This window comes from Erithacus rubecula, assembly GCF_903797595.1.
Source record: "Erithacus rubecula genome assembly, contig: SUPER_W_unloc_4, whole genome shotgun sequence".
In the NCBI taxonomy this organism is placed as follows: Eukaryota; Metazoa; Chordata; class Aves; order Passeriformes; family Muscicapidae; genus Erithacus; species Erithacus rubecula.
Window position 1 is genome coordinate 4,274 of NW_027636323.1, and position 72,089 is coordinate 76,362.

Consider the following 72,089-nt stretch of genomic DNA (forward strand, 5'->3'; position numbering starts at 1 on the left):
TTATCACCAGATATTACTTTCCAAGGAGCTTCTGGAGCTTTCTTCACCCGAGAATGGTGGATCCAAGCGCTCTGTTCCTTGATCTTAATTGCAGTGAAGGTAGTAAGTAGCACCTGGAATGGTCCTTCCCACTGTGGTTCAAGGGTTTTTTCTGTAAAAGACTTAACATATACATAATCTCCAGGCTGTATATTATGCACTGGTCCATCCAGACCTCTGCCCCGAGTTCCAGCCACATGTTTTTCAATTTTTCTGAGCTGTTTGCTCAAAGCCACCATATAGGTGGCCAATGTCTCCTCTCCGACTTGGGTAGAATTTCCCTTTTGCACTCCATATGGCCTCCCGTAAAGCATTTCAAGGGGACTTAACTTTTCTTTAGTCCTTGGCTTAGTTTGAATTCTCATCAATGCCAATGGGAGTGATTGGGGCCAGGGCAAATTAACTTCTTGTCCTAACCTCACAATTTGCTGTTTAATTAAATGATTCATTTTTTCTACTTGGCCACTTGACTGAGGATGATAAGGGGTGTGAAGTTCCCAATTTATGCCCAAGTGGCGACTAATTTGTTGCACTATTTTTGAAATAAAGTGTGGTCCTCTGTCTGAGGATATAGTGGCTGGAACTCCAAAGCGTGGTATTATTTCTTGTAACAGCACTCTAGTTACCTCCCGGGCTTTGGCAGTTCTAGTTGGGAAGGCTTCTGGCCACCCTGAAAAGGTATCTGTCATCACCAATAAGTATCTATACCCCCCTTTTCTTGGAAGTTCTGAAAAATCAATTTGCCACGGCTGCCCAGGCCCCTGTCCTCTTTCAATTTGACCAAGTTTTGGTTTAGGGGTATTCTTAGGATTAGTCTGGAGGCAAAGGTCACACTGCCGAGTAACCTGGGTAACAATAGCATATAAATTTCTGGCAGTAATCTTTTCAATTAGATGGGTATATAGAGCATCTGCTCCCCAGTGTGTTTTCTGATGTTCCTTTTTAACTAGGGACCATAGTATGTGGGAGGGGACAACCAGCCTCCCTTCTGTAGTGACAGCCCATCCTTCCTCATTATATGTTCCTTTCTGATCCTCAATTAATTCCTTATCCTTTTTATCATATATCGGCTTACCTTCAAGGGATATCTGTCCATCTGGAATTAAGGTTGCCTCAATTATTATCTCACCCTTTGCTGCCTCTTTTGCCTCTCTGTCCGCCAGCTCATTTCCTTCTTCCAATTCTGAGCTCACCTTCTGGTGTGCTCTAATGTGCATAATTGCTACCTTCTCAGGCATCTGGACTGCTTCCAATAATCGCATTATTTCTTGTGCATGTTTTATGTTCTTTCCTTGTGAATTTAACAGTCCTCTCTCTTTCCAGATAGCTCCATGTGCGTGCACAACCCCAAATGCATATCTTGAGTCTGTATATATATTTATTCTTTTCCCTTTTGCCATTTCCAAGGCACGAATCAGGGCAACTATCTCGGCCTTCTGAGCAGAGGTATCTATTGGCGAAGGTCCAGATTCCAGTACCTCTTTACTGGTGGTAACTGCATACTCAGCATATCGCTTCCCACTGATGACGTAGCTGCTTCCATCAGTAAACCAGGTTTCTGCATCGTCAAAAGGGGTGTCCTTCAAGTCTGGTCGGCTGGAGTAGGTGGCTTCGATAGTCTCCAGACAATCGTGGTGTACTGGTTCTCCTTGATTTCCACTGAGAAAAGAAGCTGGGTTGACAATATTAGTCACCACTATTTCCACATCATCTTGTTCCACCATAATAGCTTGGTATTTTAAGAACCTTTGTGGGGGAAAGCCAGTGCCCCCCTTTTACCTCTAATACTGCAGATACTGTGTGAGACACTAATATAGTCATTTTCTGGCCCAGGGTGAATTTGCGTGCCTCTTGAATATTCATCACAACAGCTGCCACCGCTCTGAGGCACCCTGGCCATCCTTTGGCTGTTGCATCCAGCTGTTTAGAGAAGTAAGCAACTGCCCTTCGGTATGGCCCTAGGTTCTGTGCTAGTATTCCCAGGGCAATCCCCTGTTTCTCATGGGAGAACAAAAAGCATGGTTTACTTACATCAGGAAGTCCTAGGGCTGGGGCTGACATAAGAGCATCCTTTAATCGACGAAAGGCTTGGGTGGCTTCTTTAGTCCACTTGAGATCTTTGCTGCCATTTGCCATAAGCGTGTACAAAGGTTTAACAAGCAACCCATAGTTGTAGATCCACAACCTACACCACCCTGTCATCCCTAAAAAGGTTCGCAGTTCCTTTATTGTCTGGGGTTGTGGAGTTTGGCATATTGTTTCTTCACGATTTTGCCCCAAGGTCCGTTGTCCAGCACTAACTTCGTACCCCAGGTAGATAACCTTCTGCTTCACCACCTGAGCCTTTTTCTTTGATACTCTATACCCCTGGAGTCCCAAAAAGTTTAAGAGACTCACCGTCCAGGCCACACATGCTTCTTCCGTCTTAGTGGCTATTAAAAGATCATCTACGTACTGCAGCAGCCTTCCTTCTTCTGGGGGGGCCTCCCAAGCCTCTAAGTCCTTGGCAAGCTGCTCTCCAAACAAAGTAGGAGAATTTTTAAACCCTTGGGGAAGTACTGTCCATGTGAGTTGAGTTCTCCGTCCAGTTTTAGGATTTTCCCATTCAAATGCAAAAATTTTCTGACTGGCTTCATGGAGAGGGAGGCAAAAGAAGGCATCTTTTAGGTCTAAAACAGTAAACCAAGTAAACTCTGGTGTTAAGCATGTTAATAAAGTATATGGGTTTGCCACTACTGGATAAAGATTTTCAGTTATCTTATTAACAGCTTGCAAATCTTGCACCACCATGTATGACCCATCAGGTTTCCGAACGGGTAAAATAGGAGTATTAAAATCAGATTGGCATTCTTTTAGTAATCCTAGTTGTAAGAAGTTCTCAATCACTGGCCTAATTCCTTCCCTGTCTTCTTTTCTCAAAGGATACTGCTTGATCCTAACTGGTTGTTTCCCTTCTTTAAGTTTAATTATTATAGGAGGTGTGTTTTTCGCTCTCCCTGGCACATTGGAAGCCCATACTCCGGGGAACACCTGACTAATTATTTCTTCTCTAATTTCTTCTTTAATTTCAATGATTGTCAATATTAAACTCAATACTTCTATATATTGTTCATCATTTACCTCCAAAGTAATCTCCCCATTCTTAAATACAATGGTCGCTTGTAATTGTTCCAATAAGTCTCTTCCCAGGAGCGCCTTTGGGGAATTTGGCATGTATAAAAACTTATGAGTGCCCCATTGTTTCCCAAATTTATATTTTAGAGGTCTACAAAAATAAGCCTTTTCAGACTGGCCAGTGGCTCCTTGTACTGTAACATAATCTTTTCCCACAGGCACCAGGGCCTTATTCAATACTGAATATGTTGCTCCTGTATCAATTACAAACTCTACTTCCTTTCCCTCCTCCCCCAGTTCCATTGTTATAACCAGGGGATCTGCTGGGGGTCGATCTCCCGGTCCCCTTCAGTTTCCTTTTGCATATGCAATCACGTCTTTTTTCTTGTCTCTCCTCCGTTTAGGGCATTCATTCTTCCAATGCCCAAACTCTTTACAAAACGCACACTGATCTTTACCCAACCGAGGTGGGCCCCCTTGTCCCCCTCGTCGACCTTGCCCACGACTTTGTCCTCCTCTCTCTTCTCTCACCACTGCCACCAATTTCCTCACATTCTGCTTATATCCCTCTTCTCTATTGCTAAATACTCTCCACGCCTCATCTAGTAAATTCTCTAGATTTCTTGCCTCGGGCCCTCTTATTTTTGAAGCTTACGCCTAATATCCCCCGTAGATTGACCCAAAAATAAATTCACTAGTTGTTGAATCCCCACCTCTGCTCCAGGGTCCAGAGATGTATTGCGGCGCATTGCATCCCTTAATCGATCCAAAAATTCAGATGGTGTTTCAGAGGGACCTTGTTTAACAGCATATAGTGCTGACCAATTTATAGTTTTAGGTATTGCCCGTTCCATCCCTTTTGCTATCCATTCTTGGTAGCTTTCTAACTTCTGCATTTCTGCTGTCCTGTTTGGATCCCACTGTGGATTCTGGAGGGGAAAATAGTCCTTTGTATCCAATTGCTGGGCTTTATAATAATCCTCTGCTAGATCTCCTGCTGTTTTCAGGATTAATTGCTTTTCTGTTTCAGTTAATGCATCCAGCAATAATTGCATATCAGACCAATCTGGATTATGTTGTTTTATAATATACCGCAAACGCTTTGCTGTAGTTATTGGGTCACTACGGTAGTTTTTAGCAACTTTTTCCCATGCTTCTATATCAATAGTAGAAAAGGGTATTTTTGCTAGAACCCTCCCTCCTTCTGGTCCCACAGCCTCTCTCAAAGGGAATTGTAGCACCTTATTTCTCGTCCTAGAAGACACAGGGCTTCTGGGAGGAGAATGGGCTAGACCAGGTAGTTCTTCTGAATCATCCTCTCCCTCTCTCCGAGCTCGAGGAGGAGATTTGAATAGGTCACTCATACCCTGTTCCTGCATATCCAAATTGTGCATTTTGTCTAATCTGGTACACCGCTCACCTATATCACATGCTGAACAACACCTTTCAAGTTTCCCTTTATTTGCTTTCCTTTCCTTCTCAAGGGCTAGAACTAAAGGGTCAGAGGGTGCCTTAATCCCACAGTCTCTCTGCCATTCAGGGTGGTTTCGGAGAGAGAAGAACATGTCACAATAGGAAACCTCACTCCATTTGCCCTCTCTTCTTAAAAACAACATTAGTTGCAACAGAGTATCATAATCTAAAGTCCCGGTAGGTGGCCACCTTAGTCCGTGGTCTAGTCTGTACAGTGGCCACCACTGGCTACAATATTTAATTAGGGTGGATTTATTTTCAGTGCCGCCAGTTCCTGCAACTTCTTTCCAATGTGCTATAATACACCCTAAAGGGCTGGCTTTAGGGACTTCTGTGCTCTGTGTAGATCCCATTCTTCTCTTTTCGTCCCCTGCCCACTTTACACCTAAGCTACACCTTACTGAACTTTAAAATTTCTTTCCAATCTCCTTCCCACACACAATACCAACTGCTAGATCAGTCAATTTGTTTCCTCTCTCTATCTGGCAGTCTATTAGGTTCACAAACTCCCAAGGATCACGCCCAAACCATTGAAAAGCGGACCCCCTTTTTCACTCTTCTCAGTACGCAAACGAAGCACACAATGCACCAACACGGCACGCTCACTCTTGTACAAACACAGCACACTTATTATTCATACTTTCTACCAACAATCATTATATTCTCAGCACAGCTACAGTCCCGCTCGCATCACGCCGCACATTACACAATTCTGCCTTTCTGAAAAGAATACCCCACACTTACTCCCCTCCTGGGTACGTCTCACTCAGTCACTCACCTCACTCGCAATGTCCGGACTCCAACACACACACCACCTGGGAACAGGAATCCACTCGACCCGCGTTCTAGGGTCGCTCCGCGGCTGCTCTATCAGTCAGCGAATTCCTTCACCGGACCCCTCCTCCCTTCTCGACCCGGAGGTTAAGGGAATGGAGTGGCCCTACCGGTGTCCCTCTGCCGGTAACTCCACCGGCCCGCTGCTTGCAAGCCTGACCTCCACAGGGACTTTGTTGTACGCAGGACGTCTCCTGCGATTTATCAACAGCCCTCCAATCACACGTGCATATGTCTTACAAACCCCCAGAATTAATACGTACCGTTTCATCCGCCAGCCAGTGGTCCTTTCTGTCGCTGCAGTAAGCGAGCCGGGGTCGGCGTCTCCTCCAGGAAATCCCGGGGCGCGCCGTGGAGTCGTCCGGCCCTCAGCTCGATCCCGCAGGCAGACAGGAAGGTCCCATCTGGGGTGCCAAATGAAGCGCGGAAAATAAACTTCACAACCTGTAAAGTTGTGGAGTAGGTACGTATTTTATTCAGCGCTGGACGCAGGGGGAGAGCATTCTCCCAAATCCTGCGTACCGTTCATGCTTCTAACCTTCTATTTATCTAGGAAGTCCATGCATATTCTAAATCGCCTATACATATTGATTATCTGCCCCGCCTGTTTCCCGCTTCATATGGAGATTAGTTGCATATTCATTGCGGCTGCGTAGTTAATTGAGTCGGTGGTCTTCAAATGAGTCTGTGGGCGGAAAATGATGAAGTAACAGTCTTCCTCACTAGTTGAACTCTTCACCTTGTCTTTTCATGCATGCGCTTTTAGCCTCTTGGTCGTGATATTTTGCAGACTTTGCACTTTTACAAAGAGGGGCCCCTTTCCTTATACATCAGGGGTCTTCTTATCGTGCATTCCTTTTCCTTATAAGCACACAGTAACTGATACCTATACATCAGGGGTCTCTTGTTGTACATTCTTTTCCTTATAAGCACACAGTAACTGAAAACATATGTTCTACTCCTCATTCTATTTAACCCTTAAATCCCCTGTTTCAATACTAGGTTTAGATTTCTTGATTTTAGTTAGTTTTTTCTCTGTGTGCTGTAACTTTCAGGTAAATAGTAGAGTGAACCTTGACAATTAACTTTGTAGCGCTTTCACTTATATATTAAGCCTGCTTTTTGCCCATACCACTGCCGGTGATTCTTTAAGTGACCTTTAAAAACTAATTTGCGATACACCTCAGACTCCCACGTCAGAGGGAATCGAGACTCCCCTAGCTCGGAAGAGACAGGGACGGCTCTGCCTAACGTCCGCCGTTTGGGGTAGTGTATAGTGTCATTTCCGGGGAAGCTCGTAATGACTTCAAGCAACAGGAACATCCGGTTCAGGGTTGGGGAGGTTCAGTCAGTATTGTGTAGTTTAGGGTGAGAATGGCATTGTGGTTTTCATCCCTTCAGGATCTTGGTTCGGTTGAGGAAGATGAGGAACGGGAATTCACTCTTACATCTTATCAGCGCCTGTCGGAATGGCAGGTACGTTTCTCCCCGTACCATCTATCATGCTGTTTTCTTGTTCTGCTCAGTTTGTATGGGAATTCATGAGTTCCTTCCTTCCTCCGGCATGGGGGCTTCAGCTGCATGTACCGGGGGCATGGATTTCCGTTGCTAGACCAAACCTTGGGTGGAAGGACGCGTGACTCCCACCGCTGGGGCATTCTACATTGTCAGAGCCTGCAACTGCAGGGTTTGCGCCTGATTTCAGTGCTCCGGGTTTTTGGAGGAAGGGCTTTTGACTATCAGTTTACAGAATCAATTTACAAACTAACGAATCTGTTAGGGGCACATACACGTGTAGTTTCTTTGCGCTGTGTGGTGTAAAATATAAAATTAAACCACTGAAGAGGTGCAAAGATGTGAGTCTGAGAAGTGATTAAATTTCTTTTTCTTAAATAATCACAAGTCTGGTGCATCGGGAATGTAAACAGGCATGCAGAAGTGCATGCTTATCCTGGATCTATTTAGTTATCCTTAGATGTGTGTAGAGTTGACCCTGGCTGAATGCCAGGCACCCACCAAGCTGTTCTATCACTCCCTCCCCAATTGGACAGGGGAGAGAAAATACAATGAAAAGTTCATGAGTTAAGGACCGGGAAAAATCACTCACCAAATACCATCACGGGCAAAACAGACTCAGCTTGAGAATATTAATTGAATTTATTACCAATCAAAATCAGAGAAGGATAATGAGAAGTAAAATTAATTTTAAAAACACCTCCCCCCCCCACCAGCTCTTCCTCCTCCCTCCCAGTGGTGCAGGGAGACAAGGAATGGGGGTTACTGTCAGTTCATCATACACTGTTCCTGCCGCTGCTCAGGGAGAAGAATCCTTTCCATGCTCCAGTGTGGGGTCCCTTCTCCATGAGCTTCTCCAACATGAGTCCATCCCATGGGCAACAGTTCTTCACAAACTGCTCCAAAATGGATCACTCTTCCACAGGGTGCAGTCCTTCAAGCATAGCCTGCTCCAGCCTGGTTCCCCCACAGAGTCATAAGTCCTACCAGGGACCCGCTCCAGTGTGAGCTTCCCACAGAGTTACAGCCCTCTTCCAGGCATCCACCTGCTTCAGCGTGGGTCTCCTCCACAGGCTGCAGATGAATCTTTGCATCCTCATTAACATCCATGGGCTGCAGGGGAATCTCAGTTCCAGCACCTGGAGTACCTTCTCCCCATCCTTCTCCACTGACCTTGGTGTCTGCAGAGCTGTTCCTCTCACATATTCTCACTCCCTCTGGCTGAAATTACATCTGCCCAATAATTTTTTTTCCTTCTTAAATATGTTATCACAGAGAAATTACTATCGTTCCTGATTGGCTTGGCCTTGGCCAGCAGTGGGAGCTGGCTGGCATTGGCTCTGCTGAACATGGAGGAAGCTTATGGCAGCTTTTCACAGAAGTCATTCTTGTAGCCCCTCCACTACCAAAACCTTGCCACACAAACCCAACACAATGTGTCAGAAAGGAATTGTGTAGTAATGCTATGGGCAATATTGGAATTTGTCACCAGCCCATTCACAGGCAAAACAGTTTCAACTTGGGAAATTTTATTTATTTTATTGCCAACTGATACAAACTCAATTACTGATTCAGGTACTGATGTGAAAAAACTCCTACAATTAAACAAACAGGGAAACAACTTTTTTGCCCTCTTCCCCAAGTTCAACCAAACATTTCCCTGCTTCTTAGTCTCAATTTCCATTGTTTTTACTAGGTTATGATCTGGTGACTGGTGGCACAATGGAGATTTGGGTCATCTATGAGGTCATAGGGAGGGAGGGAGAGTAGCCAGGAGAAACATGGGAGATTTAAACAGCTCTAGAGACCACAAGCAGCCCAGAGCATGGCGAACAGTGCAGGCAAACAAGACATGGTGCATCAGAAGGACGTGGGGCATCAGTTTGTGCTGCAGTTCATGCAGGCAGGATGCTGAAATGCTGCAGCTCAAGCAGTCCGCTCAGTTAGTGGTCATTGCCCTTGACGAGAGCTCAGGTATGGTGTCCACTTGGCAGGGAGCCAAATGATCTATGCTCACCAAAAAAGATGCAGAGCTCCAGACAGAGCTCCCAAGAAACCACGGAGTCATCCAGTTTTCAGGCTGTAGAGAATGCCTACATGTTTACTGGACTGTAGCAGAGATAGCAGTGGCATCAGATGTGACCTGCTCAGGCTGGGAGCTGTTATGGGATGATATAGAAAGGTTAAGGAGTGTTAAAAAATCAACAAGGGAGGTAGACTGGTAGGACCAAGTTCTTAACTCCTGGAGACAGTAGCAGCCATCAGAAAGAATTCAAGATCATGGGAATTCTTTATTCATTCCACAGCAAGGAGCAGATACCAGTTGTGAAGAAAGGAGTTAATGGAGGGTTGTCTATGCTCAGGGTGGATAACAAACTCCTTCTTCACCCACCTCACTCCCCCAGGTGCCTCTGCACAATAGGTAGGAGGCTTTGTATGTGGAAGGGCAGCCAAAGGATGAAGAGGATGTAGGTCCAGTTAGACCAGAGGTGTCACCACAATCAGAAAGGTCAACTCTCTGTATTACAACCACTTCCAAGAGGAAGAAAAGATTGATTACAGTTTTAGGCGATTCCCTTCTAAGGGGACTGGAGGGCCCAATATGCTGATTGGGCCCAACCCATAGGGAGATCTGTTGCCTCGCATGGGCCTGGGTTAAGGACATCACCAAGAAACTTTCAAGCTTGGTGTGGCCTTGGACTACTACCCATTACTGATCTTTCATGCAGGGGGTGATAAAGTGGCAACACATAGTCCAAGGGTGATCAGAAAGGACTTCAGGGGTTTGGGACAGTTGATAAGGGAATCTGGGACACAAATTTTATTCTCTACTTTCAGTTGAAGGCAGCAACATTTGAAGAAACAGACAGACCGAGTCTATTAATACGTGGCTCCACGACTTATGTCACCACCATAATTTGGGGTTTTTTGACAATGAAATGGCCTATGCAGCACCAGGCATGCTGACATCAGATGGGACTCACCTTTCTCAGTAAGGGAGAAGAGTCTTTGCCCAGGAACTAGTGGGCTCATGGTCATGATGGGAGAGAGGGACAATATCAGGCTTGTCCTTGGCAAACTGTTGGATGAGAGGCAAAGGTTAGAGGGGCAGAGTGCAAGTGAGGGTCCTCTGCTTCTGACTGATATTTCCTGGCCACACTGGAGCACACTTGCAGTCTTACAGAAACGAGCCAAAGACTCCTCAGGTAATACAAGCCAACAGGGACACACCAATGTGCATAGCCTAGGCAACAAACAGAAGTTGGAAGCCACTGTGCTGCTAGAAAGGTGTGACCTTGTTGCTATTACTGAAACTTGGTGGAATAAATACCATGACTGGATTGCAACTATCAATGGCTACGGGCTGTTCAGAAGGGACAGGGGAGGGAGGAGAGGTGCAGGGGTTGCCCTCTACATCAGGAGGTGGATTGAGTGTGAAGAGTTGTCTGTGAAGAACAGCCATGAGCAGGTCGAAAGCTTATGGGTAAGATTCAGAGACTGAGGAAAGAAAGGAAACCTTATGGTCAGGCTGCCTGATCAAGGGGAGCCTATTGATGAAGCCTTCCTGCTCCAGCTACAGGAAGCATTGCATTCACAGTCTCTCATACTGCTGAGGGACTTCAACCACCCTGACATCTGCTGGGAAAGTAGCACAACAAGCTGTAGGCAATCCAGGAGACCCCTGGAATGCATGGAGGATAACTTCTTGAGCCAGGTAATAGACAGCCCTACCAGAGGAGATGCTACTGGATGTGTTGGTCACCAATGCAAGTGAACTAATTGGAGACATCAAGATTGGAGGCAGCTTGGGCTGCAGTGGTCTTGCACTGGTGGAGTTTGCAGTCCTGAGGGATGTGGGTCAGGTAAGAAGTAAAGTCAGGCCCCTGAATTTTAGGAAAGCAGACTTTCAGGTCTTATGGGAGATAGTGGGATCCCCTGGGAGACTGCCCTCAGGGTCAAGGGAGTGGAACAGAGCTGGCAGATCTTTAAGGAAGTTTTCCATAGAGTGCAAGAGCTAACAATCCCCAGGATCAAGAGATCAGGCAAGGAAGGCAAGAGACAAGCATGGCTGAGTAGGGACCTGCTGGTCAAACTAAAGGGCAAGAAGCAAATGCATAGGCAGTTTAAGCTAGGATGGGTATCCTGGGAAGCATATAGAGACGAAATTTGATAGTGTAGGGAGAGAGTGAGGAAAGCCAAGGTGAAGCTGGAACTGAACCTGGCAAGGGATGCAAAGATTAACAGGAAGGGTTTCTACAGGTATGTCAGCTGGAAAAGGAAGGTCGAAGAAGGTGTCCCCTCCTTGATAAACAATGTTGGAAAACTGGTAACAACAGATGAAGAGAAGGTTAAAGTATTCAACTTTTTTGCCTCAGTCTTCCATGTGGATGGAGAGCAGAATGGGGACATTTGAGGAACCTGAATACACATAAGTCTATGGGACCCAATGAGATCTATCCCAGAGTGAAGTCCCAAGTGACTGGAAAAAGGGAAACATTGTACTCATCTTAAAAAAGGGTAGAAAAGAGGACCCTGGGAACTATCAACCTGTCAGCATCACCTCTGTGCCTGGGAAGATCCTGGAACAGATCCTCCTAGAAGCTCTGCTAAGGCACATGAAGGACAGGGAGGTGATTCATGACAGCCAGTATGGCTTCACCAAGGGCAAGTCCTGCCTGACCAACCCAGTGTCCTTCTATGATGTAGTGGCTTACATCAGTGGGCAAGGGAAGGGCTAGAGATGTCATTTATCTGGACTTCTGTAAAGCCTTTGACATGGTCCCCCACAGTATCCTTCACTCTAAATTGGGGAGATGGATTTGATTAGTGGACTGATAGATGGATAAGAAAGTGGTTGGACAGAACCATCCAGAGGGTAGTGGTCAATCGCTCAGAGTCCCAACGGACATCAGTGACAAGTGGTGTCCCTCAGGGGTCCATATTGGGACCAGTGTTATTTAATATCTTCATCAATAACAGACAAAGGGATCAAGTGCACCCTCAGTAAGCTTGTAGTGACACCAAGCTGAGTGGTGCAGTTGACACACCTGAAGGATGGGGCCATCTGGAGGAACTTGGACAAGTTAGAGAAGTGAGCCCATGGGAATCTCATGAAATTTAACAAGACCAAGTGCTGATGCTGCACCTGGGTCTGGTGCACCACTGCTATCAATCCTGGCTGGGGTATAAACAGATTGAGAGCAGCCCTGCTGAGAAGGGCTTGAGTATGCTGGTGAAGGAGATGCTGGACATGAACTGGCAATGTGCACTCACAGCCCAGAAAGCCAAATGTGTCCTGAGCTGCATCCAAAGCAGAGTGGGCAGCAGGGTGATGGAAGCGATTCTGCCCTTCTACTCTCACGAGACCCCACATGTAGTACTGAATCCAGCTCTGGTATCCCAGCACAGGAAGGACATGGACCTGTCAGAGCGAGTCCAGAGGCCACCAAGAGGATTAGAGGGATCGAGCACCTTACTTACAAGGAAAGGATGAGAAAATTTGGCTTGTCCAGCCTGGAAAAGAGAAGGCTTGGGGGTGACCTAATTGCAGCCTTGCAGTACCTTAAGGAAGACTACAAGAAAGATGGAGAGAGGCTATTTAAAAGAGCATGTAGTGACAGGACAAGGGAGAATGGCTTTAGGCTGAAAGAGGGCTAATTTAGATTGGATATTAGGAAGAAATTCTTTACTGTGGAGGGTGGTGAGGCACTGGCACAGGTTTCCCAGAGAAGCTGTGGATGCCCCATCCCTAGCACTGTTGAAGGCCAGACTGGATGGGGCTCTGAGCAATCTGGTCCATTGGAAGATGTTTCTGTTAACAGCAAGGAGTTGGAACTAGATAATCTTTAAGGTCCCTTCCAACCTCAGCCATTCTATGATTCTATGATCTGCATAATGATTCCTTTCTCCAGCTCCTTGCTGCTTTCTCATTTTCTTTCACCACTCCTTGCTTTTTACTAATTTTCCTCTGCTTTAGCGTGAGTTCTTCCATGGGTTGCAGGCCATTTGAGAGTGTGCCTTCTTCAGCATGGCTTAACCACAGGGTACAGTCTCTTCAGGGTGCAGTTGCTCTGGTGTGGAGCAATTCCTTTCAAGACTATCTCCAGCTGGTACCTACATTGTCTCCTTTCACTTCTCCTACCAGCTGCCATTCTTTCTTAAATATGTTTGAGCAGAGGAACCAGATGCACCAAGTTTTGGCATGCAGTAGATTATTTACATCATCTTCAAAGCTGGCTGGAACGGCTATGACTAGCAGATAGGAGTACATGGCCTCTCCCTGTACACATCACTCCTGCATCCCCCCTGCTACCAAACCCATTTACTTCATGCCCAATACATTGCATCCTTTATTTCCGTGAAATACATATTTAAGAACCGTTTGAACATATATCCATTATCAACTCTACTTTTGGTGTCATCTCAATCTTAATATACATTAATTAAAAGCTACCTTTTGTCCTGGATATATACTTAGGAAAACCCTATCCCTTGCCCCAAGAACCAGATTACAGATTTTAACATCATACCAATTTGGATTTTGATGATTTTAGCCTTTGTAATTAGCTTTGCAAGGGTATGTGGTGGAATTTCAATTGTTACAATGTTAATACCTTTTGTTTAGTCTGCAAGGACAAAATATTTCTATATACAGACTCTTGAATGGTGGTTTATGCAGTGTAGAATGGCTCAAAGAATGTAATTGTGATAAATGGCAGAGTTGGCAAAACCCAGTTTGGGCAGAAGAAGAAAGTAGAAAATAAAAAAAACGGCTACTCTAAGAAAAACCCACTTTAAAACATCACGATAATACTCATATTCCAAATGCAAAGGGAACTCAGGGTCAGAAAACCAGATTTGTCTCTTTGTAAATTGATTCTGTAAACTGGTTCTATTGGGTCTGAATGAGTGGTTTGGGCCACTTTAACAATCACTATTAAAGGCATTGACAAAAAGCAGGTTCTAATACAAATTTGTGAAAGTGTGATTTAACAGTTTGATGGCAAGGTTCACTCTATTACTTTACTACATAGATGAAGTATGCATAGGAAAATCGGATTAGAATAAATTCAGAATTATTTAGACAGAGACTGGGGAAGCAAAAGGGTAAGGTTTCAAAGGATACAGATACAAAAGAAAAGAGGGCAAAAGGATTTAGCAGCACTTAATCATTGACTAATTTAACATTAAAAAAGTGGTTCAATGGGATTTGCTACAATTATAACCGTGACTTAATTATAGATTCATGATAGCACCATTCATACCATAATCAATTTACACAAATGCACACAGACAGATGTATACATCTATACCTATGTGTGTAGAAGTACCTATCAAAAATTCTCCCTGAAGTCCAGTGAAATACTCACATCAAATCCATTTATGTTTCTCAACCGACATGGATTGCACCTCAAGGAGTGGGGTGGGGGGAGGGGGTATCAGCCTAGATCTTGTCATCAGCGACAGTCTTTCAAGTATTGCAAACTTGAAGGTTTGCGAGCTTTGAGAGGCATCCCACTCAGAGGGAGGTGCTGGCACAGCCTGCTGTGGTCCAAGAGAGCTCAAAGGGCCTCAGGACTGCTGTTTATAGGGTCACAAGATGTCTGCCTTTAGTCATCCACAAAATTTCCATCCTCGGGTCGGTAATTACTGCAGTTTCCAAAACATTTGAAAATTGTCCCCAAAACTCCAGCAATGGTGGCACTGGAGTTTCAAAAACTCCAGCAGCAACGATGCCATTCCTCTTGGGCTATGATTCAGGTAGAGAATGTTCTAAGGCTGTCAGGGGATGACTGATTATCCTTTGTTCCCCACCTTGGTTGGGCAGCTGATGTTTCTTTTATGGTCAGTGTTGTTCCCACCTTGATCATGCCTGATATGGTCAGGGATGTTTCACTGCCCAACTGGTATGGTAAAGGAGCACTTCACCACTCAGCTGGTTTGGTTAAAGCTTGTCAGGAGCTCCTGAGATTGTAAAGCAGGTCTGGTTGGGGGGACCACAGGTGGATACCAAATTGAACATGTTCAGGCAATGTGCCCTTGCTGCAAAGAAAGCTAATGGTATCCTGGGCTGCATTAGACAAAGCATTGCCAACAGGTTGAAGAAGGTGATCTTTCCCTTCTGCTCAGCATTGGTGATGTCACATCTGTGTCCAGTTCTGGACTCCCCAGTACAAGAGAGACATGGAAATACTAGAGAGAGTCCAACAAAGGATCACAAAAATATTTATGGCACCAGAGCACCTCACAAATGAGGCTGAGAGAGCTGGGACTATTTCGCCTAGGGAAGAGAAGTCCTCAGAGGGATCTTATGAATGTATGTAATACCTGAAGGGAAGGTGTAAAGAAGACAGAGCCAGGCTCTTTTCAGTGGTACCCAGTGACAGGAACAGAGGCAGTGGGCACAAAGAACAACACAGGAGGTTCCATCTGAACCTCAGGAAACATTTCTTTTGCTATGAGGGCTACTGAGCTCTGGAACAAGTTGCCCAGTGGATTTATGGAATCTCTCTTCTCAGAGATAGGGAAAAATCATCTCGATATGGTCCTGGGCAACTGTTTTTAGATGGCCCTGCTTGAGCGGGGAGTTTGGACCAGATGACCTGTAGAGATCCCTTCCAACTTCAACCATTCTATGATTCTGATTCTGTTTTGTCCATAGTAGTAAATGGCGAGTAACTTCCCTATCTCCACCTGTGATCTTTTTCATCTTATTTTCTCCTCCTCTGTCCTGCTGAGGAGGAAGAGGAGTGATAGAGTGCCTTGGTAGACACCTGGCAGCCAGCCAAGGTCAATCCACCACAACATAGCAAAGATTTACAGCACTATTGGAGGTATCAATATGTTCATAAGTCCAATAGCTGCATAGCTGATTCTGTTATTTGCCTTCCTTTTGCTACTCTTGTCCCTCCATATCTCTACTCCAGTGTCTTCCCAAATAAACAACCATCCCTCATTACTTTTTCCCTACCGGTTCTCATTTTGTTATGTCCATGCCCAAATTTGGTATTTATGATACTGGTCCCTAGGCACTCTTAGATTTATATGCTGTTTCTGATGTGGTTACTCAGGCACTGTTGTCTTTGCAAAAATCTGCTCCCCAAAAGGTCCCCAATGCTCTGTCAGGTATCTGTGAAGCCTGGCTGTTTCTTACTTCACACCTCCTTAACCACCTGTGCAATTCAGTCATCCCTCATGGCACTGCCTGAAACATTTGTCAGCTTCTCACACCGTTATCTGTTATGTCCAGCAATTGCTCATGTCACATCCAGTAATTTTCCATGTCCCAGTCTATTGGGTATGCATATCTAAGCTTTGGTAGCAGGGGGGCTACAGGGGTGGCTTCTGTGAGAAGCTTTTAGAAGCTTCCCCCATGTTCAATAGAGCCAATCCCTGGCAGCTTCAAAGATGGTCTCACAGCTGCTCAAGGCTGGGACAATTAGAAATTGTGGTAACACCTCTGTAATAACATATTTAAGTAGAAGAAAAAAAAGGGATTGTGTAATTGTAATTGAGGCCAGAGAAGAGTGAGGCGAGAACATGTGAAAGGAACAACTCTGCAGACATCGAGGTCAGTGCAGAAGGAAGGGGCAGGAGGTACTGGAACTGAGATTCCCCTGCAGCCCATGATGAAGACCATGGTGAAGCAGCTGTCCCCCTGCAGCCCATGGAGGTCCACGGGATACAGAGATCCACCCGTGGCCTGTGGAGGAGACCCACACCAGAACAGGTGGATGCCTGAGAGGAGGCTATGAACCCATGGGGGGCCAATACTGGAGCAGGTTTCCTGGTAGGACTTGTAACCCCATAGGGGACCCACACTAGAACAGCCTGTCCTTGAAGTACTGCACCCAATGGAAGAGTGACCCATTCTGCAGCAGTTTGGGGAGGATTGTTGCCTATAGGATGCACTCATGTTGCAGTATTTCACAGGGATCTGTTGTTTGTGGAATGGACATGTTGGAGAAGTTAATGGAGAACTGTCTCCTGTGGGACCCCATGTTTGAGCAGGGGAAAGACTCTCCCTGAGCAGCAGGAGAAACAACATGCTATGAACTGACCATAACCCCCATTCCCTGTCTCCTTGCACCACTGGGGGGGGAGGAGGGAGAGCTGGGAAGCAGGGATGGGTGGGGGAAAACTTTTTTTTTAAGGTTTTATTTTACTTCTCATTATTGTGAGAAGCAAGGCCCACTCTTTAAAATTTTTAAAAGTTTAATAAGGGATAAAAGGGACAGTACCCAGCACTTGGGGTGCTTGGCAAATTGCCAAGCACCCCCTTACCTTAAAACAATACTCTTATACACTTTTTCATTTAATTGGTTAAATGCATATTCATGAGGATTATACCTATTCAAATATTCCTGTGAGCTTACGTGCTCTGAGAATACTTTCCCGTGGCTTGACCTTTGACTTGTCTTCATGCCATCCTGTAGATGAAATTCATATATTTCATTTCTTCTCAAAGTTCTGTTTGGTTGTTTGACACTTTCAGATAACCTGGAGGGTCAGTCCTTGCATTTTTCTCTTGGTGTTTATTTTCCTGGTTCTTGTCACTGTTATCTTATCATTCAGATAAGATAGTCCATAAGTACATTGAATCAACATAGCTATTTCACACCATTATCTGAGTTAGTTACACAAATAAAAGCATTTAATATTACATACTCTCTATTTTAATATTTTGTGAAGGCCTAAGCTATAATATATATTTTTTACAATACAATTTATATAAGCTACATAGTTCACACAAAAGCTGACAGATTATGCAATATTAAAGCAGTTAAAAGGGGTTACAAATAGTGATGTATCAAAATCGTTGTGACCAATAATAACTTGGAAAAGCCAATGCATAAATGCAAAAGCCAATAACTGTATTGTAATTTATAACATTCTCCTTCTCTGTTAGTTTTGTTAGTAATAAATTCAGTTTATATTCTTGGTCCTGCTGGCCACACTATTTCTGATACAGGCCAGGATGCCATTGGCCTTCTAGGCCACCTAGGTGTTGCCTTTAGGAGCTGGAACAGAGATCACACAGAGTTAGGAGAAATAAAATGGGTATTTATTGAAAGGCCTTCAAAGGCCACACCCTGGCAGTACAGTGCCTCAGCGTGGCCCCTGCCCTGCCTGAGTGGCTCCAAGATGGAAGTAAAAGAGGGCTTGGTCACATGATTTCACATTTTTATAGACTTCAGCCCATTTACATACAGCAGTCCACCATCCAATTAATAGTCTCACATTGTAAGGTGTCCTCCTCCTCTTCTCCTGGCTGGCCTGCCCTCCTCTTCTCACATTGTTTATACTTTTGGCCTGGAGTCTGAAGAAACTGTCCTTGAGTCCGTAGCTGGTATTGGACTATTTCGCCTTTATCACCCTAAAGCACAACAGAAAGCACACCCAAGCAGAACAGAAAACTTGGATCTTAAGGCATCAAATGGACTACAGCCTTGTTCATGTTCAGCTGGCTGTTGACCATCACCCCCAGGTCCTTCTCCACTGGGCCATTTTCCAGCCACTCTTCCTCCAGCCTTTAGTGCTACATGAGGTTTTTGTGACCCAAGTGCAGGACCCAGCACTTGATCTTGTTGAACTTTATACAATTGGCCTTGGCTCATTGATCCAGCTTGTCCAGATCCCTCGGTAAAGCCTTCCTACTGAAGTGCAGAAAAACTCTCTGTAACTCACAAAATAAGTTATAAGAGTAGGTATGTATTTATTCAGCGCTGAGGTGCATGGGGGATAGCTCCTCCAAAAACATGCAAATCCTTTGGTGACCTGCACCTCTCTTTTTATTCTCTACAAACTAGGATTACACAATACGCCTAATGTATATTTATTTCCTGATCCTGCCTGTTCCCAGCTTGCATTAAAATTAGCTCCACGCATCTTTACAGCTGCACACTGTTCCATTTTGGTTGCTCTGGTGGTCAACTGGGGGTCTTTAGTATGAAGTAAATAGTCTTCCTTCCAGCTGAACTTTTCACCTTGTCTCTTTGCACATGCTCTCTTTTTAGCCCTTTGGTCTTCTTCTGGACTTTGATACCAGTGTTCCTGGTTCAGGGATCTGAAGAACCCCCTCATCCTGTGGTGCCTTTGTCCTTGCATCCTGTTTGCGCATTCTAGTTCTTTATCTTATCTTGTAGCCTTGTTCTCCTCCTGTTCTTGTAAGCACAGTAAATGTTTAGGCATTCCATACGGTTTTGTCAGCCCCCTTTTGGTCAAAGCATTTCTCGATGCTTTATTCTTAATTCCTAATTTGTCTCATTCCCCTCTTTTCTAGAAAATTAGTAAATTCTTTTACTTAATAATATCAATACATTTCTCCTTTCCAGTCTGCCTCTACATCTTGCTCTTCTCGGTATGTATCCCTTATTGCATTACCATATACTGCTGCTAGGGAAGTCAGTGCCGCTATCCACTTTAACATCCTCCAATTCCAAACAAGTATTGCAATAGATAGCACCATACTTATACTTACTAATGTCAGTATGACAATGATAGGGTGGCAAAGCATGTTCAAAATCCCAGTTGCAGTTGGTGACCATTCAGAGTGCATCCCACCAGTGATGATTTGTGTCCTGGTTTACTCTTTGTAATACTTTGCTTATCTCTTTTATATCATGATAGATAGTAACCAGAGTCTTTTGCCCATTTTCCTGAATCTCTTTCAGGATTTTTGCCAAGTCTTGGTTTTTCATTATCTGTTTTACTAATGTAAGGTTCATTTCAATGGATGTAGGTGATAATGTATGATACATTGTGCAGTTAGATCTTGTCAGCTGGTGGGATGTTACCGGTGCCAAATATGAAAAATCACATCCGACAATCTTAACAAAATTACAAATGCAAAAATCAGAATGGTTCCTATTAGGTGAGATTACATTGTTATTATCTATTTCTACAGAAGCACGAACAGTTCTTAAACATACACAGTCTAGGCCAATATATACAAGTACAGTCTCTTGACTAGTATCTGGATGAATCTCAAAGTGACAAATGCTTTGCTCAGTGTCCAGACATATATCTTGTGCGTCAATCATTACTTTCACAGATAAACCCTTGTTGTTCCCGGTTAGCACAAGATTCTAAATTTACAGTTTGCCATCTCCCATTCATCGTCTGGGCCCATGCTCTATGCTCCGAGGGGTAGAGCACTGTCCTGTCATGATTTAATCCTAATGCGATAATAGAGTGGATAGTGTAAATTGTGGCATTGAGTATAGTAAGCACGAAAGCAGTAGCCATTTCGGTGGCATGGCCATAGGTAAAATTTACCAAAGTCCACCAAGACTGAAATTTTTTTTCTAAAATGTTTGCATTGTCCTGGACAATTTTTTGAATTTCAATTGGAAAAGCACTTTTGCTCCCTTCCCTTATTACTAAAGCAACTATTGATTGCATCCATAATTGTGCCTGTATGCAGCTGAGGGCTAATGACACATTGTCCTGGGCCCTATTAAGTGCATTTATTATTAACTCGTGGTCTTGTTCTTCAGCTTTTTCCCACCTTGGCAATACTTTAGAAATTTGCCATTGGCTAGTTCCTAGTGCTAATAAAGAGGATTGTAGGGGTTGTTTTAGTTTTGTCAAATCACTTGTTGCAGTGGCTAGCTTATTCATTAATATTTCTGAATCTATTCCATTTAAGACTCCCAATCCTGTTCCTAATATTCCAGCTAAATCTCTTCGCATTCTGTCCCTGAAGTGTACTTGCTTTTGTAACCATGTTGCCCAGCCCTCAAAGGATGTCTTTAGGAAAGAGGAGCAGGCTGGCTGAATTTCAGAGATGTTAGTTTGCATTAGTAATTCAACTCGCTTGAAAGACCACTCTGGGTTAAATAATAGTTGTTGTTGGCCCGTATTCCTTATTACATAGGGGCCAACTTCATAAATTTTAGGTTCAATCTTAAGTGGTGTGGTCTGGGCTTGTGTACCAACATAGGTTACAGATGATTCAGTTGTTGTAATAGGTATGGCCTTTGTTTTAAATTTGAATGAGAGCCCAATAGTATCATAGCTCCAAAAGCAAACCACATCCACAGTTTGTACTAATGTAAAATTATACCAATTTAATTTGCTTAGATGATTACAAATCTCCCAATGCTTGTCTGTAGGAGAAGTTGAAACACTAATCTGAATTGCTTTCTCATGGTTAGTCCCATGAATCATCCAGCATCCTACTCTGATTACTTCTCCTATAGTCCCTTGAAGAGACTGCAACCTTTTGTCCTGGTTTAGGACAAAATTAGGGGAAAATCTCCAAAAAGGAGCCCCCCAGAGAGCAAACCCCCAAAACTCCTCCCCCTCCCACCACTGGGTTCAGGAAGAATTTCCTCAGAGGAAAAGTGGAAAAAAACTGTTTATTTAGCAAACACACAAAGAAAAAACATTCCCCAACACAAGAAAAAAACAGCCACACATGACAAAAGGAACTTTCACCCATCTGAGTGGATGTACAGACTCAGAACATCTCCGGCGCCGGGGAGGGCAAAACACGTAGTGCTTGTCACAAACAGGCAGAGTCCCGGGTTTCTTGATGTTCCAGGTCAGGTCTGGATCAGGTTCGGGTGGGATTCCTAGCTAAACTAACTAATAAGGGAAGAAAAAAACAAAGCAAAGCAATGCAAAGCGGCAAAAGCGGCAGAAGCAGCTTGCGAAGCAGCCAAGCAAAGCAGGCGCTGGGCAGCAGTCAGCCGATGGGGGAGGGGCACCGGCTAACTAGGCAAAACAAACTTTCCAGGCATGAACAGCACACACGATTGGGAATACAAAGCATTGTAACATCACCCCGGGACACCTTTGTTTCTGCCATTCTTGCTTTTCATATACTTGGTTTTCATGCATGACCACAGTTGATATGTTTGAATTTTTTATATAAGAATACTTTCCCATGGATCCAGTATACTGAATGACAGCTTGGGACCAAGGCCATTCAGCATTATTCTTTATCAAGATGAGGCAGCTGAAAAAGGCCTCTTGTTCCCTAATTGGGAATGCCTTTCAGAGTTTCCACAACAGACAAAACAATTCTATTGACTAGATTTCTGCAAGCTAAATTACTGAATATTCCCAACCACAATGTACTCATTTTGCTCGAGTAAGTTTTAATTTCAGTTCACTGTCACCTGGTGTTACTTTCCAAGGGGTTCTGAAGCCTTTTTGACTCAAGAATAGTGAATCCAGGCACTCTGTCCCTTGATCTTAACTGTAGTGAAGGTGGTGAGGAGCACCTGGAATGGTCCTTCCAACTGTGGCTCCAAAGTTTTTTCTGTAAGAGACTTAACATATACATAATCTCCAGGCTGTATGTCATGCACTGGTCCATCCAGCCCTCTGCTCCGAGTTCCAGCCACCTGTTTCTCAATTTTTTTGAGCTGCTTAATTAAGACTATCCTATAGGCAGTCAGCCTGTATTCCTCCACTTGGGTAGACAATACCTTTTGCACTCCATATGGTCTCCCATAAAGCATTCCTAAAGGATGTAGTTTTTCTTTGGCTCTAGGCTTGGTTTGGATCTGCATCAATGCCATTGGGATATATTGAGGCCAGGATAAATTAGCTTCTTGCCCTAGCCTCACAATTTGCTGCTAAATTAAATGATTCATTTTCTCTAATTGGCCACTTGACTGGGGACAGTATGGGGTATGGAGCTCCCAATCTATGCCCAGGTGACAATTGATTTGCTGTACTATTTTTGAAATAAAGTGTGGTCCTCTGTCTGAGGATATAGTGGCTGGAACTCCAAAGCGTGGTATTATTTCTTGTAACAGCACTCTAGTTACCTCCCGGGCTTTGGCAGTTCTAGTTGGGAAAGCTTCTGGCCACCCTGAAAAGGTATCTGTCATCACCAGTAAATATCTATACCCCCCTTTTCTTGGAAGTTCTGAAAAATCAATTTGCCACTGCTGCCCAGGCCCCTGGCCTTTTCCAATTTGACCATGTTTTGGTTTAGGGGTATTCTTGGGTTTGGTCTGGAGGCAAATGTCACACTGCTGCCCTACCTTAATGACAGTAGAGTATAAATTTCTTGCAGTAATCTTTCAATCAGATAGTTATACAGGGCATCTATTCTCCAGTGTGTTTTCTAGTGCTCTTCCCTTACTAATGACCATAACAAATGAGAAGGGATGACTATCATCCCTTCTGCAGTAACAGCCCAACCCTCTTAGTTATACGTTCCTCCTTGATCCTTAATTAGTTTTCTATCCCTTCTGGTATATACTGGCTTACTTTCAAGGGAGATCTGTCCATCTGGAAATAAAGCTCCCTCAATTGTCATCTCACCTTTTGTTGCTTATTTTGCCTCTCTGTCTGCCAGCTCGTTTCCTTCTTCCAATTCTGAGCTCACCTTAATGTGCCTTAATGTGCATAACTGCTACCTGCTCAGGTAGCTGAACTTCTTCCAGTAGCCACAATATTTCCTGCTCATGTTTGATGCTTTTCCCTTGTGAGTTTAACAGTCCCCTTTCTATCCAGATGGCTCCACGTGCATGTACAACTCCAAATGCACATCTTGAGTCTGTATAAATGTTTATTTTCTTTCGCCTCGCGATCTCTAAGGTGCAGATTAAAGCAATTATCTCAGGTTTTTATGCAGAGGAATCTATTGGCAAGGGTCCAGATTCTATCACCTCTTTGCAGGTGGTAACTGCATACCCTGGCATGTCACTTTCCACTGATGAAGTAGCTGCTTCCATCAGTGAACCAGGTTTCTGCATCATCCAAAGGGGTGTCCTTCACATCTGGGTGGCTAGAGTAGGAGGCTTTGATAGTTGTTGCTATTGGGGCTAGGAGAGCGGCGAAAAGAATATAGCAACATTACTTTCTTCATGCAGAAGAGAAGTAAAGAGCCCTCTATTTAAAGAAACACTACACTTTTATAGAGTAGCTCGTGGTAGCTAAGAACAGACATAATTTCATTGGTGCAAGTAGGTAACACCCCTGGTAAACATGCTTTTATGAAAATATCATGTCTCTCACACACTCTGCAGGTGCATAATCATTGTTATAATTCTTTTCTCTTATGTTTTCCTTGAGCAGCGTGAGAAATCCAAGCTGCTTCAAGGCTGCTTTTCCCCTGGCTTTCACCAGTATCCCACAGATTGTCTCCAGGCAGTCGTGGTGTACCGGCTCCCCTTGATTTCTACTAAGAAAAGAGTCTGGGTTGATAATGTTAGTTACAACTATCTCTACATCGTCTTGTTACACCATGGCTTGGTATTTCAGGAACCTTTGTGGGGAGACCCAGTGCCCACACTTTACTTCCGAGACTGCAGACACTGTGTGAGACACCAGTACAGTAATTTTCTGGCCCAAGGTGAATTTGTGTGCCTCTTGAATATTCAGCACCACTGCTGCAACATCTCTGAGGCATCCCGACCATCCCTTGGCTGTTGCCTCTAGTTTCTTGGAGAAGTAAGCAACTGCTCTCTGGTACGGACCCAGGTCATGGGCCAGTATCCTCAGGGCAATTCCCTGCTTCTTATGGGAAAACGGAAAGAATGGTTTACTCACATCTGGGAGCCTGAGAGCCAGAGCTGATATTAGAGCGTTCTTCAGCTGGTGAAAGGCTTGCGTGGCCTGTTTTGTCCACTGGAGGTCTCTGTTCCCGTTTTGAATGAGCGCATACAGAGGTTTTACAAGCAACCCATATCTGTGTATCCACAGCCTACACCACCCTGTTATTCCTAAGAATGTTTGCAGCTCATATTTGAGGTTTCGGGGTTTGGCATATCACTTCCTTGTCATCTTGCCCTTGAGTCCGTTGTCCCACACTAGTTTCATAACCCAGATAGATTACCTTCTGCTTCACTACCCGGGCCTTTTTCTTTGATACCCTGTATCCCTGAAGTCCTTTAAAGTTTAGGAGGCTTACCATGTAGGCTACACATGCCTCTTTCGTCTGAGTGCCTATGAGGAGATCATCCACGTACTGCAGAAGCTTTCCTTCTTCTGGGGGATCCTCCCAGGATTCCAGATCTTTGGCAAGTTGTTCCCCAAAGAGGGTAGGAGAGTTTTTAAATCCCTGAGGCAACACCATCCATGTGAGCTGGGATTTGTGCCCGGTTTTAGGGTTTTCCCACTCAAATGCAAAAATTTTCTGGCTGTCCTCATGGAGAGGGAGGCAAAAGAAGGCATCCTTCAAGTCTAAAATTGCAAACCAAGTTAGCTCTGGTGTTAGACACATTAGCAAGGTGCATGGGTTTGCTACCACGGGATATAGATCTTCAATTATTTTAACAGCTCTTAGATCCTGTACTATCAGACATGACCCATCAGGTTTTCGGATCTGTAAAATGGGAGTGTTGAACTCAGATGGGCACTCTTTTAACAACCCTAACTGCAAAACATTTTAAACTATCAGACTAATTCCTTCCCTATCATCCTTTTTCAAGGGGTACTATTTAATTCTAACTGGTTGTTTTCCTTCCTTAAGTTTGATTACTATAGAAGGTGCATTTTTCACCCTCCCTGGTACATTAGAAGCCTACACTCCAGGAAACGATTTATTATTTCTTCACTAATTTCTCCCTCCATTTGAACAGTTGTTAACATTAAACTTAATGCCTCTATGTACTGTTCATTTACCTCCAGAATAACTTCCCCATTTTTAAAGTTAATGGTTTCTTGTAATTGTTCTAACAAGTATCTTCCCAAAATGTGTCTTGGGGAACTGGGCAGGTATAGAAATTTATGAATACCCCATTGCTTTCCAAGCCTATACTTTAATAGTTTGCAAAAACATGCTTTTTCAGGTTGGCCAGTTGCTCCTATTACTGCAACATAATCCTTTCCCACAGGTGCCAAAGTCTTGTTCAGAGCCGAATATATTGCCCCCGTGTCAACCAGAAATTCCACTTCTTTCCCTTTTCCCCCCAGCTTCAATTTTATAACCAGTGGATCTTCTGAGGTGAAGTCTACCAGTCCTCCTCAGTCTTCTTTCACATGTGCAATCACTTTTCCCTTTTCCCGGTCTCCCATTTCCTGAAGGTCGCCCCATCTTCATTCTGGACATTAATTTTTCCAGTGACCATATTTCTTACAGATCGCACACTGGTCTCTGCCCAACTAGGATGGGCCTTGTCTAGGTGATCCCTGTCTGCATCTTCCTCTCTCCCTCTCACGACAGCTACAAACTTCTTCATTCTTGTTTATATCCTTCTTCCCAGTTACTAAAGACTCTCCACACCTTGTCCAACAGTCTCTAAGTTCCTTCCATCTGGCCCCCGAAGTTTTTGAAGTTTAAGTCTTATGTCACTCGTAGATTGCCCCAGGAATAAACTGACTAGCTGCTGTACCCCTACTTCAGACCCAGGGTCCAGTGATGTGTGGCAGCCCATTGCATCCCTTAATCAATCAAGGAATTTGGATGGCGACTCAGAGGGCCCCTGCTTGATTGCATATAAAACTGACCAATTTATAGTTGTGGGAATGGGTCTTTCCATCTCATTTGCGATCCACTACTGATAGCTTTCCAACTTGCTCAATTTTGCTGATCTGCTTGGGTCCCACTGTGGATTTTGGAGTGGGAAATAAACTTTCAGATCCAATTGTTGAGTTTTATAATAATCTTCTGCCATATCTCCTGTCATTTTTATAATTAATTGTTTCTCTGGCTAGGTCAGTGCATCCAATAATAACTGCATATCGTTCCAATCTTGATTATGTTGTTTTATTATATATTGCAGATGGTTAGCCGTGTTAACTGGATTGCTGCAGTAATTTTTAGCATACCTCCAAGTAGATTGTGGAGAAGGGAACTTTAACCAATATAATTCCTCCCTCTGGCCCCACTGCCTCTCACAAAAGTGCCTGTAATATGTGTGTCTGTTGTCTAGTCCAGTGCACGATCGAAGGGGGGTCTGCATCTTCTGAGTCTGCATCCTCATCCTTATCCCTTTCCTGTCTTATATGGGGAGGCTTGAGAAATCGTCTGCCAGATCTTGTTCCTGGGCCATAGTCTGCTAAACCTTATCAGATTTTGTACATCTTCATCTATACTACATGCTGAACAACACTGCTTAAGCTTTCCTCTCTTAGTCTTCTTCTCTAGGGCCCATACCAGAGGGTCAGATGGAGCCCTGATCCCACAATCCCTCTGCCATTCAGGGTGATTTCAAAGGGAGAAAAACATATTGGCATATGATACCTCTGTCCACTTCCCTTCTCTCCTAAGAAATAGCATGTTAAAATAGCATGTTATAATCCAAAGTTCCACTAGGTGGCCACTTCGCTCCATCGTCCAATTTATATGAAGGCCACCAGTCCTTGAAGAATCCAAGGTCTCTCTTGTTTTCTGTGCCCCCACGTCCAGCAACGTCTTTCCAATGTGCAATAATACAGCCTAGTGGACTGGCTTTAGGGATCTCTTTACTTTGTCCAGTTCCCATTATCACCTCCTTCTTGTCTTGTCTCATTTCCACCCAAACTTTTCCTCACACAATTTCACTGTTTCTTCCCAGTATTCTTCCCACACACAATCCCACTTCGCGGGCACCCAATGTGACTCTCCACACACTAACTTCACAATTTTAGGTTCAACATTGACTTGATTAGGATAGTTTTTCAATTCACACTTGGGGCATACACCCTGCTGGTTATTAGAGCAACAATACCAATATCTTTCACAATCTCTACACTGTAATAAAACCCACGCCAGATGCCAACCCCTTGATTCTGTGTCAGCCCAAAATTTCCCACAAAGACAAACTGTCCCGTTCACCCCCTCTGGAATACTCAGAGTCTCTACTGGGGGGTTTTTCCCAGTCCAAGGCTACCAACCTCCCTGCAGAGGTTTTGTATATCCCTCCTAGATAGACCCATTTCTTCCCTCTTTCTACCCAATGATCTACTGGATCAATAAATTCCCAGAGATCAAGTCCAAACCACTGCTGAAGAGAGACTCCTTCAATTTGTCTATCTAGGATTAAAACAAACCATAACCACTGCATGTTCAAGCACAACACTCCTCCATTCACATGTGCATTTACCCCACACTGACCCCAGTCGCATCGCTTTTCTCCGGCTGGCTCTGTCGCGGATAGAGCTCCACACTCACTCCGTACTAGAGGTATGTCTCACTCGCTCATTTACTCACTGACACACTCAATGACTCAGCGTGTCTGGACTTAGCAGTCACACAAAATAGCACCAAAACCAAGGGTTCACTTCACTCATCCCCAGAGTCGCTAGTGGGTTTTTTTCTCAGCTCAGTGAGACTCCTCCATCGACCAAGCTATTGGCTGGGGATCGACCCTTCTCTCTCTGTCTCTGACCCCTTGTCACGATCCGCCCAACCCAAGCGGGAGTCGTGACTGGTTCTTTTAGGGATCTCAGAGTGCAAAAGACACAGCAGGGGACAAAACCAGTTTACTTTTACAGAAATGCACTTTATTTAGTGCCAATCAAAATGCGATAGTGGGACAGAGAGAGAGAGAGAGAGAGAGAGAGAGAAAGGGGGGTCGGGATTATAGCTACCAAGACAGGCAGACGAATCCTCGTGGAGCCAGCCAATAGATGTCTGTTGCCGTCTGGGGAGATCTCAGGGGTCTCCTCTGAGAAAGTCACTTTTATAGTCCTTTCCCAAAGCAAGTGGCTTCTGGCCAAAAGGTGGGAAGATTTATGGACTATTGTATGTGGAGCTCGTTACGCTGGGAAACAGGTGGAAACAGGACACTTCAAGGCACACCAAACCGTCTTTGTTGTTATGAACACACGCAGGGTAGCCCATACTGACCAGTCCATTGTTCTTCCATCTGTGGGAGCTTTGTTGAGTCAGCATCCCGTGACTAGTTGTCATGAGAAACCAGTCCTGGTAGGCATCACCTGCAGAACAGTTACTTGGCATTCGTCCCATCCCCAGCCAGTGCAGGCCTCAGGCGAGGGTCGTTGGGCAGAAACGAGGCTCAGACAGACTCTCACACCCCTTGGCCAGCTGCTTGCAAGCCCACCAGGATTGCACTGTGGGTCAGATGTCTCTGTGCAACTTACCAGCAGCCCTGTTATTGATATTTAATACATACTGTTTCACCCTCAATGCCAGCAGGTAGTTTCTGTCCCCACGGTGAGCGAGCAGAGGTTTGGGGTCCTTCCAGGAAAGGTCCCAGGGCACGCCAGGGAATACGCTCTTCGGCTGCTCCCACAGCTAGACAGACTTTGTCCTGGCTGGCTCACCAACATGAAACACAGAAAAACTCTCTGTAACTCACAAAATAAGTTATAAGAGTAGGTATGTATTTATTCAGCGCTGAGGTGCATGGGGGATAGCTCCTCCAAAAACATGCAAATCCTTTGGTGACCTGCACCTCTCTTTTTATTCTCTACAAACTAGGATTACACAATACGCCTAATGTATATTTATTTCCTGATCCTGCCTGTTCCCAGCTTGCATTAAAATTAGCTCCACGCATCTTTACAGCTGCACACTGTTCCATTTTGGTTGCTCTGGTGGTCATCTGGGGGTCTTTAGTATGAAGTAAATAGTCTTCCTTCCAGCTGAACTCTTCACCTTGTCTCCTTGCACATGCTCTCTTTTTAGCCCTTTGGTCTTCTTCTGGACTTTGATACCAGTGTTCCTGGTTCAGGGATCTGAAGAACCCCCTCATCCTGTGGTGCCTTTGTCCTTGAATCCTGTTTGCGCATTCTAGTTCTTTATCTTATCTTGTAGCCTTGTTCTCCTCCTGTTCTTGTAAGCACAGTAAATGTTTAGGCATTCCATACGGTTTTGTCAGCCCCCTTTTAGTCAAAGCATTTCTCGATGCTTTATTCTTAATTCTTAATTTCTCTGTCTCACTACTCTCAAGCAAACATGAAGCAACACTGAGATTGTGAGAAAGCAATTTAATTTTTATCTATGCCTCAATTTTATCCAGATTTTATGCTATGAATCCATTTTCTGACATTGGGTTCAAAATTACTACACGGGCTGAGCCTTAACACATGGCACCTGTAGAAGGTGGCTAACACCCGTGATGGGGTGGTGGAGACTGGCAACATTACTGTTTCTAAGCAGATAACACCTTTTAGAAAATGGAGTGATGCTCTGTCTCTGGGGGAACTTTGCCTCACAGCCAATCAGGGGTTAGAAATCTTCCACCACTGGGCTGCAAGTGCCTCCCCCTGCAGATGGGGAAAGCCCTAGTGCCTTGGGAAAATTTTCCTGAAGCGTCAGTGGTCATCCACAAAGTATCAAACTATGGGAGGGGCCTTAGCACATAAAAGCTGTTAACTGCAACATAACTGGACCCTGCTGTCTCGGTTTCTTAGAGGGGGGCTTGTCTGGAAGTTCAGCTCATTTGGCCCCCTGCTTGCTTTCTCCCTTCGGTCCTGCTTCTTCCCTGCCTGTCTCCTCTGTCCACACCTCTTCTGTCTACCCTACTTTGCCACTTCCCTGCAACAGCCACCTGTCAGCGCCTGTAGCTGCCACCACAGTCAGCAGACTCCCGCTGCTTCCCTGTAACTGCATGCTGCCACGATCTCACTGCGATCCTGCAGCTTTTCCTGCCCTCCGCTCCACCTGAGCGCTGACTCACCGGGCATCCCGCCGCCCATCAACACAGAAGACACACTCTCTGCTGACCATCAAAGCCGTCCTCTTGCAAGAGCTGTGCAATCTTTCCCCAACAGGGATTGCACAGATGCTACCTGCCCATTGGACACTGACAGTGTATCCTGGGGTTCTGATGGTAGCATTCTGCCCGTCTTTCTGTTTCTCTCTCCGTCTCTCTTTTCCCCTCTCTGTTTAATTTTCTAGTGCTCTGCAGTCGTGACCATACCCTTCCTTATCAATAAATGGTTCACAGATGTAATTTGCCTAGTTTGTGCTTGATTTCATCCAAGAAATGTGTTAAAAAGAATCACCCACAATTCCCTTATATTAGAATGCAACATGGATCAGCGGAGAATGCTGTAGTTGGTTCTGCCCTGTGCAAACCACAATTCTTCCTATTCAGAATCACAGAATCACAGAGTGACTTGGTTGGAAGAGACCTCAAAGATCATCAAGTCCAACCCATGCACTAACACCTCAACTAGACCATGGCACCGAGTGCCACATCCAGGGATGGTAACTCCACCACCTCCCCAGGCAGACAATTCCAGTACTTTATCACTCTTTCCATAAAAATCTTTTTCCTAATATCCAACCTATATTTCCCTTGGCACAGCTTAAGACTGTGTCCTCTCATTCTCTCAGTTGCTACCTGGTGAAAGAGACCAACCCCCACCTGACTACAGCCACCTTTCAGGAAGTTGTAGGGAGTGATAAGGTGCCCTCTGAGTATTCTTTTCTCCAGGCTAAATAACCCCAGCTCCCTCAGCCTTTCCTCATAGGACTTGTGTTCCAAACCCCTCACCAGCCTTGTTGCCCTTCTCTGGATGTGCTCAAGCATCTGAACATCTTTCCTAAACTGAGGGGCCCAGAACTGGACACAGTACTCAAGGTGGGGCCTCACCAGTGCCAAGTACAGCGGAAGAATGACCTCCCTGGTCCAGCTGGTCGCACTATTTCTGATATAGGCCAGGAAGTCATTGGCCTTCTTGGCCACCAGGGCACACTGTTGGCTCATGTTCAGTTGGCTGCTGACCAATACCCCCAGGTCCCTTTTCTGCCTGGGCTCTGTCCAGCCACACTGTCCCCAGACTATAAGGTTGCAGGGGGTTAGCGTAGCCAAAATGCAGGACTTGGCACTTGGACTTATTAAACTTCATCTGATTGGACTCTGACCATTTATCCAGCCATTCCAAGTCTCTGCAGAGCCCTCCTCCCTTCCAACAGATTGACACATGCTCCCAGCTTAGTGTCATCTGCAAATTTACTAATGATAGACTCAATACTCTCATCCATGTCACCAATAAAGATATTGAAAAGGACTGGCCCCAGCACAGACCCCTATGGAACACAACTGGTGACTGGTCGCCAGCTGGATGCAGCACAATTCACTACCACTCTTTGGGCCTGGCCATCCAGCAAGTTCTTAACCTAGTAAAGGGTGCACCTCTCCAAGCAGTGAGCTGCCAGTTTTTCCAGGAGTATGCTGTGGGAGACATTGTCAAAGGCCTTGAAGTCCAGGTACACAACATCCACAGCCTTTCCCAGATCCACCAGGAGGGTCACCTGGTCATAAAAGGAGATCAGGTTGGTCAAACATGACCTACCCCTCTTAAACCCGCGCTGGCTGGGTCTCATATCCTAGCCATCCTGTAAGTGCTGCATGATGACCCTCAGTATAAACAGTTCCATAACTTTATTGGGTACTGAGGTCAGACTAACTGGCCTATAATTTCCAGGATTCTCCTTCCCACCCTTTTTGTGAATGGGTGTCACATTGCCCAGCTTCCAGTCATCTGGAACCTCACCAGTGAGCCACTACTGCTGGTAAATGATGGAGAGTGGCTTTGCAAGCTCATCTGCCAGCTCCTTCATCACCCTGGGATGGATCCCATCTGGTCCCATAGATTTGTGAATATCCAAGTGGCTCAGCAGTTCTCTAAGTGACTCCTTTTGGATAACAGGGGGACCATTCTGCTCCCTGACACCATCTACCAACCCAGGGGGACAGTTGTCCTGAGGACAAGCTGTCTTCCCATTAAAAACTGAGGCAAAGAAATCATTAAGCATTTCTGCCTTCTCATCAGCAGTTACTAAGTTCTCTCCTTCATCCAATAAAGAACAAAGTTTGGTCTCACCCTTCCTTTTACCATTAATATATTTTTTAAAACATTTTTATTAACCTTGACAGCAATTGCCATTTTAAGTTTGAACTGAACTTTGGCCTCCCTAATTTTTTTCCTACATGCCCTAGCAGGCCCCTTAAATATTTCCTGAGAGACCTGACCCTCCTTCCAAAGATGATACATTTTCTTTTATTCCTAAGTTCTTTCAAAACCTTGTTGCCCATCCAGGCTGGATGTTTGCATCATCTTTTGCCACACAGGTACAGTCTGTTCCTATGCCCTCGAGATCTCTGTTTTAAAGCATGCCCACATTACTGGACTCTTTTGTTTTTACGGGCTGCTTCCCAAGGAACTATATGAATAAGTCTCCTAAATAGGCCAAAGTCTGCCCTCCGGAAGTCCAATGTAGAAGTCTTATTGATGTTACTCCTGATTTCACCAAATGTAGCTATTTTTAGGGTTGAGTGTTTTCCAACCCCGGGGTCTGCAGCCTTGAGTCCAGGTACTTCTGAACCCTGGATGCAGAGCCCTGAGCTACTCACTAGCGAAGAACAAAGGCTTGAGACCACTCAGCAAAAGTTCTGAAGATAACTTTATTGTCCTCGAAGGGGAATGCTAGCAACAGTCTAATTATATCAGATAGCAAAACACTTTATATAGGTTTCCAGAGGATTGAGTTTCTAACCAATAAAAACTACAACTTACAAACTAACCAATTGTCTTAAAACTCTAAGTAAGAAAAGGACCAATTAACTTGTGACTTTAAGAGCCAATAGAAATCCTAAGAGATAACGGGGTCTTCGATAAGGGAGGGGGGGTTTCGTTTGAAGGAATTTCTTTGTTTCATGGGATGGCATCCCAGGGGTATGCTTTAGGGAGTGTAACATCTTCTACAACCAAATATCAAGAATTCTATAATTTCTTGATCACTATGCTCCAAGCAGCCTACAACTACCACATCTCCCATCAGCCCATCTCTATTTGCAAACAACAGATCTAACATGGTGTCCTAGTTTGAAAGGACAGGTGTCTGCCAGTAAGGGCAGAAGTTTCCCTTTGGAATAGAGACTTTGGTTCCACTCCCCTCCCCCAAGTATTATGATTGTTTGAATCAAGGACTCTGAGGCAGAGATAAGGGGGGTGGGAATAACAGCTCTTTTACTAATATATCTAACTATACAAACAGAAAACAATAACAGTTAAAATTGCTAACAGAACGAAATAGGTAACTCGGTGTCAGTCCCTTTAGATGCAAGCACGCTGTCTCTGTACTTAGTCCAGAGCCCGGATTTGCCAGAGGGCAGACGGGAACAAAGGCAGGAAGGAGGGGGGAGGGGCAGCAGCGGCCACGCCGGTCTCGGGCGGGAACGGGCTCACCCTCACCGAGGGCGGCGGCTCCTCGCTCACCGTGTGTGTCTGGGTGATCAGCTGTGTCCGCAGAGGCAGGAGGCTGGAACGAGGCAGATGCAGGGCAGGTGATCGCAGAGGGTCTGGCTCTGCTGTGCTCGGCCGCGTGGCTGAACGATCCCAGGCGTCCTCCTCCGAGCTCGCCGGAAACACGAGTGCCCTCCCAGAAGCCTCAGAGGCCCCTCCGGGGCCGTCCCCACCCACCCCTTTGTCTGGACCCATCAGGGACCCTGGGTGTAGCCCGGCCAGCTCCATTGGCATGATAATGGGAAAAAATTCTTTCAATTGACACAGTAACAGAAAAACACTCAACCCCCAACACATGGTCTCTCCCCTGGTGGGCTCACTCATCAGCTGCAACAAAAAGTTGTCCTCCACACACTCTAAAAACTTCTCAGACTGCCTTTTTTCTGCAGTATTATGCTCCCAGCAGATGTCTGGCAGGTTGAAGTCACCTACAACAACAAGGGCTGATGATCCTCAAATATTCTCCATCTGCTTATAAAATAAGTTGTCCACCTCTTCTTCCTGGTTGGGTGGATGATAACAGACTCCCAGTAGGATGTCAGCCTTGTTGGCCTTCCCCTTAATTCTTATCCATAGGCATTCAAATCCATCATCATTAGTTTCAATATCTATGGCGTCAAAACCCTCCCTAATATAAAGGGCCACCCCTCCACCTCTTCTCCCTTTCCAGTCTCTTCTGAAGAGCTTGTAGCCATCCAGTGCAGTGCTCCACTTATGTGAGTCGTCCCACCATGTTTCTGTGATGGCGACTACATCATAGCTCTGCTGTTGCACCATGGCCTCCAGCTCTTCTTGTTTGTTACCCATACTGCATGCATTGGTATACATGCACCTCAGCTGGGCCACTGATTTCACCCCTAACTCAGGCTTACCACCCTTGGGTCTACTTCTGGACAGCCCAGCTGCATCCCCTTCCCCCTTCAAACCTAGTTTAAAACCCTCTCAATGAGTTCTGCTAGTTCATGAGGTAAAATCCTTCTGCCCTTAACAGAGAGATGAAGCCCATCCAGTTTCAGCAGGCTAGGTACTGCAAAAGTTGTCCCATGATCAAAGAACCTGAAATTCTACCAATGACACCAACCTCTGAGCTACTTGATGATGTGAACTCGCCTATTCCTTTCACCATTTTTCTCTGCCACTAGAGGGACTGAGGAAATGACTACCTGTGCCTCTGCCTTATCAGTCACTTGACCCAGTGCCCTAAAGTCCCTTTTAAATGCCCTGACACTCCTCTTTCCAATCTCATCACTGCCAGCCTAGAGTATCAGCAGTGGGTAATCATCAGAGGGCTGAATCAGCCCAGGAATTCTCTCAGTGAAATCCCATATCTGGGCCCCAAGGAGGCAGCACACCTCCCTGTGGGATAGGTCCGGTCACCATATGGGGCCCTCTGTTCCCCTCAGAAGGGAGTCACCCACTACAACTACCCTTTTCTTTTTAATGTTAGAGGTGGTGATCCATCTTACAGATGAAGCATAATTGGGAGGCTCACTGAACAGATAATTTTCTTCTAAATCATCTGAATCATCTGTCTGACTCTCTAGATCCAGGGCCTCATACCTATTCTGAAGTGGCACCTGGCTAGGGGATGGAGGTCAGGAGGAATTTTTATTATTACCTCCCCGAGCGGGAACCCATTTCCACTTCCCTCCATCCACCAGGTCACCTCCTATTTCCTAATAGTGGGAGGCATGGGAGTCCTCCGACTCCTGGTGGGCCTCCCTCAAGGATGGAAGGGTGTAACTCCATCAATCTATTTCCCTTTCACTTTCCCTGATACTTCTTAGTGTTTCCACTTCCTCTGTAAGCTCAGCCACCAGCGAAAGGAGATCATTCAGCTGTTCACACCACATTCAGGCTTCTTCTGTAACACCCCCTGCTACCACTGATAAACTCAAACACTGCACACAGGAAGGGGTTCTGGACAGATGCGTCCTTTTTGGAGGGCTCTATTTAGTTACACACACTTATACTAACTTCAGTTTTCGATTGTGTAAAAACCATTACTAACAGAAACCCCAAAACCAACCAACCAACAGAAACACAGCAAACAACACACAGCAAACCTTACTAGCAGGAAAAAACCTGCAACCATGCCTGTTTGCCCTGCCTGCACGAACTGCAGCTCAAAGTGACGTGCCACGCCCTCTGACACGTGCCACGCCCCTGTTTGCCTACTCCTGTTTCTGGCACTCCCTAGAGGCCTCTTTTAATCAACTTGCTGCTCACCGATGGAGGAAGCCCCGCCCTGCACCTGCCTGACTCACAGGAGCGAGTTATTTCTATTATCTTTCACATCAGTGGCCAGATTGAATTTTAGCTGGGCTTTCACATTTCTAATTTCCTCTCTGTATGAAATAGCAACATCCTTGTACCCTTCCTGAGTTGCCTGTCAATCCTTCCAAAGGTAGTAAACTCTGAGTTTTTTTCCCTGAGTCTCGGTGAAAGCTCCCTGTTCAGCCAGGTTGGTCTTCTTCCCTGCTGGCTCATCTTTCAGCACATAGGGACAGGCTGCTCCAGCACCTTTAAGATTTCCTTCTTGAAGAATGTTCAGCCTTCAAAGTCTCCTTTTGTATTAAAGACTCTTTTGCAAGGGACTGTCTGAATCAGTGTCCTGAACAGGCCAAAGTCTTCCCTACAGAAGTCCAAGGTGGAAGTTTTGTTGACTCCCTTCCTTACTTCACTGAGAATTGAAAACTATAATTCCGTGGCTGCTGTGCCCAAGGTGGCCTCTGACCACCACTCCAATCCTTCTCTATTCATAAACAGCAGGTCTAGAGGGGCCCCACCCCTGGCAGGCTCCCTTACCAGCTGTGTCAGGAAGTTCTCTTCCACACACTCCAGGAACTTCCTAGACTGTTTTCTCTCAACTGTGCTGAATTTCCAGGAGATGTGAGACATCTGCCAGACACTTGTAGAATGCTTTATCTGTCTCTTCATCCTGGTTGGGTGGTCTATAACAGATACCCACCAGGAGACTTGCTTTGTTGGCCTTCCCCTTGATTCTCACCCATAGATACTCAACCTTATCATCTCTATCCTTGAATTGCACACAATCAAAACAGTCCCTAACATACAGAGTCAGAATTCCAGTGATGGCACCAGCCTCTGAGCCATGTTAATCAGGTGGCTTGTCCTGTTCCTTTCAGTATTCTTTCCTCCTACTGAAGGGGTTGAGGAAAACACCACCTGTGCTACTGTCCCTTCAACCAATTGCCCCAATGCCCTGAAGTCCCTTTTGATCGCCCTTGGGCTTCTCTCTTCAACATCATCACTACTGACCTGGACAACCAATAGTGGCTAATAATCAGAGGGCTGTACCAGACATGTGAGTTTCCTAGTAATGTCTCTTACCTGGGCTCCACGAGGTAGTCGACTTCCCTGTGGGATGGGTCTAGCCAGCCTATCAGGCCATCTGTTCCACTCAGAAGGGAGTCACCTACAACAATTATCCTTCTTTCTTTCTTAACCGAGGGAGTTGTAATGCATGAAATTGACTGACTTGCCCTAGACAACCCCCTGGATGGACCTTTGCATCATCATATGCCTGACTCTCAAGTTCCAGAGCCTCAAACCTAGCGTGTAAGGGCACCTGGGAAAGTGAGGGAAGCCAGGAGGGGATTCACCTGCTGTCCAATCAGAAATCTGTTTCCATTTCCCCTTGTCTCTTAGGTCACCTCCTTCTGCCTTGTGGTGACAGGGTAGGGGATCCTCTGCTTATTGTGGTGTGACCATCTGTCCCAGGGATGATAGACTAGCTCCACCAATCTATCTCCCCATCACACTCCCTGATACTCCTTAACCTTTCTACTTCCTCTTTCAGCTCTGCCACCAGGCTGAGTAGATCATTCACCTGGTTTCCTCTCACACATGTTAACTCTGCTGCCCTCTGATACCAGTGACAGGCTGTGGCACTGCCTGCAGACCAAGTCCTGGATAGCCACATGTTTGCACAGGAACTCCATCTGGGTCACTGCATGCCTTCTGGCAAGGGCTTTCTGGCAAATGGAAACCATAGCTAGGTTTCATCTGGGAGGGTGATGACCACTATTTGGCCTCTCCTCTTGAGTCAGTAGGAGAACTGCATGCTCCCTGCATGCCCTTCTTGTGCAAACTACCTCACCCACCCTGGCTAACGTGCTATGTGTTGTTTGCCTGCTCTGTTTGCCTCTCTCCCAGTCACTCGTGCTCCCTGGGGGTGGCTTTTGTACAGGTGGGGTTTGGCTGCCTTCACTCCTGGCCTCCCCCACAGTCTCTCTGCTCTCGCTTTACAGTTTTGCCCGTTTTCAAGAAGCCCCCCACGGTCTCCCAGTGCGATCCATCACTCAGAGTATGCCTACTGGAGCAGTTCACCTTGGAGACTCAGAAGTTTGTTCCTTCTCACTTCTTACTAGGGTACTGTATGTATTCTGTGGGCAGAGAAAGAGCCTTTCTCATATTGCCAGAAGTGGGAAGCTTCCTTTTTCCTCAGTCTTGGGAGTATCTATCCAGCACATATTTGAACATTACTTATTGATTTCCCTCTTTCTATAAAGCTATAAACAGCATAGGTAGGTCATTAGAAAGACTGCATTGTTTATGATGATGCCTTTAAGAACCTGGAAATAAAACAATACACTTTTGAGACAATATTAGTAGAGGAGGTAATATAAAGGCTGGCCTTTATTGGAGGCCTCCAGGGGCAGATATGGAATATGCCCACAAAATGCCCACCCCCACATGGGGCGAACAGAGTTTTATAAGTTTAGCAAATTAGCATAACTGACAAAAATCATCAATTAGATACATAAGAGGCAATTCCTCCCTCAGTTCAACCGTCTCTGAATCCTGCCCCCTTCTTAGATGGGACTCAACTTTGTTTATAAAAATTTCTCTCAAAGAGCTGTTTTTTGCCTTGGTCCCAGGAAGAATCAAGATACAGGGTATGGAGCTCTGGAATGTGTTTTGTCTTTCTGCCTAGGGAAAAGTACTGGGAAAACTAGCTACAAATACAATAATAGGCTGTAGAGCTGCAAATATATGTGTAAGGAATATAGAGAATATATAAAAGAAAAAAGCAAAAATCAATTTGGCATCAGTAAGAAGCTGTAAATTTTGTCCACATTGCAAGTAGTCAATTGTTCTCTAAAACCAGATTTGCTGTGATTCTGAAAATCGGTTTGCATGAGGACTCATTAATCCACACTGAAGTTTCCTCCAGATAAACTCTCACAATTTACAGTGTCCTTTCTATCCCTCTGCCAAAGATGGTCACTGTCACAAACTTCAGAATATTGCACTGGAAAGCTGAAAAGCTAATACACACAGTTTATTTCTCACTTATGGTGGGAAGGCATAACACATCATAGAATTATAGAACAGCTCAGGTTGGAAGGGATCTTGAATGATCATGTGTCCCAAACTATAATGGGAAAGGGAGCCTAGATGAGATTATTTAGCACTCTGTCCAAAAACATCTTGAAAATCCCCAGTGATGGGGACTCCACTGCATCACTGGGGAGGTTGTACCAATGATTGATTTCTCTCACTGTAAAAAATTTCTTTCTTACATTGAGATTAAACCTCTACCAGTGTAAGTTGTACCCACTGCCCCTTGTCTTGTCCATGTGGCTACTTAAAAAGAGAGAGTTTGTCACCTCTTTGTAGCCTGTCGATGGTTTAAAGAAAGAAAATATTCTTAAATTTCTGGGCTTCTAGTGTACATCTGTAGGCAATATAAGTACTGAGGTTTAAGAAATCACTTGTATCTCCAAGCCCTCATAATATATTTGGTATAAGAAAAGGGATGCTTATGTTGTGCCTTTAATACATTGTTGGGGGTTGAGTGTTTTTCTATTACTGTGTCAATTGAAAGAATTTTTCCCATTATCATGCCAATGGAGCTGGCTGGGTTACACCCAGGGTCTCTGATGAGTCCAGACAAAAGGGGTGGGTGGGAACGGCTCCCGGAGGGGCCTCTGAGGCTTCCGGGAGGGCACTCGTGTTTCTGGCGAGCTGGGAGGAGGACGCCCGGATCTTCAGCCCACGCGGCCGGAGCACAGGAGAGCCAGACCCTCTGTGATCACCTGCCCTGCATCTGCCCCGTTCCAGCCTCCTGCCTCTGCGGACACAGCTAATCACCCAGACACACACGGTGAGCGAGGAGCCGCCGCTCCAGCCCGTTCCCTCCCGGGACGGCGTGGCCGCTGCTGCCCCTCCCCCCTCCTGCCTCTGTTCCCGTCTGCCCTCGGCAGCTCCGGGCTGTGGACTAAGCACAGAGACAGCGTGCTTGCATCTAAAGGGACTGACACCGAGTTATCTATTCTGTTCTGTGAGCAATTTTAACAACTGGTATTGTTTTCTGCTTGTACAGTTAGATATATTAGTAAAGGAGCTGTTATTCCCACCCCCTTATCTCTGCCTCAGAGTCCTTGATTCAAACAATTATAATACTTGGGGGGGAGTGGAACCAAAGTCTCTATTCCAAAGGGAAACTTCTGCCCTTACTGGCAGACACCTGTCCTTTCAAACCAGGACATACATAGATTAAATTATACTTTTGCTGACAGTCCAGGCTAAGCTGCTAGGACATGCATTGAGTAATTGTATTGTGTTTATGTGGTAGTGGAGAGGATGTAAGAGTGGCATCTGTGAGAAGACACCAGAGGCTGTCCTCATGTTCCATTCAGGTCCAAAATTGATCCACTGCAGGCTAAAGCTGAGCCAAACAGTGAAGCTGGTGGCATCTCTGTAAAAGCATTTAAGAAAAGGGGAAAAAAATACTGTGTAGCAATTATGAGAGAGAGGAGTGAGGAAAAAATGTGAGAGAAACAATCCTAAAGATATCAAGGTGAGAGAAAAAAGAGAAAAAGGAGGTGCTCCAGGCACGGGAGCAGAGATTCCACTGCAGCCCATGGAGAAGACCATAGTGAGACAGATTGTCCTTGTCATAGATGGCAATATAAATATTGGCTTTCACATTTATGTATTAGCTTTTGCAAATTATTAATCATAATAATTTTGATATAGTAAAATTTGTAATCCCTTTTAAATGCTTTTTGATATAGTATAACCTGCCAACTTTTGTATGCACTGTATACTTTATATAAATAGTAATGTGATAAATATGGCTTAGGCCTTAGCATAATATTAAAATAGAAACTATGTAATGTTAAAATGCCTTCATTCATATAACTAACTCAGAGAATGGTGTAAAATAATTATGTTGTTTCTCACATTTGTGGACTATCTTGTCTGAATGATAACATTGACAAAAACCAGAGCACTGAGAGAAGAATTTATTGACTCTTCGTTATCAGGGAGTGTAAAAGCAACAGGATGGAACCACAAGATAAAATAAAATATATTGATCTAATCAACAGGATGGCATGCAAACAAGTCAAAGGTTAAAACCAAGCAAAAGAATTCTTAGAACTTCTAAACTCACAGGAATGTTAGAATTATGTATAAAACTCATTAATCTGCATGTACTCCTGTAACATAACAGTATATAGAAAACATTGTTTTAAGACAATGGTGCGTTTTTGGCCAATTGCCAAATAAAACCCAGCACTGAATATTTTCCTTTTTTATCCCTTATTAAACTTTTAAAAATTCTAAAGAGTGAACTTTGTTTTCCACAGTCTCCCAGCAACTCAAGGACAGGACCACATGCATACCAGGTATTCTCTACAGCTTATGGAGAGGACCATGCTGGAGTAGATACCCACACTGCAGCATTTGGAGGACACTGCAGTGGAGCAGGTGGATGTGCCATGAAGGAAGTTGCAGCCAGTTGGAGAGCCCATGGTAGAGCAGGGTCCTGACAGGAGCTGAAGCTCATGGGGGATGCACGTTTGAGCAGTATTTTCCTGAAGTACTGTACCTCATGGAATGGAATCATACCAGAGCAGGTCTTGAAGAAATGCAGCCTGTGGGGAGAAACCCATGCTGGAGCTGCGGAAAAATGTGAGGAGAAAGGAATGGCAGAGATGCAAACTGACCACAGAACCCATTCCCCATCCCTCCAGTGGTGGTCAGGACAGGGAGGATGTCTTGGGTCAAGTGGAAGCTTCAGACAAGCCCTGCCTTAGCCTCAGATTTTGGCAACAGTTTAAATTTAAGGAATCACTATGGTCGGCAAGTTCCAATGCTGACAAATCAGGTCTATGTATAAAAATGAATTATTTATTAAATAGACAAGAGATAAAAGATCTTAATCAGAGTTAATAATGACACAGTATAAAACTAAAGAACTACTAGTAGATTTCAGCATAAAATAAAACAATGCACTATATCAAGGTACCTATAATTAAAACTAGCAAAAGAAATAGTATTGATTAGGAGTCAAATGTAACTTACCACCAAAATGATGATAATGTACATATATTCCTTCACTTAATCCATGGGCAGTTAGCATGAAGCATGCATCCCTGCTCAGGGGAGAAGCCAAACATTTCCAGGAAAATGTATAGAAGATTTCTGCTTTGTGAAAGTTTGGTGTGGCTTCTATAGTTTGTAAAGTAAGGTGTCTGGCAGTCAAAAATCCGGTTTATCATGCCAGATGTCACGTCAACAGTAAGATGTGTATTGTCAGCTGGGAAATGCCATACCAGTGTTAACCCCATGGTGCCAAAAGAACTCACTACAAGACAGCTTGTCCTGTTTGAGTTATCTAACTGGTTAACAAACAACAGATAGTCTTGTTGGGGGGGTAAGATGCCCTGCTACAGGGGAGAAGACAAAAGAGTCAGGAACAATGGAGTGAACTTGAGCTTGGGAAGGGAGAGGGGAAAGTGCTTGCAGTTTTATCTGTTTTTCACCATCATACTCTGTTTTAAATTGGCAATAAATTAAATTAATCTTCTCTGGGTTGAGTCCATTTTGCCCATGGCAGTAATTAGTGAGTGATCTTCGCGTTTTTATCTCAACCCATGAGCTTTTTCTTATCCTATTTCCTTCCCCTGTCCTGCTGAGGAGGAGTAGTGACAGAGGTAACTTAGTGGACACCTAACTGTCAGCCAAGGTTAACCCACCATGTAATATTAATCCATGCTGGAAGTCAGGTAGTAATAGTTTACTCCAGTGTTGCGATTTGACATCATAAAGTGTTACGAATGGATGTGGGGGTTTAGATAAGTCCCTGCCTTTTGCCCAGGTCTCCGGCAGCAGGCAGTAGCTTTACTGAGGAGGCCAGCACCCCAAAACTCATTCTCATTTTGAAGTTCTTTAATAAAGGCTTATTTGGTCTATTATAGAATGAATTATTTATTTAATACACACAAAACTAACAGACATAAACTAATACTACACAGGAATAAGGACAAAAAGAGAGACTACTAGTAGGTATATACAGCACAGGGTTAAAGGTACCTAATGATTTTACAGCTAGTGAAGAAATAATATAACTTGGGATTCAATGTATCTTACCATCCAATTGTTGGTGGGGCATGCATCAAGATCCTTTCCCTCAATTCCCAGGAAAGTAACCATGGAATCTGCGTCCCAACTCCAGGGAGAAGTCTAGAACACTTTCAGTGTGTGTGTGTGTATAGAAGGCTTCTGCCTCTGTGATAACTCGTGTCTTTTATAGTTTGTAAAACTGTCTCTCAGTCAGGAATACTTATTTTCCTTTATCTCTTCCCATATCTGCTCTCCAGACTAAGATGTTGATTCTTAGCTGCAGGCATGAGCCCTTTTGGTGCCAGATGTGACCCCTTCCTGGGCTTTTCACTCAGGTTATGTCTTCCATATCTGCACCAACTATCTGTGGTAGATAGGGGGAAGACATGTCCAGCCACATTAAGCAAATGCTTTCTTCTCAGAAGTATGTCTTGCACTGTGCTATTTTGACTATTGTCAATTTTGCAGAGTAAGGATAACCAGAGGGGAGTGAGGAAAATCCTTTCATCTACAAAAGAATTTTATGATATGCATCTGGAGATTGTATTACTGTTAGCAATACTTGATCCATGATTATATAAATAGCTTCTGATTAGGGTTAGAAAGCCCAAAGTAGCAGTTTCTTTTAAAAATAATCTAGTTACACAGTATTATTGAAACCAAAAAAACGGTAAAATAGAAAAGCTCCTTAACACCAATGTAGCATTAAGAAGCAGTCATTCTTTAATCGGCCAGATGCATGAGGGGATAGCTTCTCCCAAAGCCGTGCATGTTGAGCATAGGGAAGTTTCTGTTTATATACTGTATTCTACATACATATTCATTGATTGTCCCACACTAAACATACATATCGGAATCATTTCCCCAAACTCATTAACATGTTTTCCCTTCCCTTTACACATGCATTCTTCTGTCCTGGGGGTCTCTCTGGTGGTCCCTGGTGGTTGGGAACCCCAATGTTCCAGTTGACCTGGCTGGGTTGGCAGGGCACTGAGGCTGGTGAATTCCAGTTCTCCTTACACAATGAGCACTGTGCAATTCCATAGGCCTGTGGTTTTGGTAGAATAAGCACTGTGTTAGCTCATCAGGTATAGACAATTTATCATCTGGTAACATTATGCTTAATCAGTTGTGAATATAATATTACTTTTAAGATGCCTTCCATCTCAGTGTTCTATCTGGGAGTCAAAGCCTTCTGTTTCAATATGCTTCATAAATTCTATCAGTTTTCCTTCTTAAACAGCGTGTTTTGTTTTCCACACAGACCTATGATCAAGGGATTGAATTAATCTGTCAAAAACAAGAAGAGTTTGTGAAGAGTTCCATAGAATTCAAATGGAATCTAGCAGAAGCCCAGCAGAAACTTGATAGTTTAGCACTGCATAATTCAGAATCCATGGATCAGGAATGTGCCCAAGCACAGACTGAAGCTTCAGAACTGAGACAAAGAGAAGAAGAATGGAGGAGAAAAGAAGAAGCCTTAATAGAGAAGGAAAGACAGAATCTATGGAATACAGATTTGTTTAGTAAGGAGGTATTTAATAAGGTATGTCATATAAATATGTACGAACACAATTCTAAGCCTTTTATATTTCATTGATTTCTTATCTTGAGTGTTTTCTATATCTAGTGTAGTGCTTACTGTAATGTGTTGAATGTTTTTCTTTCTTTTTTTTGCCCTTTTAAAGGGGACATGTTGCACTGATATCACAAATATGTGTGACACTTCTTTAATTTGGAATCAGAAATTTTATTTGTCCCTTCTAACAATTGCTGCCAAAACCAAGGATGAGCAATTGTTCTTCATATGAAATTTGCTTCTTTGTTATGCCAAATTCTCACATTAGACACATGCACAATCGACCTCTGAGAACATGAATTTCTTAATTAAGATTATTTTAGCATAAACTGCTTTCATAGTAAATTCCAGTTTTGTTTTCAGCACTTAATTTGAATATGAATCATTAATGCATCATTTTTCATAATTCCACTGCTTTAGCTTAATCAGGACTAGACTGTATAGATGTTTCTCATCATTTATAGATCAGTAAGTTCCTACTAGTGTGTAGAACTTTGAGATAGACTATTGTTTAGAAGAAGAGTATGATAAGCATTTTTTTGCCCTATTATTAATTAGACAAGCTATGTTTTGGTAAATGGCCTTCATAGGTACATTAATTGTTGGCTACATATGTGTTTTCTGGGCTATGCTTAAAACTAGAACATTGCACTTTAGATAGTAATGAATTAAAATAATCCTATAGTTCAAAAAGGTAAATGTGGAGATTCTATGATAGTTTTTTTCTCATCTTTAGAGTTTTATTAGTCAATACAAAAGAAAAGAAGATGAAGATGAAGATATATCTAAAACATTTATACAGAAGCACGAACAAAAAATTAGATACTTTGGTAAGTATGTTGCTTCCAACATTTTGCAGTTTAACCTCCTGTAGAATTGGTGTAGGTCTATTTGATGATGATGATTATTATTATTCAAAATGGGTGTTAACAAATGAAACATCTGTCAAGTAGAGTATCTAGACTTGTTTCTCAGGACAGGAGATGTAGCATTATAACAAATAACCATTTCAAAGTAAAGGAAGCTAAATCACAAAAGTCTTTTGGTTCCTATGATCAATGAAAAGTTACTGTGCCAATATAGAACTGAAAAAATTTTTCAACTCATGAAAATTAAATTCTAGCAACTTCTTCTGTTGTTCCGTGGGAAATGATAAGGGCATTAGTGGAGATGCAATTCCTGCCCGTAAAAGTACCTGGAATTGTCTGTACCTGCCTCCTATAAGTAGGTGGAGTTTGACTGTCTCATAATACATGAGGGGGATGAATGATAAAAGGCAAATATCTGCAAAACAGCTATTAAGACTATGTAGAGATGCAACAACTTTTAATTTTAAAGATATATTTATATGAGTGATAGAAGGGTAAAACTTTGTATCTAGTACTGGCAAGCAGTGAAATATCACTAATATATATTTTAGGGCAATTAACTCATGTGAAGGACAATGGAGGGGGGAAAAGTGATCTCACTGCTTAAATTTTGAATTCTGACTTTCGACCTGTAGGTCTTTCCTTTTTAGGTAGTTTCATGCTACTTACTACAATCCAGTCTTCCAGTTAACTTTCAACCACTGAGTTTGGTCTCCTGTTTTGACCTTAATGCTTGAACTTGGTGTCCTGGTTTGAAAGGACAGGTGTCTGCCAGTAAGGGCAGAAGTTTCCTGTTAGGGGTTGAGTGTTTTTTCTATTACTGTGTCAATTGAAAGAATTTTTCCCATTATCATGCCAATGGAGCTGGCCGGGCTACACCCAGGGTCCCTGATGGGTCCAGACAAGAGGGGTGAGTGGGAACGGCTCCTGGAGAGGCCTCTGAGGCTTCGGGGAGGGCACTCGCGTTTCCGGCGAGCTCGGAGGAGGACGCCTGGGATCGTTCAGCCACGCGGCCGAGCACAGGAGAGCCAGACCCTCTGTGATCACCTGCCCTGCATCTGCCCCGTTCCAGCCTCCTGCCTCTGCGGACACAGCTGATCACCCAGACACACACGGTGAGCGAGGAGCCGCCGCTCCAGCCCGTTCCCACCCGAGACCGGCGTGGCCGCTGCTGCCCCTCCCCCCTCCCTCCTGCCTCCGTTCCCGCACTGCCCTTCAGCAGATCCGGGCTGTGGACTAAACACAGAGACAGCGTGCTTGCATCTAAAGGGACTGACACCGAGTTACCTATTTCGTTCTGTTAGCAATATTAACTGTTATTGTTTTCTGTTTGTACAGTTAGATATATTAGTAAAAGAGCTGTTATTCCCACCCCCTTATCTCTGCTTCAGAGTCCTTGATTCAAACAATTATAATACTTGGGGGAGGGGAGTGTGTGTCCGGGTGATCAGCTGTGTCCGCAGAGGCAGGAGGCTGGAACGGGGCAGATGCAGGGCAGGTGATCACAGAGGGTCTGGCTCTCCTGTGCTCGGCCGCGTGGGCTGAAGATCCGGGCGTCCTCCTCTGAGCTCGCCGGAAACACGAGTGCCCTCCCGGAAGCCTCAGAGGCCCCTCCGGGAGCCGTTCCCACCCACCCCCTTTGTCTGGACCCATCAGGGACCCTGGGTGTTGCCCGGCCAGCTCCATTGGCATGATAATGGGAAAAATTCTTTCAATTGACACAGTAATAGAAAAACACTCAACCCCCAACACTTGGTTATAAAGATAGTTTGCATTTCCTAAAACCTAGCAAACCATGTTAGGATCATATTAATTTTAGATTATGATTATGGTTTCATTTCTATTTGTCTTACTTGCAAGAACTTTAAGAAATTTTCTGTCAAAATCACTGAGTGGAAATCCATCAACGTAGGTATGCTATCAAATTCTTAACAAATAGGGATAGATACTACTTTGTTACAGTGTGTGAAAACCATTTACAATTAACTTGTTTTTAACACTGCCAGAGATACTAAAATATACTTAGCTACTGCTGTTAAGGTCTTATTGCATCTTTATAGTTTGATCATAACTGATTTGCAGTGGTTTGTCAGCATTGTGCAGTGTTTTAAAAACAAAAAGATTGAGTTCAGTTTTATTAGTATGCAATTCTTCTGAGATATCAATGAAGCATGAAGGAGATTGTAGTAGTATGTTGTGGCGGTTTGTAAAGGTTTCTTGAAATTTTTATTTGCCGAGACTTCGGCAGTTTTCCTTGTACCTGAAAAGCATCAATTAGTGTCAGATTTTTAAGACTGAAACATTATTACACTAATTAGAAGGTTTATGCGTCTTTGTGAAACACACATGTAAAGGCAAAAAACCCCAGGAAAGTTCTTTTTTATTTCCAGCCTCTTAGAAGGTAACTAGCCTGGCAGGGGCCAAACCCAGCATGGCCTGTGGGCTTGGTTGGGCCCAGGGCCAGAACTGGGCTGGGGAGGGGAGGCCCTTGGGCCGCTGAGATCCTGGTTGCTTCCCTTTCCTTCTTCAGTGTGGCAGAAATGCTACTGGAAGAGATTACAGAACCATCCGCTGCCCAGGCAAGGTATTAACTTTTTCTCTCTTCAGAATGAGACTTGTAGACACTTTGTTCTCTCTCCTGAGTAAAATAAAAGAAGCAAGATAGTGATAAACACAGAAACAGCATGAAAACACCAAAGTCAAACAGAAAGAGTCAGGTCCCAGATGAAGGAAAGAAGAAAGTCTTGAACTGAAATTTCTCTTTTTTTTAAGCTATGGAGAAGAGACTTTTGTTTCTCTATAACACATCAAAATATTATAGAGTAGATGCGACTGTTCTAACTGTAGATATGAGCAGAGACATTAGTGTAAGAGAAAGTAAATATTGAAATGGCTGTGATCCCCTGAGCTTAAATAGTAAGAAAATGAAGACTCCTGCTGCTCCTCAGGGAAGAAGAAGAAGAAGAAGAAGAGAAGAAGAAAAGAGAAGAAGAAGAAGAAGAAGAAGAAGAAGAAGAAGAAGAAGAGAAGAAGACGAAGAGAAGAAGAAGAAGCTCTGTTTTTTCAAAGATAGAAAAAGCTTTTGTTTGAACTGTTATAATCCTTAAAGTGTGCCCCATAGTTAATATAGACCTCAATAATGGTTCTGGAAAAACTGTTAGTTAAGGAAAGGGATTTTTACATAGTAATCAGAATTCCATTCTCCCGGGTGGCTGATCACCATAACATTAAGGCCATGAGAAAACTGTTTCATGTTAAAAAAATCTCCATAAACTAAAGAGGGAAGTATCCTCCTAAGTAAAATAGTAAAAAACTATTTTAAAAATAATAAACTGACTAAGTTATTTTCTGTATGTTTTTAGTGAAAAAAAAAGAATTGTGAGAAAGGGGGAAAGAAAAGTGTTCTAAAGTTTTATTCTAAGGGTTTTTTTCTTATAATTTCTAGCAATAAAGCTTCTCTTTGTACCATTTAAAGTTAAGCCTGTTTTACCTTCCTCCTAATCCTATCTCACAGCAGAAAAATTTCAAATTGGCAAACCAAAACCACTGCATATGTAAATTTCAATAATGTCCTCTCACTGCATTAAATCATTGAAATATTGAATGAATTAATTCATGTTGTTGTGTTTTGTTTTTTTTTAATTTAGGCATGCTGGGCAGATGGGATGACAGTCAAAGATTTTTGTCTGATCACCCATATCTTGTATGTGAAGAAACAGCTAAATATCTCATCTTATGGTGTTTTCATCTAGAAGCTGAACAGGTACTAAGAAGAACTTTGCTTAAAAGAATGTAATTTCCCACTTACACTACAGAAAAGCTGTCCAGATTGACAAGCCGATTTAATTACTCTTCTCTGTTTCTTCCCATAATGAAGGAAGCCTCAAAAACACATTATTACATTAGATCTATTTGTAGCTAATTAAGTCTCTTTGCTTCTCAGCATCAGTTATTTTCTCTTTAGGAATCAAATGCAAAGATGTTGTTGAATTTTAGATAGAGTTATATTTTAAAAAATATTTTCTGTAATTGTGTACTTTGTCTTCAGAAAAGAGCTCTGATGGAACAAATAGCACACCAAGCACTTGTGATGCAGTTTATTATAGAAATGGCCAGAGGTTGTAATGTGGATCCAAGAGGTTGTTTTCGTCTATTCTTCCAAAAAGCCAAAGTAAGTCAGAATTTTTATATCACTGAGAAAAACTCTTGATACTCTTACAAGGGATCAGTGTTTTGAAGGAGGTTGGAGGTTAAATATGTTACTGACTGAATCAACCTTATAGGGAAGTGTTGTTTTGTCAGCAGTTCATTCTAGTATGAATGTTTTGTGTAATTCTGATCTTGAGAATGGAACTTCCACGGATTCTTGTTAGGCCAGAGGGAAAGCAGAACATAGCGTGGGAACTACAAGAGTGTGGAATAATGAAGCGTCACCTAAATTACATTGGTAAATGTGAATGTGTGAGGGTCATGTTACTTATATGTAACATGACTGTGTCTAAGGACTCAGTGTCTTATTTTGCTTGTCATCATGCCTTTCTATGCAGTTCATGGTAGGGCCCAATTTGGAGTCTCTCTTCAGTCAGTGATAGTTAGCTCTGAAATGCTGAGAGAGGGAGAGATGTGTGCAGACTGAAGCTGTGGTTTGATTCAGGTTCTACATGAAGTTATACAAGACTGATGAATCAAATCATACAGATGTTAATGCTGCCCTAAGGACTTAAGCTGACACCCACTTTGATTCATGTTTTGCTTTTGAAGTGAGTGCTGCCATGAGTTACCTTTTCTTTTAAGGATATTGGCTTCTGAGGTAGAATAAAGGAAGGATTAAAATTATATTTGTTTTGCTCTTGCATTTTCTCAGATAAATTAAAAACTCAGTTCCTATACTTATTAAATGCCAAAGTCTCTCTTTAAAACAAAGCAAACTTAAAACATCATACCTGAATCTTCTTTTTAAGCTGACTGCTGCTAATATTGTTGACTTGTCCAAACCATTATCCTTCAATGAGTATAATATGCATTACTGCAGGACTTCATTTTAGCAGTATGCATGCTTACAACTAAAAGTAAATCTGGCTAAGATGAAAAATATTTCACTCCTCTCTTTACAGGCAGGGGAAGAAGGCTATTTGGAAGCTTTTAAAGTGGAGCTTGAAGCATTCAAATCAAGAGTGAGAATCTGTTCACAGTCTCAAGGTTTTCAAGCTATGTCAGTTGAGAATTCCAGTGTCTATACTGGTATTGTAGAAGGACTGGAGTCTTTGTCACAGGTAGACTGTTTATTTCCAAAAATGAATATAAAAACTCTATTAGGAACAAATTTTTGCTACACTCTTGAGAAGATGTACTTTTTGATATCTAGAAATAGGTCTCTATACTTGGAGCACTGTTAGTTCTAGTGTGCACTATTAACAATATGGGAGAGATTGTTTCTGATAGCTCTCAATTTATAGTGTCAAAAAGCATATGTTAGTTCAGTGCCCTTGAATAATTGTGCTAAATAGAAAACTGCATCATTAACCTCTTCAGGTACCAGAGTTAAATATACTTTGTATCACAGGAGGTGAAATAAGCTTTCAACTGCAAATTACTCCATTAATGGAAATATGCAGACAACCAAATCTAAGGAAAATTTACACTGTTATGATATTTTGCCCTTGTTTTTATCTTTATCTTGGAACACTGGGGTGTTTGGTTTCAGTGTTAATGATGATCACATCTTGGGCTGAAAAGAAAATTTTAAAAGCATTGAAAGCTGGATGTTAGGGAGACACAATTTAAAGCACTTTGAAATAAATTTTCTCAAGGTACCTGTTTGGTAAGTTATGATAACTGAACCTCAAGAAAATTCACAATAAAGTCATAGTATGCTAGCTAAATTTAAATAAACTTCTGATATTTACATTATGATAATTCTGTCTAGGTTTTTTTTTTTTTTAAGAAATTATATTTTATTACAAAATTATCTTGACACAGACAAAATAGCTAGACTTAATTCTCTGTAAGTGTATGTATTGAGATTAAGCTTTCAATTCTTCATTTGTTGCAGGATACAAATGATCTACAAGGTTGCATAAACTGAAGTGTCTGCAATTTAAATTCGATGCTACAAAAAGATGAAAAACCCAAAATGATGGATGCAGTATAGCACTGTTAAGACTGAGGCAAAGTACTCATTTTTTATTACAAAGAAAAGAAAGTGGCTATTTTCTTGACACATTTTTATTGGTATTGCACTTTATTTTTGGTTTTTTGGTCATGGAGGGTATTTGGAGGAAGAGTAATCCATTAATGCTTGTAATAATGTTTAAAAATGTGCTGGTAGGTTTTTGGTTGTCTGTGAAGAAAGTTCTCATTGCCAAATGTGAAACTGGATGTGTTTTATGTTACTAAATTTGCCTTTTATGATTTTGGGAATTAAAGTATGAAAAATAAATGTCACAAATGCAATGTTTACAATAAGTGATAGATTTCTGGTAGAAACTGCTGCTGTTATTAGATATAGCTATGTCTTAGTCTATGAATATTGGAAATCACAATTATACTTCTGCTATATTCCTAGTATAGCTCTTAAATCTGCTTTTAACATAAATAGCAATTCATTACTATGATATCAGTACTGCAGATCTGGATGGCATCAATGAAAGCACTGGCTGTCTACTTCTTCTAAGAGGATTTAAATGTTACATTTTGCTTTCATAAAAACATTGTTTGATGTCCCCCCTCCCAACTAACAATTGCTTACATATGATCTTTGGGTTGTATGGTCACTGAGAAATGTGTTGTTTTTTTTAAGACTTTTAAAATTTAAGTTCACTAAATTTTAAAACTATTTTTTTAAAGCTGTATCTGTAATGGAGTGAAAATCATTCAATAAAGAGAACAAAAGGGGACCTTTTGGATGGGATGAAACTACTTTCAACAAAAAGCTTGATTACAGTCAGGGGCCAAGCACTTTTAAGTCAGGTTTTGGCAGGTATTTCATACACTGCTAAACTAAAGAGATTTTTATTAGGTGAATGTTTTATGAAATTACCAAGATCTGAGAAATAGGAAAATCTTTAAAAGCCTTCCATTTTAGAATCTCATTTCCAAATGGTATTCTTAGAACAAGTCTGGTGTCACAGCCTCTACATTCCAAAATTTCTACCAAACTGTTCAAACTTGCTGCTTCTATAGCAACTCTGTCCATAAACATGTACTCTGTAGCTGAGCTATTTCAAGGGAGGGTCTGTACCTCAAATGCTAATATAAATGTTTGCTTCATGTGTGTATTGGCTTGGCATGGCCTGGTTTTTTGGCAACAGGGGGGCCACAAAGATGGCTCCTGTGGGAAGATGCTAGAAGTTTCCACCATGTCCATCAGAGTCAATCCCTGATGACTCTGAAGATGGATATGCTGCTGGCCAAAACTGGGCCAATGAGTGATGGTGGTAACGCCTCTGTGATGACATGTTTAAGAAGAAAATCAAAACAAAGTCACAGGTTTTTGCTTCTAGTCAGAGAAGAGGAGGATGTGAGAATATGTGAGGGAAAACAACAGGGCGACACCAAGGTCAATGGAGAAGGAGGAGCAGGAGGTGCTCCAGGCACCATGTGAGACTCTCTGTCGGGGGGACGGTTGTCAGGACAAACTCAGGAGCTCTCTATATTCTGGTCTTGAAGTTAGCAGTTTATTGTACAGGGCATGGGTATACAGGGCCCTGCTGAGAGCTGCCAGCCGCAACTCAGAGCAGGACTGAGAGACAGAGAGTGGGGGTTAGGAATTCTCAGAGATAAGAGAAGGGAACGATGTAAGAGGTAAGAGTGAGGGGTAAGAGAGTGGTGGGAGAGGTAAGAAGTAAGAGCAGTAAGAGAGGTAAGAGAAGTAAGAGAGCGATTTTCCCATTTACAAGACAATAAATCTTCTATGTTGAATATTCTAATTTCCACTAACCAATCTATTACAAGATACAAATTCTCTAATATTTGCATGCAACCTATAGGAATTGCTATATCATCATGTTTTACAGCTTTCTTATCTCTAAACCTTATCTCTAAACCTTTTCTGTCATACATGGAGAGGATGTCTGCTTGCTTCTTTGGTATTTGTGGCATTTGGCATTACCTAAACAAAGGAAGGAGGCCTCAAACATTCACATTGTTGCTCTCAACCCCACAGTCGAAAACTGCTATAATTTCTATTTTGCTTATGGTTTCAAAATCTTTAGCTAAGCACTCATATTTATAAGATTTTCCTGATTCATCATTCCAAACAGTGCCAAAGCTGAGATTCCTCTGCAGGCTGTGGTGAAGACCATGGTGAAGCAGGCTGTCCTCCTGCAGCCCAAGGGTCCTTGGGGAATGCAGAGATCCATTCACAGCCTGTGGGGAAGGTGCCCATGCTGGAGTGGGTAGATGCCTGGAGGAGGCTGTGATCTGGTGGAAGACCTGGTGGAGAGAGAGGGCCCCTTCTTCCAGGCTGGAGCAACCTGTGCTTGGAGGATTGCACCCCATGGAAGAGTGACCCATGCTGCAGCAGTTCTGGAAGGACTGTCTGCCCGTGGGGGGAGTTCACATTGCAGCAGGTGCAGTATGGCTGCTGCTTGTGAGAGTGGAAGCACACCGGAGAAGTTCACAGACAACTGTCTCCCATGGGAGGGACCCTATGGTCTCACAGGGGAAGGATTCCTCTCCCAGAGCAGCAGAAGAAAATCTTGGTGATGAACTGACCAAAACCACCACACCCTCCACATCCTGTGTCCCTGCACTGTTGGTGGGAAGGAGGGAGGGGCTGGGGGAAAGAAAAGGTGTTTTAAGGGCTTATTTTACTTCTCGTTATCTTCCTCTGATTTTGCTAGCAATAAAATTCACTTTGCAACTTAAGCTGAGCCTGTTTTGCCCTTGAAATATTTCTCCTGGTTCTTAGCTCGCTCATGAAGTGTTCATAAGGTTTTTTTCCCTCCTCCGCTCAGCTGTGGCAGGGGAGGGTGAGCGAACAACTCTTGTGGGTGCCTGGAATTGGGCCAGCATCAAACCACTACAACATGTTTTTACAGGAGTCTTTTATTTGTATGTTCATTTTGCCAGATCTTCTATTGTTTACTTGGCCCTCTGTTGCATTGGTCTGACCACACACAGGGTTTGGGATGCATTTTAGAGGAACAGTTTCACTAACTCGAGTAAACAAATTGGTATAACTAGCTAGTTCTTATAGAGGCTACACGTGGTTGTTGACCCAGGCAAATTAGCTGTTATACAACATTAGCCTTTTTTTTCTTGTAGGCTCTAATTTTAATTTAGTGAAGTCTAAGTCTGTTGTAGTATACAGTGGGATAAGTATTAGTAAAAAGTGAGCAATAGATCAGCTGATGGAAGTCCCTTTCTTGGCCCTAGTACTACTGTCTAGAAGACTTGTGTTTTATCCCCAGGTTATTTAGTGTTCTGTTTAGCTATTGGACAGACAACGAGGACTCAAGGAAACAACAAACTGCATCCAGGATGTCAGCAAAATAGGTTATTTATAGACACAAAACCAGAATCTATACGGAATCAATTATAGTATTTGAATTAGATGCTGTCTTACACTCCTGATATCAGGATCCCCAAGATGATGGCATCAGATAGATCTCTCTTCTAGTGTACAGCACACTGCATAGGCCTGTCTATTGAGACTCAAGCTGATCGGTGCTTCCCCACTTTTATTCCATTGTGCTGTTTTTTATGTCACTTCCTTATACAGAGCAAGCTAGCATTAAACATGTTGCTAAACCTTTTTCCAAGACCACTAAGTCCTTGTGATAACAAATATCTTACACGTTTACCCTCCTGTGCAAAGGCAGCAGCTGTCTCAGCTGCAAACTGTAAATAATGAGCTATATTTGTCTACTACTGGACCCAGTTAAGTATTTCACAGGCATTCCAGAAAGGAAGAGAACACAACAGGGCTTAACTTTCATTAATATAGGATCATAGTAAAATTCCAGTTGAAAGGGATCTCAGGAGGTCTTTAGTCCAATCTCCTGGTCAAAGCAAGGTCGTCTAGGGGTTAGACCAGGTTTCTCAGGACTTTATCCAGACTGGTCTTGAAATCTTCCAAGGATGGGGACTGCACAACTGCTCAGGACACCTTGATCCCATGATTGACCATCAACACACTGAAAAAGTTTCTCCCATTCAGTCAAGGTCTCTCTTTTTTCCACTTATGCCCATTGTCTCCCATCCTTACACCATGTGCCCTGTGAAGGGCCGAGCTCTGTCTTCTTGATGGCCTCCTTGTAGGTACTGAAAGACTACTGTTAGGCCTTCTCCTCTTCAGGCTGAAAAAGATTAATTCCCTCAGAGTCTCCTCACACAGCATGTGCTCTTGATAATCTCAGTGAACCTCCACTAGACATGCTCCAGCGGATCAATGTTTCTCCTGAATTGTACTGTGCCCAAAACAGTATTCCAGATATGGTCTAATGAGTGCTAAGTGAAGGGGGATAATCACTTTCCTTGATCTAATGGCTACACTACTGCTAATACAGCCCAGGATGTTTTTGACCACTTTTGCTGCCAGGGGACACTGCTAGCTAAAGTTAGGCTTGCTGTCTATCAAGAGTTCCCAAGTCCTTTTCAGCACAGCTGCTCCCCAGCCAGGCAGGCATCAGCCTGTATCTCTGTAAGGGGTTCTTCCTTTCCAGGTACAAAACTAGGTGCTTGTTCTTGCAATCATAGAATGATAGAATCATGAAGGTTGGAAAAGATCTCCAAGGTCATTGAATTCAAATGTTAACCTATCACTTCCATGTTCACCACTAAACCATGTCCTTAAGTGCATATTTTTTAGCAATTCTGGGGCAGCCTGTTTCAATGCCTAACCACACTTTAAGTTAAGAAATTTTTCCTAATATCCAATATAAACCTTCCCTGGCAGAATTTAAACCTAGGTCCTGTCACTTGTAACCTGAGAGAAGAGACTGACACCCACTTTACTACAACCTCCTTTCAGGTAGTTGTAGAAACCAATAAGATCACATAATCACAGAATCACTAGGTTGAAAGAGACTCGTGCCCTAATACCTCAACTAAATCATGACACTGAGTAACGCATTCAATTTTTTTTTTTAAACACATCCAGGGATGGTGACTCCACTGCCTCCCTGGGTAAACCATTCCAATATTTTATCACTCTTTGCGTAAAAAAATTTTTCCCGACATCCAACATAATTTTCCCTTGGCACAGCTTAAGACTGTGTCCTCTCATTCTGTCAGTTGCTGCTTGGAAAACTAGACCAACCCCCACCTGACTACAACCATCTTTGAGAAGTTGTAGAGAATAAGAAGGTCACCTCTGAGTCACATTTTATTCCAGGCTAAACAATCCCAGCTCCCTAAGTCAGTCCTCATAGATCTTGTGTTCCAAACCTCTCACCAGCCTTGCTGCCCTCCTCTGGATGTGCTCAAGTGTCTCAACATCCTTCCTAAACTCAGGGTCCCAGAACTGGACACAATACTCAAGGTGCAGCCTGACCAGTGACAAATTGTCTTGGGGCAACTTTATGATGCTTGTATCCCCAATCGTCTGTTCTGTTGGTGTTGAATATTGAGTTCTGCAGCTTTAAGACTGGTTCCAGAAGTGAAGGGGGAGAAGGAGGTGCAGAGTTTGTTATCAGAGACTGCACTTGCTCCCCCGCATCCTTCACACAGACTGTATCTGCAGTGGACTGCAGGAGAGAGCTCTCCTTTGCTCTTAGTTTCTGGCTAGCTGAGGCAGAGAAGCTCCCTGGACTATGTTTTTTTTCCTTTTTCTTGGAATTGTTCAAACCTGCTCTGGACTGAAAACCTAGAGGAGCACTGGGAGCTCGTACCCGTGGTTCCACTGAGGCCTGGCCTAGGCCGTGGCATTTCCCAGTGCTAGAGGAATTGATAACCGACTCAGTGAGCCGGGCTGCAACACACAAAAGGGACTCTTCTGAATTTGTCATCTCTTTGGAGCAGGGAGAGGATTTGATGCTTAGTATTGTTCATTTTCATGCTGGGAAGTCCTTTGGCTGTTAAATAAACAGCTTATTTTTCCACCTCTGTCTGAGGAAATATTTCCCTGAACCAGTTGGGGAAGGGACTGCTTGAATCTGTTTCCTAGAAGGACCCCTTTCAGAGGTTTTCTCCGAAATTTGCCCTAAACTAGAACCAAGTACAGCAGAAGAATGACCTGCCTGGTCCTGCTGGCCACACTATTCGTGATACAGGCCTGGATGCCGATGGCCTTCTTGGCCACCAGGGCACACTGTTGGCTCATGTTCAGTCAGCTGTCTACCAGTACCCTCAGGTCCTTTTCTGCCTGGGCTCTGTCCAGCCACAACATCAGCCTATAACATTGCAGAGGTTTATTGGAGCCAAAATGCAGGACTTGGCACTTGGACTTATTAAACTTCATCTTATTGGACTCTGACCATCTGTCCAACTGTTCCAGGTCTCTCTGCAGACCCTTCCTACCTTCCAAGTGATTGACACATGCTCCCAAGTTACTGTCATCAGCAAATTTACTAATGATAGACTCAATACTCTCATTCATGTTGCCAAAAAGAATATTAAACAGAACTGGCCCCAGCATAGATCCCTGAGGATTACCAACTAGTGACTGGCCACCAACTGGATGCAGCACTGTTCATTACTGCTCTCTGGGCCTGGCCATCCAGCCAGTTCTTAACCCAGCAAAGAGTGCTCCTGTCCAAGCCGTGGACTGCCAGCTTTTCCACCGAGTATGCTGTGGGAGACATTGTCAAAGGCCTTGCTGAAGTCCAAAGAGACAACACCCACAGCCTTTCCTGCATCCACCAGGCTGGTCACCTGTTCAGTAAAAGAGATCAGGTTGGTCAAACATGACCTACCCCTACTAAACCCATGGTGGCTGGGTCTGATACCCTGGCCATCCTGTAAGTGCTGCATGATGACCCTCAGTATAAACAGTTCCATAACTTTATTGGGTACTGAGGTCAGGCTAACTGGCCTATAATTTCCAGGATTCTCCTTTCCACCCTTTTTGTGAATGGGTGTCACATTGGCCAGCTTCCAGTCATCTGGAATCTCACCAGTGAGCCACTACTGCTGGTAAATGATAGAGAGTGGCTTTGCAAGCCCATCTGCCACCTCCCTCATCACTCTGGGATGGATCCCATCTGGACCCATAAGATCTCCTCTGAGCCTCCTTTTCTCCAGACTAAACAACCATGGTTCCCTCAGTAACTCCTCATAAGACTTGTGCTCCAGGCCCTTCATCCGCTTCATTTCCCTTCTCTGGACTCCCTCCAGCACCTCAGTGTCTTTCTTGGAGTGAGGGGCCTAAAAGTAAACACAGGATTCAAGGTGCATCCTCAGCAGTGCCAAGCACAGAGGGATGATCACTTCCATAGTCCTGCTGGCCACTATTTCTGATAGAGGCCTGGATGCCATTGGCCTTTTTGGCCACCTGGGCACATGCTGGTTCATGTTCAGATGACTGTTGACTAGCACCTCCAGATCCTTTTCTGACTAAGCAGCTTTCCAGCTACTCTTCCTCAAGCCTGTAGCACTGCAATTCAACAACTCTTGTTGAATTATATGAGGTTCCCATGAGCCCATTCCCCCAGCCTGTCTAGGTCTGTCTGAACGGCAGCCCTGTCCCTAAGTTCCCACAAGGATTACCATCCTCAGGTGATGCCGTACCAACACTTGGCTTTCCTACTGCAATCCTGTTGGTATCCCTTTCCCCCACTGATTCTATGTTGATTTGAACCATATATACCTCTCTCATAGTTTAACCCCAGCTGTCAACTAAGTACCATGCAGCCACTCGCTCACTCCCTTTTCCCCCTGTGGGATGAGGAGAATCAGAAAAAAAGTGAAAACTCATAGGTTGAGATAAGAACAGTTTAATAATTGAAACAAAGTAAAATATAATATTAATACATAATATTGACACTAATAATAACAACAATAATAATAGTAGTAATGAAAAGGAGTGAGAAAAGAATAAAATGCAACATGTAATACTCATCACCCACTGACCAATGCCCAGCCTGTCCCTGAGCAGCAATTGTCCTCTTCTGGCTAACTCTCCCCAGTTTATATACTGAGCTTGATGTTCTGTGGAATATCCCTTTGGCCAGTTCAGGTCACCTGTCCCAGCTCTGCTCCTTCCCAACTTCTTGTGCAGCTTCTCCTTGGCAGAGCATGACACTGAAAAGCCCTTGACTTAGGACAAGCACTGATCAGCAGCAATCAAAACATTCCTGTGTTATCAGCATTATTCTTATACTGAATCCAAAACACAGCACTGTACCAGCTACTGAGAATAAATTAATTCTATTCCAGCTTGTGCTGGTTTTGCATGAAAGTCACTTAAAAGGAAGAGCACAGAGCACAGACATACACACACAGGGTTTTGTGTTTTTTTTCTCTATGAGAACTTCCTTTGGAAGTTGCGGGGACCAATTGGAAGGCTGATTTAATAACTGACAGCCTGAGAAACCAATTAAAAAGTTACTTCGCCTCCATGAATCCCATCTGTAAAAGTGAAAACTTTCCGGCTGTCAAGCAACAACTGGCTCGGCACGGCCTGGCCCGTCCCCGGGCAGCTTGGCCAGGCAGGGGGATTCAGGAACCCCTGCCCCGCCCCCCCCCCCCCCCCCCCCCCCCTCCCGTTTTCAGCCAAGGGCCCTGATGGCTGGAAGAGAGAGAGAAGTCTTTGCCACTGGCTCGGAGCAGCCGTAAAAGCCTTCCCCAGCGTGACTTAAAATCCTGGCATGGCTCCAAGATGGCCTGGCTCAGTTCCTTAACGTTCTGTGTGTAATTTTAACCTTTCCAATGCTCGGATAAGACTGCAAATCTCCTGACTTACCTTAAATGAAAAGAATAGAGCAGAAAGTATACTACAGTTAGTGAAGTAAGAGCCAAGTTTCCAGATGGGAAGAGATTGAAGAAATGCCGTGAAAAAATGAGCTGAAAAGAACCTTTATGTAAGCTATGGAGTAGACTGAATTACACTGAAAAATCCTATAAATTGTGGAGAAATACATGAGGAGGTTGAAGTGTTTGAGAAAAGGATCCTTTGCCCTCAAAGAATAGGGGTCTTTGGTCTGGAAAATAGAAAGATGAACAGAGACATTTAATGGAAAAAAAGGATGAAGATAACTTTTTGCCTTTGAACAGTTTGCCCTTGTTGGGGGTTGAGTGTTTTTCTATTAATGTGTCAATTTAAAGAATTTTTTCCATTATCATGCCAATGGAGCTGGCCGGGTTACACCCAGGATCTTTGATGACTCTAGACAAAAGGGGTAGGTGGGAGTGGCTTTCATAGGGGCGACTCGTGCTTCTGGAGGGGACTCGTGTTTCCGGCGAGCTCAGAGCAGGACGCCCCATCTCCAGCCCACGCTGTGGAACACAGGAGAGCCAGACGGTCTGTGATCATCTGCCCTGCATCTGCCCCGTTCCAGCCTCCTGCCTCTGCGGACACAGCTGATCACCCAGACACACACGGTGAGCGAGGAGCCGCCGCTCCAGCCCGTTCCCACCGAGACCGGCGTGGCCGCTGCCGCCCCTCCCTCCTGCGCTCCCGCCTGCTTTCTGCGGCTGCGGGGCTTTGCTCCATCTGCAGCACCGGGACTGAGTGCAGAGAGAGCGTGCCTGCAGCTAAGGAAGGGACTGGAACCAAGTTATCTCTTCTGTTTTGTTGGTAATTTTGACAACTGCTGTTGTTTCTGCTTGTACGGTTAGATATATTGGTAAAAGACCTCTTATTCCTACTCCCTTATCTCTGCCTCAGAGTCCATGATTCAAACAATTATAATACTTTGGGGGAGTGGAATTAAATTCTCTATTTCAAAGGAAAACTTCTGCCTTTACTGGCAGACACCTGTCCTTCAAACCAGGACAGCCCTTAAAAGTAATACCCCATGCATTTTGACATGACCCATAACACAGGTCTGGAAATACCATGAAAATGAGAAGAGCTCCAGGATTTGAAGATTTTCCTGGGCAGATGCAAATTGCAAAAGTGCAGACACAAGAAAACTTGATTATTCTCTTAAAAAAACCACTATGTCTAAAACAAGAAAGAACTTCTCTCTCTAAAGTAAACAGAAATCATTATTTAAGTGAAAGACGGACTGAAATGTTCCTGTATGTTGTTTTTAAGAAATATGAAAAGTCAGAGAGAAAAGAAAGAGTAATCTAGAAATCTTGTTCCAAATTTCTTATATTCTCTGTGTTATTAATAAATTTCTTCTTTATACCATTTTGAGTTTTAGGCCTGCCTTGTTTTTTGCTCCTAAATTCTATCTCAAAGAGAAATTGAGTATATTAAATTGGCAAACCTAAATTAAACCAAGACACAACTGAAACCAGGACAACCCATCATAATACCATTCTGAAGTTTTTTTTAAACACATAATGCTAAAATTTTTGGGTACCCTAAAGAAACACAGGTGTGTTGGGTTGATGTGGCCAGAAATGTGTATTCTATCACCATCTGTTGAAGTCAGGTGGTGTAGTGATTCCTTATCTCCGTGGCACATACTATCTGCTAATGGGCCATCTTTAAGACTAGGTGGGGCAATCATCTTTATCTTTTCCACAACCCATCCTCCCTCCAGGAAGATATCATCTGCTGATGAGCCATTAAGTTCCACTGTATGACTGATAAAATTACACCATCCCATTTGGGAGATTCTCCAGTCAGGGAGAGGAGCCAAGTCTTTCCTACCTAGATAAAAAACGCAGATTTTGGACAAGATATCGTCTTTCCACTTGATTCCAGAGGAAAAACAGACCTTTTCCACATCATCCCTGGACCTTCAGAGGAAAACTGCACCCTTCTACAGGACCACTGCTTCAGCTGAACCACATCTGCCACTGCAGGAAGACTGTAGCCACCATTTAATGGGACTACTACCAACACCCTGACTGACAGGGTGCCAGGTTGCATTCTGACTCTGTCAGGGTTGGGTTTGCTATTTGTAATACTGTATTTCTATTTTAATTTTCCCAGCAAATATCTGTTATTCCTAATTCCCATATCTTTGCCTGAGAGCTCCTTTATTTCAAAATTATAATAATAATTTGGAGGAAGGGGGTTTACATTCTCCATTTCAAAGGGAAGCTTCTGCCTTTATTGGCAGACACCTATCCTTCAAACCAGGATGAGTAAGAAGGATATATTTATAAACACACTTTTAGAACAGAAAGGTGAAACACTAATCTTAGAAAATTAGGATTTAAGCTACCTTGCTGAAAATAATTAAAAGTTAGTAGTTAGAAGGGAGTAGTTATCTGAAACTTAAATAATTGATTGCCTGTCATTTTATGTTTGCTCAGCTGTGCTTACAATGGGAAAAGACAAAACTAGTGAGCAGATACAAAGAAACATAAACAATGCAACCAGAAACCCATTCTTTGGAAAATTGGACTATCCCCAGAAATCATTTGTATTGTCAGTGATAGAAAAGGTCAGGAGTTTAGGGTGAGGAAGACTCACCTTACTTCCTCCTTTTAAGACTCCTTCCCATGAAAATGACCCCAGACGTAATTTAAGAAGTCAATCACGCATGCTTAATAGCTATTCAAGTTAATTATCATAGGAAGCGGGGGATGGGAGGGGCTGTTATTATGAATATGTATTTATTTGAATCCTTTGCTAATAAATAGACTTTGTGATCACCTGTGATTTTGCAGTGCCTATTAGAGGATTACCTCATGCTGCTGCCCAGCGCTGAATAAACATTCACTTTCTGACTTTAAATTGTTAGAGAGTCTTTTGTCCGTCACAGTTGAGTATTGGTATCAGGCCAATGCTCATATTTTGCTAAATCAAAGGCACTGGCTTTCTCAATTGAATGGCCTTATAATTCAATATGATCATATGGAAAGAAATTCTAGTTATAGAAACATAGAATCATTAATGTTCAAAGAACTTCAAGGTCATTGACTATAACCTTTGACCAATCAACACCATGCAAACTAAACCACAGCCCTAACTGCCACTTCCATATGTTTCTCAAACCCTTCTGGGGATGGTGACTCCACCACTTCCCTGGGCAGTGTGTTTCAATGCTTAACTGCGGAATGCTATAACTCCTTCCTAGCTATTGACTCTGATCAGTTTCTAGGAAGAAGCTACGCTCCTGCATAGGACAGAACAAAGGATTTAAAAGAGGCCCTTTGCTATTCTGAGGGTTCGATGTTTATTTCATGTTGGTCCAGGAGCAAAGAGGAAGAAGGTATCAGGAAGCGGTCTTATCTAGGAGAAGGGCAGGAAGGGGGCATTGGCATTCTGCCAATGGGATAGAAACAGAGGGGAAGGATCAAACCATGGGACATTTGCAGGGGCCTTAGGACAAATCATTCCTTATACCTCTTGGATATTGGATTACAACACTTAACCACCCTTTCAGTGAAAAAATTCCAATCTGAACCTCTCCTGGCACAGCTTGAGACTCTTGTCCTCTCAATATTTTCCTGGGAGGAGAGGCTGACACCCATCTTACTAAAAACTCCTTTCAGGTAATTCTACAGAGCAATAAGGTCTCCTGAGCCTCCTTTTCTCCAGACTTAACCCCAGCTCCCTCAGCCACTCCTCATATGACACTCTCTAGACCCTTCACCAGATTTGTTGCCATTGTCTGGACTCACTCCAACACCTTAATGTCCTTCGTAAATTGAGGGGCTTAGAACTGGAGACAGTACTTGCAAGTGGCCTCACCAGTACCTAGTAAAGAGGGACAATCACTTCCTTAGTCCTGCTGGCCATACTATTCCTGATACAAGCCAGGATGCTATTGGCCTTCTTGCCCACCTGGGCACACGCTGGCTCATATTCAGCTGTCAACCAGCATCCCCAGGTCGTTTTCCACCAGGCAGATTTCCAGGCACTGTAAATCTCTGATTTCTTGGGGAAAATCTGAATTGATTTTCCCAAGCGTGGGGTTGTTACGACAGCAGTGCAGAATTTGGCACTTTGCCTTATTGAACCTCAAATCATTGGCCTCAGCCCTACAATCAAACCTGTTCAGATCCCTCTGCAGAGCCTTCCTACTTTCCAGCAGATCAACATTCTCACCCAATTTGGTGTCATCTTCAGACTTAGTAAAGGTACATTTAAACACCTTGTCCAGATCATCAATAAAGATATTAAACAGGACTGGCCCCAATACTGAGCCCTGGGGAAGGCCACTAGTCACTGGCTGCCAACTGGATGTTGCACCATTCACCACCACTCTCTGGGCCTGGCCATCCAGCCAGTTTTTTACCCAGAAAAGAATACACCCGTCTAAGCTGTGCTCTGTGTCCTGGGTTGATGTTACAATGCTTTGTATCCCCAAATTGTGTGCTGTTCATGCTTGGAAGGTTTGTTTTGACTAGTAACTTGTCGTCGCCCTCCCCCATCGGCTGGCCTCCGCTACCTGGGGGCTGCTGCGCTCCTCCCCACTCGCCCTCCCCCCGCTCCGCTTGCTGATTTTGCTGCTCGGCTTGCTTGGTAGCTTGTGCTCGCTCACTTGGCTGCCCCCCCCTTTTTGCTTGGCTTAGCTATTTTTACTGCTTTTTTGCATTTTTTCCCCTTATTAGCTAGGAATACTACCCAAACCTGATTTGGACTCCACCTGATCTAAAACATCAAGAAGATTCTGGACTCTGTTCATGACAAAAAATGCGCGTTTCTGCCCTCCCTGACATCGGAGACGCTCTGAGGCTGTACACCTACTCAGACGGGTGACAAATTCCTTTGGCATCCGTGGCTGTTTTTCCTTGTGTTGGGGAGTGTTTCTTTTTTGTGTGTTTGCTAAATAAACAACTTTTTTCCATTTTTCCCTCAGAGGAAGTTCTTCCCGAACCCGGTAGTGGGAGGGGGGAGGAGTTCTGGGGGTTTGTTTTCTGGGGGGCTCCTTTGGGAGATTTTTTCCCCTAATTTCATCCCAAACCAGGGCAGTCTGCCAGCTTTTCCTGAAGAATATGGGAGATAATATTGAAGGATTTACTGAAGTCCAGGTAGACACATCCACAGCATTTGCCTCAACCACTAGGTGGGTCACTTGATAAAAAAAAAGTAGATCAGGTTCATCATGCAGGACCTGCCTCTCGTAAAGCCTTGCTGGCTGGGCCTGATTCCCTGGTAGTCCTGTATATGCCTGTCTTGGGGTGACTATGATGCTTGTGTCCCCAATCGTCTGTTCTGTTGGTGTTGAATATTAAGTTCTGCAGCTTTAAGACTGGTTCCAGCAGTGAAGGGAGAGAGAAGAGGTGGAGTTTCTTATCAGAGACTACACTTGCTCCCCCGCATCCTTCACATAGACTACGTTGTCTGCAGTGGGCTGCAGGAGAGAGCTCTCCTTTGCTCTTAGTTTCTGGCTAGCTGAGGCAGAGAAGCTCCCTGGACTGTGGTTTTTTCCCTTTTTCTTGGAATTGTTCAATCCTGCTCTGGACTGAAAACCTAGAAGAGCACCGGGACCTTGCACCTGTGGCCCACCAGGCCTGGCCTAGGCCGTGGCATTTCCTAGCACTGGAGGGACTGATAACCGACTGAGTGAGCCAGGCTTCAACACATGAAAGGGACTCTTCTGAATTTGTCATCTCTTTGGAGCAGTGAGAGGTTTTGTTGTTCATTATTATTAATTTTTGTGCTGGGAAGTGTTTTGCCTGTTAAACAGGTTTTTTTCCACTTCTGTCTGAGGAAATATTTCCCTGAACCAGTTGAGGGAGGGACTGCTCGAATCTGTTTCCTAGAGGGACCCCATTCAGAAGTTTTCTCCCAAATTTGCCCTAAACCATTACAATGCTGCATGATGGGGCTCAGAATGATCTGCTCCATAACCTTCCTGGGAATCAAGGTCAGGCTGACAGGCCTGCAGTTCCCCTGATACTCCTTCCAACCCGTCTTTTAGACGGGCATCTCATTGGCCAACCTTCAGTCATCTCGGACCTCCCTAGTTAGCAAGGAGTAATGATAAATGATGGAGAGCGCCTTGGTGAGCTCTTCTGTCAGTTCCCTCTGTACCCTTGGGTGATTCCCATCTTTTCTCTCTAACGATGTTTACATATTTGTCTCCTGTATAAAGAACAATTTTTCACGGGTACTAGTCTTTCTCCTCACAGGTGCAATCAGTTCTTACAGGAGTACATTGATATGCAAGCTGATTCTCACTTCTACGATTCCTTTCTCACAGGAACTTATCAGGTTAGCTGTTTGCTATACTTAGCTGAAGTAACAAGGCTTGAACCATGATTTTACATGCCTTTCTTTTGTAAGGTTTTCCCTATATGTCACAGCCCCATAGACTTGTGAGTGTTTTAAGTGGATCACCAGGTCAGTAACTACTTCCTCCTGCATTGCAGAGGTGTTGGAGTCAGTGGGCCAGGAGTATCTCTGAATTCCTCGGAGAGAAATCAGAGTGCAGGGATTGAATTAAAGCTTTTGGATGGATTGAAGTATATTAAGCCACTCACACATAAAGTAGAAGTGTAAGTTTAAGTGTAAGCTTTAGTGTAAGCTTAAGTTTTAGGATGAGTCAGTAAGCAAGTTTTAATATGAGCTCTAATGCTTTTAGTAAGTGAAAGGTTCAGATTGCAGAGCAGAAGTGCAAGTTCTAGTGAAGGTTGAAAAACATACTAGTGTTTTCATTGGAGGCTCCAGGAACTTAGTTTTAGACATAATAGAGCTATAGTAAGAATATTGCTTACATTTTTCAGATAGAACAAGATAGACTGTATGTGTAGTTTATACGTTACCTAGTGTGTTAAGAAACTAGAATTCTAATAGGTTAAGGAGTGGTTGTCCGAGTTTGTGTCTTAGCTTGTTGGGAAGATTCTATATAAGAGCATGCATTGGGGAGAGCTGGTGCTTTTTTGCCATTGTGTCTACTATTTTGCTTTGCTTTACTCACTGCCATCAACACCCGAGAAGAACACAGGAGTTGCCCAGCAACATTGGCCCCAATAGGACCTCCAGGAGCAGTTTCTGCTTCTATCTGGGACTTTGTACCAAAACTTAGCATGGACTTTAATGTCTGTGACTGTGCTTTTTGAGACTCATGTGATTCTGCAATAAACAACTTTTAGCAACTATGAGCTGCTTTGCTCATTTAAGAAGATAACTGGATGAAATTGGTCCCTAGAGCACCAGAGGTCTAACCTCACACAGAGGGTCTATTCTGCTCCCCATCCCTGTCTACCAGCTCAGGGGGCTGGTTGCCCTCAGGACAACTGGTCTTACTGTTAAAGATGGAGGCAAAAAAGGCAATAAGTACCTCAGCCTTTTTGTCGTTCTTGGTTAAAATGTTCTCTTCAGTGTCCTGAAAAGAATGAACATTCTCTTTGGCCCTCTTTTTGTTAATAATTTATTCATGGAAACACTTCTTTATTATCTTTCACAGCAGTGTCCAGGTTGAGTTTTATCTAAGCTTTCTAATTTTCTCTCTGCATGACCTAACGACATCCTTGTATTCCGCCTGAGTTGCCTGCCCCTTCTTCCAAAGGTCATAAACTCTCTTTTTTCCCCCCATGAATTCCAGCAAAAGCTCCTTGTTTAGCCAGGGCAGTCTTCCTTCCCACTGGCTCATCTTACAGCATGTGGGGATAGGATGCTCCTTTGCCTTTAAGATTTCCTTCTTAGAGTATGTCCAGCCTTCCTGGAGCTCTCTGTTATTAAGGACTGTTTTGCAAGGTGTCCCGGTGTGACATGGATTTGCCAATTTTAATATATTTAATTTCTTTTAGAGATAGGATTTAGGAGTAAAGACAATGCAGGCTTAAAACTTAAAAAGGTACAAGAAGAAATTTATTAATAACACAAAAAGAATTCAGAATAAGATTCCTAGATTATTTCCTCCTCCCTTCATTTCACATTTCTTAACAACATCATACAGAAAACACTTCAGTCAGTTATCCACTCAAATAATCATTTCGGTTCATTAAGAGAGAAAAGTTCTTTTTTTAGTTTAGGCTTAGGGGGTGTCTTCACCTTCAGAATCTACATCCGCCCGGGAAAATATTGCAGATTATGACTCTCCTCTCATCTCCACAGTCCTTCCAGAGCTGTGCTATAGGTTATGATGCACACATGGGGTGCCACTTTTAAAGGCAGGCTGCTGAAAAACAAAATCCTCTTCATCTCCTTCTCTATCAAATGTCTCTGCTCATATTTCAGTCGCAAAACAGAGAGCTCCATTTCCCCAAGGCAAAAAAAAGTCTTCTTCTCAAGCACCCAAACCTCCCCAAGTATATTTCACAGTTTAAAGGAATTTTAGTGTAGTCACAGTTCCCTTAGTCCACAAAAAAAGTTTTTCAGCTACTCATCAGTTGCATATTTTCAATCTCTTCCCATCAGGAACTTTACCTTCATTCCACCTCTGTAGTCTCCATGCTATATTTCTTCTCATTCAGGGGAGCTCAGGAGATCGAGAATCTTATCCAGGCATTAAAAGAGTTAATATTACATCCAGAACGTGAAGAAGACATATAGTCAGCAGGAGGCCTCTTCCCTCAGAACGGGGAGGGGGAGGAAGGGAGAGGCTTTGGTGGCTCCCTCATGCCCCCCCGCCCCCGCTCGGCCATGCCACGTGGAGAAGAGGAGCCGAGCCGAACCAAGCTGAGCAAAGAGCCGGGGACCACCAGGGCCAGGGCAGGGGCCGGGGCCATGCCGGGGCCATGCCGGAGCCATGCGGCCGGGGGGCCATGCGACCAGGGCCATGTAGAGCTGGAGGCCCCCAGGCCAGGGCTGGGCCAGGGGCTCCCCGCAGAGCTGGTGCCGAGGTGCCGGGCCGGGCCTCAGGCCTAGCCCAGAGCCGGGCTGGGGGGCCAGTGCCCCAGCCAGAGGCCACCGCACCTCCTGGGAGCCGGAAGCCGAAAGAGAGTTAGTTTACTTGATCCAATGTAATTTGTGAAAGCAAAATAACTTTCAATTGGTTTCCCGAGCTGTCCACTACTAAATCCGCTCTCTGATTGGTCCCCGCAGCTCACAGGGGAAGCCCCCAGAGATGGGACAGCCCTCCTACTTCCAGGTCTCCTGGTACTTCTCCCTCAGGCAGCTTCACCCCTCCCCCCCAGCACGTGAAACCAACACATAAGGGACTGTCTGAACTAATGTCATGAAGAGGCCAAAGTCTGCCCTATGGAAATCCAAGGTAGAGGTTTTTTTGACCCCCTTCCTTACTTCACCAAGAATTGAAAACTTTAATTTAGTGGTCACTGTGCTCAAGATGAGCTCAAGCTATCACATCTCCCACCAGTCCTTCTCTGTTTGCAAACACACCTTGGCCACTTTTGTCTCTTAAGTACCAGTCGTTATTTTTTCTTAGCAACAAATGGGACAAAATTCCCTGAGAGAAAGAAAAAAAAAAAAAAAAAAAAAAAAAAAAAAAAAAAAGGAGAAATCCTTGCCTCCTTACCTCCAACAATAATTTTTAAATTAAAGGCATAAAACTTAACTCTTTGGTCTGGATTTTTTTTTCCTTTGTCTCAAAAACTTACCTGTTCATGTGTGTTAATGTTTGATCAATTGAATGTCCTCCAATTCTTTTATTTCCAGAAAGATCTCTACCTCCATTATTTATTATTATCCTCCATTTTAGCATTCTGTATTAAAGTACCTGAACTGAAAACGTTGTTCTATTTACTCAAACAAGAAAAATTGCCTGAGGCAAAGAAAAATGTGCTGTTTTAACATCATTCCCCTCTCAGAGTAACAATGACAGCAAAAAATTACTGTTTTAGATATAGCATATCAGAAAGTGATTATAAAAAAAACCACCTGCCTTAAAATATTCTTTTAACTCCTCAAGCATTACTTTTATTCATGGATATTTCTGATAGAGGGAATGCCTTCTAGCTAGCATTTTCTCATTCTCTAACTTTACATCTTTAAAGAAAATCCCATTTGGAAAATAGTGATATACTACTCAGAGTCCTCACTTCTGTATGTTCATGGAACTGAGCAACAATACAGCAAATCACTTTGCATTTAAATACAGGTAGTTTATTCCAATAACACTGTACACATTACTATGAAGTAAAAATATTTAGAAAAAAAAATCCAATCAAAAATGCATTGTCTAGTGGTGGGGCTGTTTTGCATTTGCAGAGGTTGCCTCACCTCAATTTCAGTTGTTCAGAACTACTAAGAGTTTAGAAGGCTTCTTCAGATGCAAATTTTGTGTAATTGAATGAAGGTTGATTAAACATTCCATTAAAACAAGTTTTAAATATAATTAAAATATGCACTGCATTTAAGTGAAGCCACTATTATTATTTTTTCTTTAAAAATTCAGATGAAAGGCACATATTTATCTGTATTTATAATTAAACAGCAAAAACAATTTCCATGGGAAACAGAGAGTTCTCAAAATTTTGAGGCCTTCCAAGTAAAATTAGATGACTGGAAGATATTCTTTAATCAAAGCTATCTTTAGGCATTGGTCTTAATAAAGAGATATTATAGATATAATGCCTGGGCATACATACTGACTTGACCTATAAACCTTTAGTGTTCTACACATGAATGGACAAAATTCTACAGATTTGAGATAAACTGGAAATCCAGAAGGAAAATGAGGAACAAATGTGGCCAGTTCGGTTTAATATCTCCATCAATGAGAGGGATGAGGGGATTGAATGCACTCTCAATAAATTTGCAGATGACACCAAGTTGGGTGGGTGTGTTGATATCCTTAAGGGTAGGAAGGGTCTATAGAGGGATCTGGAAAGGCTGAATTGATGGTTGGAGGCCAATTGTATAAGATGGAACAAGGTGAAGTGCCAGGTCCCATACCTGGGTTGCAACAGCCCCATGAAATGTGATAGGCTCGGGGAAGAGTGGCTGGAAAGCTGCACAGGGGAAAAAGACATGCAGGTGTGTGGAAGGGGCTGACAGCTGGTCTGTGAGCCAGAGAGAGTTAATTGATAAGGTTTACTTCTGAAAAGAATTTTACCAAGGCTGTTGGCATGGAAATCAAGAAGAGAAGGAGAAGATAAGCAAGAAGAAACCTGCAGGTGGAAAAAGTATTTTTAGAAAGGTTTTGTGAAAGTTAGTTGAAAACAGTTGTGGAGACTGCTTTGTACCAATGAATGTTGTGTTGATCTATTGTAGCCAATTAATAAAGTGTAAACTTTGTGGAGTGTATAAAAGACAGCATGCTGTTATAATAAACAGAAAGAAGCCTTCTGACGTTATGCTGAGTCCCTCT

The 72,089-nt window shown here is 43.6% G+C and overlaps 1 protein-coding gene across 1 annotated transcript; it reads left to right on the forward strand.

Annotated features, from left to right (window-relative positions):
* The first annotated feature begins 6,799 nt into the window (after positions 1 to 6,799).
* LOC306814097 (hsp90 co-chaperone Cdc37-like 1) lies at positions 6,800 to 52,815 on the forward strand. The gene is made up of 7 exons (XM_079329822.1): positions 6,800 to 6,936; positions 44,732 to 45,013; positions 45,783 to 45,876; positions 49,563 to 49,678; positions 49,964 to 50,086; positions 51,030 to 51,188; positions 51,968 to 52,815. Exons 1-7 carry the CDS (start codon positions 6,835 to 6,837, stop codon positions 51,998 to 52,000), a joined length of 909 nt encoding a protein of 302 aa, XP_079185948.1. The 5' UTR covers positions 6,800 to 6,834; the 3' UTR covers positions 52,001 to 52,815.
* The last annotated feature ends 19,274 nt before the right edge of the window (positions 52,816 to 72,089 follow it).

Bases quoted from the DNA above. Each gene is read 5' to 3' on its own strand.
- LOC306814097 (XM_079329822.1), top strand. From the start codon at position 6,835: ATGGCATTGTGGTTTTCATCCCTTCAGGATCTTGGTTCGGTTGAGGAA. The intron at 6,937-44,731 runs GTACGTTTCTCC...TTTTCCACACAG, and splicing joins AGCGCCTGTCGGAATGGCAG to ACCTATGATCAAGGGATTGA. The intron at 49,679-49,963 runs GTACTAAGAAGA...CTTTGTCTTCAG, and splicing joins TTCATCTAGAAGCTGAACAG to AAAAGAGCTCTGATGGAACA.